General features: G+C 41.0%; 1 protein-coding gene across 1 annotated transcript; it reads left to right on the top strand.

Annotated features, from left to right (window-relative positions):
- The first annotated feature begins 27,196 nt into the window (after nucleotides 1-27,196).
- Nucleotides 27,197-43,037, top strand: INSIG1 (insulin induced gene 1). Its single transcript, XM_075587868.1, has 6 exons — nucleotides 27,197-27,405; nucleotides 28,956-29,301; nucleotides 33,754-33,878; nucleotides 34,576-34,742; nucleotides 38,664-38,763; nucleotides 38,895-43,037. Exons 2-6 carry the CDS (start codon nucleotides 28,974-28,976, stop codon nucleotides 38,922-38,924), a joined length of 750 nt encoding a protein of 249 aa, XP_075443983.1. The 5' UTR covers nucleotides 27,197-27,405; nucleotides 28,956-28,973; the 3' UTR covers nucleotides 38,925-43,037.
- The last annotated feature ends 29,052 nt before the right edge of the window (nucleotides 43,038-72,089 follow it).

The following is a 72,089-nucleotide window of genomic DNA, read 5'->3' as shown; positions in this document are numbered from 1 at the left end:
ACAATGAAAACATTGGTTCCACTTGGTTTAAATACAGACATAGACTTAGGTGCCTTTCTATGCTAACATTTGTATTAAATAAATTCAGTATATAATGATTTAAAATATGTATTATATAAATAAAATCATTAAATATTCCTTTACGGATTGCTAAGGTGCTCCTTTAACTAATCTTTTGTAACCATTTATAATATGCATGTCTAACAAACTATATATATCGCATAATGCGATCAATCCTCTGAACATCATATTTTATGAACATGATGTCATTTATCTAAAAATAGAGTTCATCAATAGTGCTCTAAATGACTATGGATAATGAAAATAACAATGTCAATACAGATATTCTTGATAGAAGATGTCTTGATGCAGGCTATTAATGTACAGGTGAGTATTGGGTATGTAGGTGAGCGCTGTGTAAAGGACATATGTATTGAAGTCCTAGAGGTGTTGTGAATGAAGAGTGTTAAGCTCCATCACATCACTCCTAATGAGGACAATGTCACACACGCTTGAACCACCCTAGTGTATACCTCCAAAATAGAATAAAGGATAAACTCACATGAAAAAAGCCTGGTTTCTTCTTGTTGGTGGCGTGCATCCGGAAAAGTGGTAGATAGGTGGGTATTCTGCTGGAGGCAGTGTGTCAGAGCACAGCCATAAATGATCAGGAGAGCAGCTTGTGGTTAAAAGATATTCTTTATTCGGACATCATGGTGCAGTCAGGAAAATGGAGGGAGCTCTTACGCGTTTCACGCCTCGTTGGCGCTTCGTCAGAGAGTGAAAAAGTAATGCTGGGACCCCCTTGATATAGTGCCTCTCATTGCGTTTCAAATTGCTCACAGCCGCGGCTCGATTGGCCGGAAGTGACGACACAGGAAGTCAGGAACCGGATGTGACGCGACGGGCTCCATGCATGGATGGTTTGTTTACAAGCTATGCTTGTAGTCATGGAGATCGCAGCGTCATCACTCCGTAGCAATGGGGAAATCTTAATTACAAACGGGACCCAGCATTATCACCCCACCATACAAAAAACATACATAATCAAAGGTGGTGGTTAAAAACAACATCTAAAGCATATAAACTATGCATAAACTGAAGGACTCTTTGTAAACAATTTGATATTATCCATAATGTATGGTTGCAATCATATTTGTAAACGTTTTTGAGTGTCTGGTGACATATGTAAATAGTTTATAATGATGAAATTTAAATCATTGATCCGGGTTGTATAGTCTATATTGCGATCATACATGATGGATTAATATATCAGTAAAAATCTATTGTGCCAATTCTTTGCATGAAAGTATACATTTGGAACAGTTGCACAGATTTACTCGAGGTGATTTATGAAAGACTGATGACTATATCTAAGCAATGGGTGAAGCATATGTTATACATCTCGTTATAATTACATTCTATTATTTTTAAGGAGATAAAGGCAATATGAGAAGAGCAATGTATATACATCATGATATTTTAAATAGTCTTGTGATGTGTTGTAAATATATACATTGTTTTTGATGTGCATAACATTAGGTACAACAGGTTAGTTCTTCTTTCAACATAGAATTATTGATGTATGGAGAAATAATGAACATACATTTCACAAGAAGTGCTTGAGTTCCCAATCTGTATTTATACCCCCGGGTGCCAAAGACCCGAGGGTATAAATCCAGAACATTTCTCTCTGGTTCAGTACATTCTCCCTATTACCTCCTCTTGTGTGTCTAGGAATGTGTTCTAATGCACTGAATGAGAAAGTGTCACTGGAGCCTTTTGGACAATATGAGAAATGTTTAGACACTGGTAGGTTAGGATCTTCCTTTTTTATTGATCTTAGGTGTTCTGAAATTCTCACTTTTAGAGGTCTGATCGTCCTCCCAATATAGGTCATACCACAGGCACAATTAAGTTTGTATATAACATAATTGGTAGAACATGTCATAAATTGTTTTAGTTTGTATTTCTGACACGTATATTTATTAGTAACTGAACTTAGTGGTGTAGCATATCTACAGTATGTACATTTGCCACATTTGTGGAAGCCTTTTGGGAGTCTATCTCGGGATGTCTTGTGTCCTGCAGTGAATAAGCTAGGAGATAGATGATATCCTATGGTTTTTGCCTTTTTATATACAAATTTTGGTAGATTATTTGTGACCGATTTCAGCCCTCTATCTAGTTCTAATACCCTCCAGTGTTTTTCTATGATGCTTATTATCTTACTAGCCTGATTGCTATAGGTGGTGATAAAGAGCGGGGTCTCAGATTCAGGTTCTGTGATCTTTGTCTTTATTGTTTTTTTCCTCTGTTTTGTATTTTTCAACAGTTCTGAACGATTTAATTGCAGTGCATGCATAAATGCAGACTGTATATCTGTTTCTTGATATCCTCTGTTCCTGAACCTCTCGTTCAGTATCTCCGACTGTTGTATGAAGGCTTCTTCAGTAGAACAAAGCCTTCTCAGTCGGAGATATTGACCTTTGGGTATGCCTCGTAATAGAGGTCTCGGATGGCTGCTGTTTGCCCTTAGCAGAGAGTTGCGGGCATTTGTTTTACGAAATAAATTCGTTTGAATTGTACAATTCACATCTATGGATAATCTTATATCCAAAAAGTCTATATGATTAATGTTTACTAATGATGTGAATTTTAAATTAAAAGTATTGTCATTCAGGAGTGATGTGATGGAGCTTAACACTCTTCATTCACAACACCTCTAGGACTTCAATACATATGTCCTTTACACAGCGCTCACCTACATACCCAATACTCACCTGTACATTAATAGCCTGCATCAAGACATCTTCTATCAAGAATATCTGTATTGACATTGTTATTTTCATTATCCATAGTCATTTAGAGCACTATTGATGAACTCTGTTCTTCTACTGCTGTATACACAAACCTAATAGTAGCTCATGACTGGATGATCTTATCAATTATTGGAATAAGGATTTCAGCTTATCTTCTATCATGAAATATATACATTTTTTACATTTGACACATGGTGACAGCAACTGATTATGGATGTTTTATCTGAGGACTCTGACAATAGCCAATCCAAGTCCATGTCGTATGCACACATTTGCACAGACAACTCTAGACGCAGTAAACAAGCAGCACAGGTCTTTGAAGGACTGACATTACCAACTGATGATGATGATGACATTGACCTACCAATGTTCTTTAACAGATTCGAGAAAGCCCTATCAATAGACATACGACTATGGTGGGATATAACGACATTAGAGAATTATCGGTCAATGAATAGACTACCACGGGGATTACGTATTACCAAAACACCATCTTTTGGGTTCCCCACAAAAGAATTTGAGCTTAAATGGATCAAACTCCTAGATGAATGCTCATTCAAACTAATTGACCTGATAATAGAACACAAGGTAGAGGAGAAGAAATCCACATCAAAGACAGTCACAGACCTTCAAAAGAATTTGAATAATTTACAAAACTTTGAGGAATATAATACATGTGATGAGAAACTGAGTAAACATATCAAATCAATGGAACAGGACTTAATGACACAAAAACAAAAAAAGTATGAACGAGACAAAATGGACTATATACACAATCAAGTCTATATGTGGCAAAAGCCCAACCAATATAGAAATGCATATAAAAACAAAAATCAAAAAAGACACCCACAGAGAGATAGAGACAACTTTAACAAATCTACACCCAATAAGTCCATCCTGAAAAACAAAGCTGACAACTCCAGTATGTCTGATATTTCAGACAACGAAGGACGTCCTTCATCTGTTTCCTTTTCTAATGACACAGACACAGAGAGATATACACATGGGAATAGCGATCAGGACTCTAGACCATCTACCTCGTATACCAGGAGATATGAGTCCTCCACTTCATATCAATCGAAGGCTCCAAAAAACTGTTCAAGAGAACAAGGCGCTCGGCAAAAAGAAAAAAGTCAGAAAGAAAAGAAAGATGGACATTTGAATCCAAATGAGAATAATGTTATAAACATCTCTGGGACAGTCCTTATTCCAGATGAGATTGATTTACTAAACAAAGGGTTAAATTTCGCGCCGAATGACAACTTTGACTTGTTTACCACTGTAATTGATGTTCAAAGATTTATTAGGAAATTATTATTAAAGAAATGGTACAACAATAGATCAGAGACTGCATGCCCCTCGTCCCCGCCTCGGGTTCCCGAGGCCTCTCCTCGGGAGCCACGGGTGGGTGCGACGAGCATGCATTCCATTAACTTCAATGAGCTCACTAGGGTTCAAGATCTTAACGATTTGCTAGCAGAACAAGAAGAAATAGAAATAGATGACTTTACTACATTCCTCACACATACAAAACATTCAGGGTTAAAAAATAGATCGACCTTTTGTCCAACATACAACAAGGGACCTTACTTGGAGACCTTTGAAAAATTAGTAGAGCGTGACCTGCAGACTTTAGCAAAGGGATACACTTTTTCCAACAAAAAACCTGACAATTTGACTATAGCAGAACGGAACACCCTTTTTCAGCTTAAACATAACAACACGTTAATTATAAAAAACGCTGATAAGGGTGGAGCCGTAGTAGTGATGTCCAAAGACAATTACTACAAAGAATCAATTAGACAACTAAGTGACAGTAACTCTTATTGTAAGTTGGACAAAGACCCCACATCATTATATCTTGGAGAGCTACAAACACTGATTGACCTTGGTAGGGAGTTGCGGGTATTGTCAATACAAGAATCTCAATATCTATTTAACCGATTTCCCACAGTACCTATTTTTCACCATCTCCCAAAGATCCACAAGTCCCTGGAGAATCCACCAGGCAGACCAATAATTTCTAGCATTGGATCTTTGGGAGATGGTGTATCTAGGTACGTGGACATTTATCTCCAACCCCTAGTAGTGGTTCTCCCGTCCTATATCAGAGATTCAACACATTTACTAAATTTGTTACAAGAGATCACTTGGTGTCACAATTATACATGGGTCACACTAGATGTATCATCACTATACACAATTATTAGTCACAATCTTGGCATCCTAGCTGTCACTCATTTCCTTAATTTATCAAATTTACACACTCCACAAATCACTTTTCTTTTGGATTGCATAATATTTTTATTACAGCACAATTACTTTCTTTTTGACCAGCACTTCTATCTTCAAAAACAGGGCACTGCCATGGGTACTTCCTTTGCACCTTCCTATGCAAACCTCTTTATGGGCTTCTGGGAAAATAAACACATTTTTGGTGACACCAATCCTTTTCGTAAGCACATTATCTTTTACCGTCGTTATATAGACGACCTTATCCTGATATGGGAGGGGGACCACGACATATTGGGAGCTTTCATCAACTATCTGAATGACAATACTTTTAATTTAAAATTCACATCATTAGTAAACATTAATCATATAGACTTTTTGGATATAAGATTATCCATAGATGTGAATTGTACAATTCAAACGAATTTATTTCGTAAAACAAATGCCCGCAACTCTCTGCTAAGGGCAAACAGCAGCCATCCGAGACCTCTATTACGAGGCATACCCAAAGGTCAATATCTCCGACTGAGAAGGCTTTGTTCTACTGAAGAAGCCTTCATACAACAGTCGGAGATACTGAACGAGAGGTTCAGGAACAGAGGATATCAAGAAACAGATATACAGTCTGCATTTATGCATGCACTGCAATTAAATCATTCAGAACTGTTGAAAAATACAAAACAGAGGAAAAAAACAATAAAAACAAAGATCACAGAACCTGAATCTGAGACCCCGCTCTTTATCACCACCTATAGCAATCAGGCTAGTAAGATAATAAGCATCATAGAAAAACACTGGAGGGTATTAGAACTAGATAGAGGGCTGAAATCGGTCACAAATAATCTACCAAAATTTGTATATAAAAAGGCAAAAACCATAGGATATCATCTATCTCCTAGCTTATTCACTGCAGGACACAAGACATCCCGAGATAGACTGACAAAAGGCTTCCACAAATGTGGCAAATGTACATACTGTAGATATGCTACACCACTAAGTTCAGTTACTAATAAATATACGTGTCAGAAATACAAACTAAAACAATTTATGACATGTTCTACCAATTATGTTATATACAAACTTAATTGTGCCTGTGGTATGACCTATATTGGGAGGACGATCAGACCTCTAAAAGTGAAAATTTCAGAACACCTAAGATCAATAAAAAAGGAAGATCCTAACCTACCAGTGTCTAAACATTTCTCATATTGTCCAAAAGGCTCCAGTGACACTTTCTCATTCAGTGCATTAGAACACATTCCTAGACACACAAGAGGAGGTAATAGGGAGAATGTACTGAACCAGAGAGAAATGTTCTGGATTTATACCCTCGGGTCTTTGGCACCCGGGGGTATAAATACAGATTGGGAACTCAAGCACTTCTTGTGAAATGTATGTTCATTATTTCTCCATACATCAATAATTCTATGTTGAAAGAAGAACTAACCTGTTGTACCTAATGTTATGCACATCAAAAACAATGTATATATTTACAACACATCACAAGACTATTTAAAATATCATGATGTATATACATTGCTCTTCTCATATTGCCTTTATCTCCTTAAAAATAATAGAATGTAATTATAACGAGATGTATAACATATGCTTCACCCATTGCTTAGATATAGTCATCAGTCTTTCATAAATCACCTCGAGTAAATCTGTGCAACTGTTCCAAATGTATACTTTCATGCAAAGAATTGGCACAATAGATTTTTACTGATATATTAATCCATCATGTATGATCGCAATATAGACTATACAACCCGGATCAATGATTTAAATTTCATCATTATAAACTATTTACATATGTCACCAGACACTCAAAAACGTTTACAAATATGATTGCAACCATACATTATGGATAATATCAAATTGTTTACAAAGAGTCCTTCAGTTTATGCATAGTTTATATGCTTTAGATGTTGTTTTTAACCACCACCTTTGATTATGTATGTTTTTTGTATGGTGGGGTGATAATGCTGGGTCCCGTTTGTAATTAAGATTTCCCCATTGCTACGGAGTGATGACGCTGCGATCTCCATGACTACAAGCATAGCTTGTAAACAAACCATCCATGCATGGAGCCCGTCGCGTCACATCCGGTTCCTGACTTCCGGTGTCGTCACTTCCGGCCAATCGAGCCGCGGCTGTGAGCAATTTGAAACGCAATGAGAGGCACTATATCAAGGGGGTCCCAGCATTACTTTTTCACTCTCTGACGAAGCGCCAACGAGGCGTGAAACGCGTAAGAGCTCCCTCCATTTTCCTGACTGCACCATGATGTCCGAATAAAGAATATCTTTTAACCACAAGCTGCTCTCCTGATCATTTATGGCTGTGCTCTGACACACTGCCTCCAGCAGAATACCCATTTTTCTAAAAATGTCAATGTAAGACAACACTTCCTATTTAAATATGGACTATACAAATTTGCTAATAATTAACAAAATCCATTTTTATTTATTATTTTTTTTTGGAGTTATATCTGTTATTTAGTATATATTTATTTCCTAGTTTCATATTTTATTATTATTTGTTATTAAAATTGTGTGTAATTTTATTTAATTATTTGATGTAAATGTGGGTTCTACCATTTATATTTGTTATTTCAGTGTTAGGTATGTGTATCTGCTAGACGTGTAGACATTGGTCACCTAATTGACCTATAGAAGATCAGCTCTATGACTAAGGACTATACCAGTCCGAAACGCGTCAGAGTGTGTGTCCCCTGTACCATGTTGTACTAATAAAATATTGTTTTAACCTACACCTTGCTGGTCCGCTACTCTACTTGGCTGTGCACCGCAGGAATCCTTGGATTTCACTTGCAATATGAACACTGAGCGTGCTGCACGCTGCAAAGGAACCAGCCTCCTGTGAGTATATCTCTCCCTCATTTGGAGATGTGATGACCTGGAACAGTGCAGCAGCAAAAGGGTTGGGCATGGCAGAGTCCTGCACAATGGTATGTTAACCCTATTATAACCCTTTATTTATCATTACACATGGACTGTTGCCATCACATTGAGTGTCTTTGCTGCAATCAAATAGCACTGGGTCAAAATACTCTTTCTTTGGGCTGATACAGTTCCCTGCTATCATGATGTGTGTATCTATTTGAAAGTTCAGACCTGGATTGAGCACTGTTTTTGGGATTTATACCCCAAACTACAGACTATAGAAGATCAGGTTATAGTATATAAATGTCAGCAAGCCACACATACTTATTCCCCAGATGAAGTCCTAGCAACAGGACGAAACGCGTAGGGTGGAGGCTTTTGATCATATTTATAGCATCCCCTATCCTAAAATCATATTTAGCATAATTCCCTCCTGAATATACTCATACTCCTTGGACATTACCCCCGATGCTTCGGTTGTAATCTCGGCTGAGTGACGTCATCGCTGCAGCCTCGCGGCACCAGAGGAACCAGGGAGCTCAGGAAGGCAGCTGCAGACGGAGGAAGCTTACCACGAAGGATCTTGGCGTTCCACGTGGGGAGGAAGCAGACTACAACTCCAGGCAGCAGGACGGAGAGGATTTTACATCCTATATGCTTTAAACTTCTGCTACTTTGTAAGTAGCGGTCTACTTTTCGCAGTAACAAATACAAAAACGTACTTCACCATATTTTGTCTCTTTTCCACTCTTTATTTCAGAGAAATCCAGGATTCTAAGATTATCCCCAGTCTACCAATGCTCATATTTTAATTGTTTAGTTAACAATTTGCGCCTGTATTTTCCCCTTTTCTCCTATATATATATATATATATATATATATATATATATATATATATATATATATATATATATATATATATATATATACTTAGTTAAGTTATGGTGGGTAAAAAAAGTGACAAAAACCCTCGACAGCAAAGCATATAGCAAATGGAAATATTACTGTATGCTCATTTGCCTGTCTTAGACAGGTCTGCAACCCCGCCTTTCACCATTATCACCGAGCACACTGCACTTACACTGCAGCAAGGGATTCTGGGAAATGACATGCAAATGAGCACGCAGTGCCACCTTTTGCTTCAAAATCATTCAACATGGTTCCCCTATAGGCTTAAGCTTGCTGCATGGTCACAGTTTTCAGCACAGTATACATATGTATAAACACAGCCTGCAAAACAGGCTGATATATATATATATATAATTGATTTTTTTTGATTGGCGAGGGCTTCCATCTCCAGACCTGTGGTACGGCCATGGGACCACGTTTGCCCCCAGCTATGCAAACCTCTTCATGGGGTATTGGGAAACCAAATTCATCTAGCCCAATGCATGGCTGGGATGGCCTGGTGTTCTATGGCCGGTACATCAATGACATCTTCATCATTTGGGATGGAGATGGGGGCAACCTGGAACAGCTGCTTAGTGAATTTGATTGTAATTATATGGGCCTCAGGTTCACCCACCAGGTCAATCCCCTTGGTGTGGTCTTTTTAGATCTTGAATTGTCATTTGACGAGGACTTTAAAATTATTTCACAAGTGCACGAGCAGCCGCCATTCTAAGTGGCTTCGGAATATTCCCCTATGTCAATTAAATAGACTTAGGAGGAATTGCTCGTCTGACCACGTCTTTGAATTGCAGTCCTCTCATCTTATTGACAATTTTGGACAGAAGGGTTACAGGAAAAACATTGTACAAGAGGCATTTAGTAGGGTTAGAGCTACTGAATGGAAGGATTTGTTGGCAAAATCTAAATCCTGATACAGTCATCGGCATTAGGAAGTAAGAACCACTTTTCTGATGGTGCCAAATTCATTACAAAATGTTGTGGATATTCCAATAAAATTAGAACCATTCTTAATCGTCACTGGAAGATTTTGCTCTCGGATCCGAATCTGAAAGGCCAACTCTCTCCCACAGCACCAGTAGTCTTTCGCAAAGCTATGAGCATAAAAAATCTACTGGCTTCAAGTAAACTTGGCGAAACTACTCAGGTTTATTTATTTATAAAATATTTTACCAGGAAGTAATACATTGAGAATTACCTCTCGCTTTCAAGTATATCCTGGGCATAGAGTTAAGACAAATAATACATGGTTACAAATACAGTTACATAAATGAACAGGGTATACATTATATACAAGACATTGCATGCACAGTTAAAGATAATATATATTATGGGCGTATGAAACAGTTACAGACCAGATTAAAATGTGTGACAGCCTTAGATTTGAAAGAACTTAAACTGGTGGTGGGTGTGAGAGTTTCTGGTAGGTTGTTCCAGTTTTGGGGTGCATGGTAGGAGAAGGGGGAACGTCCGGATACTTTATTGAGCCTTGGGACCATGAACAGTCTTTTAGAGTCTGATCTCAGATGATAGGCGCTGCATGTGGTAGGGGTGAGGAGTTTGTTCAGGTAGATGGGTAGCTTGCCCATAAAGAATTTGAAGGCAAGATAGGAAAGGTGAACTTTGCGCCTAAACTCGAGTGATGACCAATCTAGTTCTTTGAGCATTTTGCAGTGATGTGTGTTATAGTTGCATTGGAGAACAAAACGACAAATTGAATTGTAGAGGGTGTCAAGTTTGCTACGGTGGGTTTGAGGTGCCGAGCCATATACTATGTCTTCATAGTCAATAATTGGCATTAGCATCTGCTGTGCGATACACTTCCTGACCAGGAGACTTAGGGAGGATTTGTTCCTGTAAAGTACCCCTAGTTTGGCATAGGTCTTGGTTGTCAGGGAATCAATGTGCATCCCGAATGTTAAGTGGGAGTCGACCCATATGCCCAGGTTTTTAAAACTTGTGACAGGGGTTAGGGAGGTGTTAGCGTTGTTTCTAATCTGGAGCTCAGTCGCTGTGAGCTTTAAAAATTTAGTCTTGGTCCCAAATACCGTTGATATAGTTTTGTCAGTGTTTAAAAACAGTTTGTATTGGGAAATCCAGTTTTCGAGTCTCAAAAAGTCAGACTGATGTATATGTTGAACGTCAGAGAGGATATGGCTGTGTGTATATAGGATTGTGTCATCTGCATACATGTGTATTGAGGCTTCTTGACAAGCTGTGGGAAGATCATTGATGAACACTGAGAAGAGTAGGGGCCCCTGAACAGAGCCTTGCGGGACACCACAGGTGATATCCAGGGGGTTGGAGTTAGAGCTTGAGATGGACACATGTTGGGATCTTCCTGATAGGTAGGACTGAAACCAGTTTAAAGCATGCTTCCCTATTCAAGAGCTCTGGAGTTTGTTAAGCAGGATAGCATGATCAACAGTATCAAAAGCCTTTGCAAAATCTAGGAATACTGCACCAGTGAGTTGTCCCCATTCCATTCCACACTGAATTTCATTGCAAACTTTTAACAGGGTAGTTACGGTGGAGTGCTTGGGGGGGCGAAAGCCAGATTGGAATTGGCTATATTTTATCACATTCCTAAGTTACATAAAGATATTTAATGGCCACCAGGAAGACCAGTAGTCTTGGGGGTGGAGTCAATGACGTTCAGCGTGCCCCAATATGTAGACTATTTTCTGCAGCCATTTGTTGTCAAACTAAAATCATATTTAGGGGACACACTGCACGTCATCGACTCTATCCGGGGTTTCATGGAAATAAACTTACATATGGGCCACGTGTGATGTAGCCTCATTGTTCACTTGTATAAACCATCACAAGGGTTTGAAAGCTGTTGAGTACTTTTTGAATTCAGATCTCACATTTTGTAGTTTACAGAAAGATTTTATTTTGACGACAATTAGTTTAATTTTGGAGCACAATTATTTTTTTATTTGAAGATCAATATTATTTACAAATCTGTGGAACGGCCATGGTAGCCAGATTCGACCCTAGCTACGCTAACCTCTACATGGGATTGTTGGAGGATCTGCATGTTTTGGGTTATGCACGGCTGGGGGTGGGTCTGGTGTTCTATGGCCATTTCATAGACAACCTTTTATTAATTTGGGATGGTGAGTAGAAGATTTGAAGGCAATTTTGACATAATTTGACCAAAATGATATCGGTCTACGTTTCACATATGAGACAGGCAAAGAAAGGGCAGTTTTCCTAGATCTTGAATTTAGAATAGATACTAATGAACAAATTATTACAAAAACACACTTTAAACAAGTTGCGACAAATAGCTACTTACACAATAGTAGCAATCCTTACAAAAAATGGCTCAAAAATATCTCCAGGGGCCAATTCTTCAGGATTAGAAGAAATTGTTCCCTAGATTCTGACTTCTTGGCCCAAGATTAAACCCAAGGGATATGACAAAAAAAATTATTTTAGAAACATTTAAACAGGTATGTCAAACCAATCGAAATAGCCCTTTAGATAAGATAAGTAAAAAACTATACTTGGGGTCAAAAGAAAATCAGTTGATTGGTAAAGAAGCCATTTTAAAAATACCAGTGTTTGTCACGCAATTTAATAATGCAGCCTGGAAAATTAGGTCTATTCTAAATAAACCTTGGCCTATCATGTTAAATGATCCAATTACCGGTTTAAACCATTGCCCTTAAAAATACCAGTTGTATTTCAAAAAGCAAGCAATGTGAAAACATTGGTAGCACCAAGCAAATTAAAAATTATTGAGAACAACATTGTGATGGGTAAACGTACAAATGGTAACTTTTCATATGGGAGAACAAGATGCTTGACATGTAAGCATCTCAATAAAACTGATCAAGTTAGATCTCATTCCAATATATCCATGCATTCAGTACAAGGCAGGATTTATTGTCTATCTACATTCATTGTCTATATTATTGGTTGCCCTTGAAGCTTCCAATATATAGGGCGGACAGCACGTACCTTGAGTATGCGCTTTTTGGAACACCGCAGAAATATTATACACAGTGTACAGTCACACAGCTTATCCAGACATTATATGGATAGGCACAATAAAGATCCAACTTCTTTATTGGTAATGGGTGTTTAATCCATTGGGCCCTCCTTACTCAGTGGAGATAGACACAAAAGATTAAATCTTAGAGAGACATATTGGATATATGTGCTTGATACACTATGTCCAAAAGGTCTAAATTAATGTATAGACATCAGTACTGTAGTTTAATGTTATCTCCTTCTCCTGCTCATCAATTTGGTTCAGAGGTCTGGTCTGAACATGCTTGGCATGTTCCTTTTGTTTCTTGTTTGTGAGAGGTCCTTGGTGAAGTCAAGAACTACACATTATCATATTAAAAGAAAAAGGAATACCAGCGCGTGGGTTAAATATGTGCCCTAATGTGCAAAAAAAAACCTGTGTTTAAACCTATAAAACACACAGCTATCCTATATAGGCATACCCCGGAATAATGTACGCAATGGGACCGGAGCATGTATGTAAAGCGAAAATGTACTTAAAGTGAAGCACTACCTTTTCCCCACTTATCGATGCATGTACGGTACTGCAATCATCATATACTTGCATAACTGATGTAAATAACGCATGTGTAACAGGCTCTATAGCCTCCCCGCTTGTGCACAGCTTCGGTACAGGTAGGGAGCCGATATAGCTGTTCAGGACGTGCTGACAGGCGCATGCGTGAGCTGCCGTTTGCCTATTGAGCAAGATGTACTTACTCGCGAGTGTACTTAAAGCGAGTGTCCTTAAACTGGGGTATGCCTGTATACAGTGCAAAATATATCCAATCTCTGTGAAAAGTGCACTTACATAAACAAATTTCCAAGTGGAAATGTCCCGCAAAGTAAATCACTTTGGAGAAAGTATCCACAGGTTAACTTGATCCAGATGATAGGTGTGTCTCTTCACACTTGTTCCAAATCGTGCTATACAGCAGTGCATTGGTGCATAGCTTGCCAGCTCCTGTTGTCTTTGTTAGGCAGATCTTCCTTCACTAATCCTCTGTTGATTTCCTTGCAGGGGGGAGGGGGGAGGGTTTCACCAGCATCTCTGCTTCCAGAAGGCTGCAGACGTGTTTCGGCAATGCATTCCCCAGTGATGATTCTTTATTCACATTATAATATTAGCTAGCTTTCACTATTACCCTATTTCCTTGATTCTAAGACGCCATCGATTCTAAGACGCACCCTGATTTAATAAAACAATTTTGGGGGAAACACACACTATATTACATGTGCAGAATTTTTTTCTGGGGGGGAGAGAGAGAGAGGGGGGGGAGAGATGGGGGAGAGAGAAATAGAGGAGGAGAGAGACGGAGAGAGAGAGAGAGAGAGAGAGAGAGAGAGAGAGAGAGAGAGAGAGAGAGACAGACAGAGGAGAGAGAGAGAGAGAGAGAGAGAGAGAGAGAGAGAGAGAGAGAGAGAGAGAGAGAGAGAGAGAGAGAGAGAGAGAGAGAGAGAGAGAGAGAGAGAGAGAGAGAGAGAGAGAGAGGGGAGAGAGGGAGAGACAGGGGAGAGGGATAGGAGGGAAGGGGAGAGGGTGAGAATGGAAGGTCACACACACACACAGAGACAAACACACAGAGACACACAGACAGACACACACACACAGACACAGACACACACACACAGACAGACATACACACACAGAGACAGACACACACAGAGATACACACACACACACACACGCAGAGACAGACACACACACAAACACACATACACACAGAGACAGACACACACAGAGATACACACACACACACAGAGTCAGACACACACACACACAGACAGACACACACACAGAGATACAAACACACAGAGATACACACACACAGAGATATACACACACACACACACAGATACACACACACACAAAGAGACACACACACAGCTCCTTCTGCACATGCAGCTCACACAGAGATTTGACGGGGGAGGGGGCTGCTGTGAAGACAGACCCCTGTCCGGCATCTCCTGAACTATCTGCACCTCATGGCGGAGGAGGGGGAGGGGGGCTGTGATCTCTCTGCACGAAAGGGAGGGGGCCGTGATCTCTCTGCACGGAGACCCGGCCGGCATCTCCAACATATCTCTCTTCACGGAGGGGAGGTGGGGCCGTAATCTCTCTGCACGGAGACCCTGCCGGCATCTCCAGCATGTCTCTCTGCACGGAGGGGAGGAGGGGGGGCGTGATCTCTCTGCACGGAGACCCGGCCGGCATCTCCAGCATGTCTCTCTGCATGGAAGGGGGGGGGGCGTGATTGCAGCCATGTTTGCTGCACACAGAACACCTTGCCGGCATCTCCAGAAGCGCCCCCTTGCTTTTTTTTTTTCAGTACATCGATTGTAAGACGCAGTCCTATTTCAGCCATGTGAAAATGGGAAAAAAAGTGCGTCTTACAATCGAGGAAATACAGTAATTCTTTAACACTGAAATGATTAACACTGAAATTATTCATTTATCAAACAATCTACTGAACACTACTAGCGGCATTAAAAAGGTAGAATCAAACAGCTTTAGTACAGCGCTACATGTACTTTTGTCATAAAATATGTGCAATGGATATTGTGAAAGTGAACAACAGGGGCATTTACAGGACAGATTTGTTTTACAAAGAGAGATAGGAATGTATACATTGGATGGGATCATGCTACAGATATAGCAGGGTCATAATTCCCTTTTAGTGGCATATGTTGTAATACTCAGCACCAACACTGCTATTAAATCCTATGGACTTTAACCTACAAAATAATATTCCTGTTGATGTTGCAATTGCTGCGAGTTTTCGTTTACTGTTTTTCTACTATTGCAGAATCACTGTTCCTCAGCCAATTAAACATCACCTGAGCCAACACACCCACCTCATTTTTTTCACTTCTCTGATGACCGAGATTAACCTGCCTGTTTACAATATCGTTTCCTATAACTCACTGCAGAACAAGATCTACTGCAGCAGGGAACATTTTTTACAAAGTTCACAAAGAAGACAAAATGAAACCATAACATATTTTTTTTTTCTTCTTGCACATACAGGTATCCAACCATTTTTATTTTGTTACATGTACTCCAAGAAATGTATAGTGCAGGCATACCCCAGTTTAAGGACACTCACTTTAAGTACACTCGCGAGAAAGGACATATCGCCCAATAGGCAAACGACAGCTCACGCATGCGCCTGTCAGCACGTCCTGAACAGTAATACCGGCGCCTTACCAGTACCGAAGCTGTGCGCAAGTGGGGAGACTATAGAGCCTGTTACAAATGCGTTATTTACATCAGTTATGCATGTATATGATGATTGCAGTACAGTACATGCATTGTAAAGTGGAATAAAAGGTAGTGCTTCACTTTAAGTACATTTTCGCTTTACATACATGCTCTGGTCCCATTGCATACGTTAATGCGGGGTATGCCTGTATGTTCTTCATTCTCAGGCAGACACTTTTTTTATTAATACACAAATTAATCGTTCCTGGCGCTGTGAATATAGTCTAAAAATACCGTGAACCAACAAGGCAGTCTCTAGTATAGGCTTCCTTAGGCAGGTTGATGGTCTTGATAGTGATATTTCAGACAGGGGAGTTGTAGTCCTTATGAATGATGTTCAGCTGTTTCTGAAATAACAGAAAAGACAACAGGGCACACCAATTGCGTAGTGTGTTTCTTCAATTGTCTCCCTATCTAAAATCCTAGAATCCTACTTACAGGATATGGGCTAGCAACATTCAGTTGAGAGAATCTGTGACATCCGTCCCTTTCCTTCAGATCATCTCACGGATCCCACGTGGTCTGGTCTGCTGGAATCTCCCTCACTCAGTGTCGATTTTTCACTCCAACACTCCCACAAGTTCAAGAGTGGGAGGGGGGGGGCGGGTAGGGGTGACGAAGTGACAACGGGTCACGAAACGCGTAGGGAGGAGGAGCTTAGTGATTTGGAATGTCTGAGCACCCGTAGTTCCTGACGCGAGGAGAGTTCCGGTTTCCAGTTTCCGGTTTGCGGCATCGCTGACGTCACTCGAGGTTCCGGTATCGAGTGTAGCGTGCGGCGATTCTCTCCTCGGCAGTCTATAGGAGCAGTGCAGGTTGCGGACGGCAGTTTGTGCGGTATTTGATACCCTGTATCTATGTAAGTGTGATTTTAACGTTTTTTCTTGAGCTATTAAATCCTGTACGATATCACACTAGTATTGTTTAATTTCCACCCCCTCCCCCCCCCCCCCCCCTCCCACTCTTGAACTTGTGGGAGTGTTGGAGTGAAAAATCGACACTGAGTGAGGGAGATTCCAGCAGACCAGACCACGTGGGATCCGTGAGATGATCTGAAGGAAAGGGACGGATGTCACAGATTCTCTCAACTGAATGTTGCTAGCCCATATCCTGTAAGTAGGATTCTAGGATTTTAGATAGGGAGACAATTGAAGAAACACACTACGCAATTGGTGTGCCCTGTTGTCTTTTCTGTTATTTCAGAAACAGCTGAACATCATTCATAAGGACTACAACTCCCCTGTCTGAAATATCACTATCAAGACCATCAACCTGCCTAAGGAAGCCTATACTAGAGACTGCCTTGTTGGTACACGGTATTTTTGGACTATATTCACAGCGCCAGAAACGATTAATTTGTGTATTAGTATTGTTTGTACAGATTTGGAATAATCTGCTGTTTTTTTGTTCCTTAGGCTGCTTTATATTTATATTTATATCACATTATTGTCAATCACATTTTTTGATATAACCACCTTCACTTTAATTAGTGTGTAGGCCAGCGCTTTTTAGAGGGCTTATATTGATTTGTTTATTTGTTTAGACACTTTTTTTATGTTGACAAAAACCTAAAAAATACCAAAGCTACTCTACCGAAGTCTAAGGATCCATATGTTTTAACACATTTATTTGCTTATGAACACATTTCCTAATTACTAAGGAAATAGTACCATTTAAGTCTATGGCAGCTATCAAGAAATTCTGAAGTTCCTATTTTTTTTTGTTGTTGTTGCAAAAGTCACCCAAAAAGGCGTTTTTTATCCTAAGGGGGTGATTCAATAATTGAGTAGTCAAACTGGCAACTTTGATTGGTTGAAAACCCTCATTAATTGGAATGGGGAGTTTCAGCTGATCACAGTGCAATCAGCTGCTTCAGAATATATTGAAATAACCATAAGCGTTAAAGTAACAAGATGTTTTTCTTAACTTTTTTGCCCCATGTGAGCGAGCCTTCCATTTCGGGTATGGATATTGGAGGCATTAATAAGGAATTACATGACATATCTTAGAGATTAGATGTATTAAATTCTGCACCTGGGTCAGAAACTTTGATGGTGAGTTGAGAAGTACTGTATGATACAGTATTTCAAACGAATGGAGACTTAAGGGCCGATTCTATAAACTCTCAAGCGGCTTTTCACAGCACAAACCGGCCAAATACTTCCATTCAAGTTGGGAGTTTATGGACTCTGGTTCTTAAGAGATTTTTGGGTTAAAAGCCAATATTGTAGAGGAAAAGTTACACTTATTTTAAAATGAGACACAACTGAAGCCTATGAAGCAGGCTGATATTAAAACCAAGTTGACTGCCATCCAGTGAAGGAGACTCACTTTAAATGATAATACTTGACCAGTTTGCTTGAGCTTTATTACTGGAATGCTACATGTCCAAAAAAAAAAAAGGTATAAATCACTGCAGATAAAATAAAATATTTTACAAATGGTCATTTCAGCAACAACAAATATGTTTCCTTTAAATATTAGAGGAACACTTTACTGGACCATGGTGAAACCCTGGAATAATTGGAAATCTGAAAAGCTACACGGTCTCCTGTGCATTACAGTGTTAAAGGTGGTTGGTGTTCTGCTCAACATGATCAGTATCGGGTCTCAAATAGCAGTTGTGAAATGGATTCTATAATATCCATTTCATATTGTATCTCTTGGTGGTAATGGGTTAGGGCACTTTCATTGACTTCAGTAAAGTTTGATATGGTCGTAAGCAGTGCGATCAGCAAAACACTGCCATTCAAATCAGATGGCCCTAGATATGGCTCACATCTATCAGTGTTTGGAAAAGTGGTTTTATTTAGAGTTACTCGAACCAATATTCAATTGCAAGTGTCAAAGTTAACACAGCTTTACAACACTATTTTTATTTTTTAGCTGTCATTGCAACGATTTAGGGGGCTAAGTATCGCAGTATCCCGTCTACAAAACTGGGGCAAAAGTATATATACCGTATTTCCTTGATTCCCAGACGCACTCTTGATTTAATAAAACTAATTTGTGTGGGGGTTGGGGGGGAATGCACCACATTACACCACACTACCCTACAACTTTATGCTGAGCACTATGGGAGCTGCACTAGGGTTATCAGCAACATCATTCATTCGTTCGAGCATGTAATACCTTGTCTTACACAATTTAGTTGCGCTCCCTCTGCACCTCCTGCAGTTCCTGTCCCGCCGAGAGTCACGGGCGGGGGGTGGGGGAGAGTGGGGGGTGGTAAGGGGGGGTTAGTGATCGGAGCCGTGCTGTTGCTGGTGCTTGTGAAGATCCCCGCTGCAGCTTCTTCAGCTGCTCCCCTCTGCCCCTCCTGCAGTTCAGGGTGTCGCGGGGAGGGGCCGTGATTGAAATGGTATGAGAAGAGCTGCTGCAGGGCGCTGTGAAGATTACCGCTGCGGCTGCTCCAGCAGCGCCCCCTTGCAGACTGCTTTGTTTTTTTTTTAAACATCTAAGATGCATCCCAATTTCAGTGACGTGAAAATGTGGAAAAAAAGTGCGTCTTAGAATCGAGGAAATATGGTATGTCAGCAGTGCTATCCAATTGTACTGCATGTATTTTTGGGCACAAAAAACAATGGGACTGTTAAAAACATGTTTATATTTATATCTCTTGTATACACAATAAATAGTCTGACTAGACCTTTGTACTAGATGTGTGCATCTAACCTCCCCATGCTCGTACATAGATTTCAGTTTGTTGACAGTTCTTCCTGTCACAGAGACCTGACATTACCATTAGCCAGATTTCTCTCCTATCCACCTCCTAAAGTATGCATGGCAGGTATATTTTCATTGGAGACTTTTGCAGCCGGAAGACTTGATAAACAACACACTTATTTTTTAGTTGGAACTACATTCTGTAACCAAGACCTGATAGACCAACGTGTAGTCCCTCTGCTAGAGACAACTAGTAGTTAAGGTGTTAAGGACCCTAGAGGGTTAACTTTGTGGGGTCACACAGAGTTACTCTCCTCCCTATCATGTGATACAGGATGACTTGCAGAAAGGATAGTCATTCCCCAGTAGGTCTTGTGACAAGTAATATCACCATAGGGAGAAAGGAGGATATATATAGCACCCCACCCAGTGTTCTAGAATCAGATTCCTTGGGAGTAACAGTTGGCGAGGGCCTCACTGTAAGTTATGTCAATATGTTAAGTGTATAGTTGTGTGTAGTAAGGATATCCTGTCACCTTTATTGTTTTCAGTTCGAGAACATGCCCTTTACAGATACAGTCCAGAGTATTAAACAGAGATTGTTCTCTGAGCAAGAGAAGACCAGGCAAGTGCTCAGCTGGGAGTTCTCGGAGTAGAAACTCCTTAATAGTTAGATCGAGTCCACCGGAGTCCCTAGTGAAGCCCCGATCCAATAGGTAACGACGAGGTAGACGGTGCATAGTGACAGGGTACTGATCCCTGAAGATAGAGTGTACTCCCACCGACAGATCCTCAGTAAACTCCTGATCTGATAAGTATAGAGGAAGAATGCGATCCACAGTAAAGAGATACTGATCCCCGAGTATAAAAGGTGTCCCGCAACTAGGGTCCACTAGATACAAGGCATTGAGGAAGAGATTGCCAATCTAACATTAGAAAAGGACACATGTACAGTATAGTATCTCCCAAGTGTATGAGTGAGAGCTACCAAGGGGATGAGTCCTAAAGAAGCCTAAGTACCTCCCTAGTGCAAGAGTATGAACTACCAAGGGAAGTAGCACTGAGTAACTATATTGTTTGACACCAGTTAATGTCAATGTGAAGTCTGCTTTTGTATCTGCAGCATATATACAGCAAAATGTTTGTGAACCCCTTAGGATTTTCACATATTTCAAACCTAAAATGTTGTTAGATCTTAATCTAAGTCCTAATAATAGATAAATATAACCTGATGAAAAAGTATGTGAACCTTTAGATTCAGTATCTGGTGGCACCCACTTGAGCAGAAATTATTTCAACAAAGCATTTCCTGCCACTGCTCGTCAGTCTCACATCGATTTTGAGGAATTTTGGCCCATTCCTCCTTAAAGAACTGCTTCAATTCAGTGACATTTGAGGACTTCCTTACATGAAAAGCTAGCTTCAAGTCCTGACACAACATTTTGATTGGGTTTAGGTCTGGATTTTGACTAGGCCATTCTAAAACGTGGAATTTCTTCTTCTGCAGTTAATCTTTTGAAGATCTGCTTGTATCTTTAGAATCATTGTCTTGCTGCATGACCCATGTTCGCTTCAGATTCAGCTCACGGATGTATGGCCTGACAGTCTCCTCTAGAATCTTCTGATGCAATGCAGAATTCATGGTTTTGTCAATGATGGCAAGCAGTCACAAAACTCAGTGCCAGTGTCAGTGTCTTTACTCACTGAGCCGTTCCTTCTCATCACATCATAATGACTTCACATTTTCATACTGGGTTTCGGCATCCTGTATTCTAAAAACTTAAATGTGGTAATGCTAATATATCCAACTCAATGTAAACTCCTTTAAAGTCGGGCAAGGCCAGTTACATTTGGCGTCCAACGTGGGGCTCAGCATGCAAAAGAATAGTTTTGGGGATTTTGCTCGTTTTGGAGGAGAGAAAATGTTTTTGTTATTTTGGCTGTTTTTTTAAACTGTTTCCAAAATGAAGAGTTTTGTGTGTTCCCTGACATGGAAACTGTTTTGCTACTGCTATAATGTTTTTGCAAGAGATAAGTGCGAAAGACTGTGATTCCTCCATTCTCCTGCAAAGAGAATTCCTTTGCAAGTTTTCCAATACCAAAATCTAAAATTGCCCCGAGTCCCAGATATGGGAGCTGAAATTAAGAGGTTGATTTCTAGAAGCAAACTGAAAGGTTTGCAGCAGAAAGAAAATGTCATTTCGTGCCAGAGGGACGTTATGTGCACGTGTCATATGGTAAGAGACTGTAAATTAACATTTTGTGAACCAGAAGCTGAGAATGTGTTGTGCTAAAGTTTTTGCTGAATGATACTGGACCCAAAATTCCCGCTAAAGAAAATTCTGCCGAACTAAATTGGATTTCTATTTCCAGCAAGTGAAGCTAAATTGCGAAATTCGAAAGCACGAAAGCATAGCCAAGCCTGTTGTTCTATTATAATTACGACTAAAGGGCCAGATTCGCCCCTAATAGTCTCATTTGTGGAGGGACTAATGTTTCTAAATTAACAGCAGGTGTGGGTAAGTGTGATAAGAAGACTCACCCTGCTGAGTGCTCTAAACTGGACTGTTTGGTTGTTCGATGTGACTGTGCCATGTTCTTTCTATATTTAATTCAAGGTCCTAACTACTCTAACAAATTAACTAGTTCAGTGATGGCGGCTAGTGTACCCCATGTAACAGCTACACATTATGAAGTCCTGGATGGAGTCTTTGTGATATCTGTACAGGGTAAAAAAAATCTTCCAGGTTGTGTGTGCTATCTGTGGGCACCCTAGAGAATTGTTACTGTTATTTACAGAGTTCCAAGTTTGGGAACTTGAAGATTGTCCCTAATGTTCCAGTGAGATGGACGTCTACTCTCGTTTGCCATGAATTGATATGGAGCAGTGTACTCTGTACAGCCGGCAGGTTGCGCCTGCGGAGGAGATGAAGAGCACAATGGATGTTCACAGCAGGGAGGATGGGAGCATGAGTGCCATGATGTCCTCTAAGGATGAATGAGTCATGGAAGTTGCTCCAGTAGAAGGACCCTCTGAAGCAGCGGTGCCAGGGTGAACAATGACGTCTCAGCGGTTACATCCCCAGCGGAGCTCAACGACGTGCCACCTAAAGGCTCTGATCATACAGCTTTCAGAGTCGTTTTTTAGAATGTCATGGCCAGTAACCCCTGCGCAGCAGTTGAGGGTTTGCCATGATGTGGATGCCAAGTTCGAATAAGGTGATAATGGAAATCACTGACCTTCCCGTATGGTGGACCTTGGATCCACCATTGCTTTGTCCGTTCTGAATGGTGTGGTGGTGAAGTAATCGCCACCAATCAAGCTGACTTGAATGTCTGCTCCAAGGAGTTATAAGGAGTTATATTGATAGGAGGGCCAGATAACTCCTCAAGGAGAAGAGACATAACAGGAGTGTCTAAATGCTATAGACAATCGATTTTATTACAGTGACGATGTGCAATCGGACATGGCTTTAGCAGGGGTGCCAAAAGAGGAACCTTTTGCTTGGGTTTTACTGGGGACTCCTTTCGGAAGACACTTGATGGTGAGGGACAGAGTCCGGGACACTTGGGCTATGGATATTGTTGATGTTTTGGGGCCAGTGGATCGAACACACTGTAAAAGAATATATCACACATCATGGCCATGCCACCATTGCTACCAGAGACAATTGGGTGGCACAATTATGGGGGATTTTACATACTGTATAGGTCGCAGCATATATAAAGACCGTGTGGAGTATATGGATAACACTGTGTTTAAAATGGTTAATTTGGTGAAGATGCCTGATGGAAAGGGAAGGAGTGCATAGAAAACCTGATCCTGCCTATTATTACTAAAATAAGCCCCTCTGTCTGTATGTATGTCTTTATTTATATAGCGCCATTAATGTACATAGCGCTTCACAGCAGTAATAGTGACAATCTTATAAATAATAAGATATTAATAACACAAAGGGAAGAAGTGCTTCTGACATAAAAGTAACATTTAGGAAAAGGAGTCCCTGCTCCTAAGAGCTTACAATCTAATTTTGTTGGTAGGAAGAACGTACAGAGACAGTAGGAGGGTGTTCTGGTAAGTGCATCTGCAAGGGGCTGAGGTTAATGTATGAGGTGTTAATTATCAGCCATGGAGCTACTCATATGCTTCCTTAAGCAGTTGTGTTTTAAGGTGGGTCTTAAAGGTGGATAGAGATGGTGCTAGTCAGATATTGAGGGGAATGGCATTTCAGAGGTGTGGGGCAGTCAGTGAGAAGGGTTTAAGGCAGGACAGGGCTTTAGATACAAAAGGGGTAGAGAGAAGACATCCTTGAGCAGAACGCAAGAGCCGGGATAGTGTATAGCGAGAAATTAGGGCTGAGATGTAAGGAGGAGCAGAAGAGATCTGATGTAGAGATCAGGTATATGTCACATGCCCCACATTAGTATAAGAATTATATTATGTTACCAGGCCATTGCCTGTTATTATCCACCGTTAACCCCTAGCATTGCACTGCCCCTGCGTTTACAGGTATATCGGGTCTGAGAAAAGATGTGTAGTATTGAAGAAAATGTTATATGCTGTGTACGCACAACTGTTGTACTGTATATTGAATATAGATCTACACCGAGTAGAGGGAATGACCTATTAGGATACTTACATGCCCAGTGCAATTTATTGAATCAGACTTTACTTGTAAGGTGATTTATTTTCTGTAGTACTAATTTGGGAGGTTGTTTTTTATTCAGCGTCGATTTTTGCGATCCTCAACTTTTTCTAACTGAACCAATAAAAGTACATTTTTAAATTCTTTACACTGTTCAAGATACTTGAGGTACGAGTGCCTACAACTGGCATTTATTTTTCTTTTTTCAGTTCATTATTATACCAGTATTTATATTAAAAGAAATGTATAGTACTGTTGTGTTATATTAGGTGTCTAGGATGTATACGGTTAAATATCCCAATTTTACCCATTGTATATTTTTAGGATGTTTTATTCGTTAGTTGAAAGAGTAGCCCCCCTGCGGGGGACTAGTAGTAGTTAAGGGGTTAAGGACCCTAGAGGGTTAACTGTATGGGTCACACAGAGTTACTCCCCTCCCCATCATGTGATATAGAAAGACTTACAGAAAGACTTACAGAAAGGATAGCCAATTCCCAGTAGGTTTTGTGACCAGTGATGTCACCATAGGGAGATGGGTGGATATATATCGCGTTCCCTGGTGTTCTAGAATCAGGTTCCTTGGGAGTAGCAGTTGGAGAGCCTCACTCTCAGTTATATAAATATATTAAGTGCATAGTTGTGTAGTAAAGATATCCTGTCAGTTGTCACCTTTATTGTTTTCAGTTAGGAAACTTACAGATAAAGCCCATAGTAACGAACATTAATTATTCTTTGTCCAGAAGAGAAGGTAAGTGCTCAGCTAGGAGTTCTCAGAGTAGAAACTCCGGAGCATAGTTGGATCGGATCCACCAGAGTCCCTAGTGAAGCCCCGATCCAAAAGGTATGGATGAGATAGACATGCACAAAGTGACAGGATCTTTGAAGATAGAGTGTACTCCCACCAACAGATCCTCAGTAACCTCTGATCTATTAAGTATAGAAGAAGAATGCCGTCCACACTAAACAGATACTGATCCCGAGTATAGTGTGTCCACCAAACAGGATCCACCAGATACAGGGCATTGAGGAAGCTATACAAGAGATTGCTAATCTAATATTACTAAAGGACACAAGTATAAGTACTCCCCAGCGTATAAGTGAAAGCGACCAAAGGGATGAACCCTAAAGAAGCCTAAGTACCTCCCTAGAATAAGAGCTACAGTACCAAGGGAAGAAGACAGAGTACCTATATTGTTTGACACCAGCTAATGTCTGTAAAGTCTGCCTTTGTATGGTGAGCATTATGAACAGCTGTGAATAAATCTCTTGTTTGTACTATAAACGTTCCGGGTGCCCATCATTATTCTATTCTATCTACATATCCACACCAAGCACCCTGAAAAAAAAAATATATATATATATAGATGAAATATTACCAGATGGAGGTCCAGTAACAGGGAGACAGCACACCAGGGGTATATTCAAAGTAGTCGTATGTATTGTAGAGACATCCAGGCACCTCTGGCTGAGGTGCCTGTATGTCTCTACAATACATACTACTACTTTGAATATACCCCTGGTGTGCTGTCTCCTTGTTACTGGACCTCCATCTGGTAATATTTCATCTATTTGATTTTCTATGGGACTAGCATCTGGATACCTGGATATATATATTCCCAACTTGATGTAAACGCCTTTAGGGCAAAGAGGGTTACAAACGTATTAAAGGTTCCTCGTTGCAAAACTGGAACAAAAAAATGCACCATATTTAAAGTAAAAATTCCCATTGTATCCTGTGGGACCTTTTATTTTGAAAAATGTGGTGCCATTTTCTATCTCCAGTTCTGGCACCCTTGGAGACTTGAATACATAACCTCCAACAGGGCACAAAGAATGAGTGATTCAGGGGGAGATATTGCACGAACAAGATATGAAGATTTTTGTATTATTATTAATTTGTTGCTCTAGCATTATCTTCCCCTTAATTTGTAACATGGCAGGAATGATGAAAACCACACTTTTTTTTCCACTTGAAAGTATAAAACCCATACACCTCCTCTGCAATGGAACAAAAGGGAATTCAAAAAGCCCTAGGGGCAGATACAATGTGTTCGTCCTAAATAGGATGGGGCAACTAAACATTAAACAAGAGATCGGCGTCTTTATAGAGCTAACAGGGGATACCCCTACACGTAGGTCACACCTTACGTCTGTATATATCTATTTTAAAGAAGGCTGCACAGGAGATAACAGGACACAGGTCTTATTTTTATTTATTTTGATAACAGCCACATTGAGGACACAAAATGAGTAGCGGGCATCACACTCTGGCCCACTCATCCCTGGGAGACCGGGTTAAATGGCGGGACTAAATAAAGCCCTCCGTTTCTGTCCCAGGGAAGCAGACACGTTCTTTCCTTTGAAAGTTAGCGCGAGACCCTGCGCGCGCACAACCTCCCCTCCTCCCATCTCTGCGCGCCTCTCAACTCTTCCCGCCCCTTTTTGGGGGCTCGCGCGCGTCTCCCTAGTAGTTTTGCTTTCGCCTGCATTCAATGCACGGCGGCAGCGGCGTCGTTGTTATGATTTTTTTTAATGGCAAATGAGCGCGCGGGGAGGGTTTGTGGTGTGTCCCCTACGTCATATGGGCCGCCCGCTGCCGATTGGCTGCCGCGGCCTCACCAGACACGCATGTTGTTTTCGGTCGGGGCAGCTGCAGGCATTCCCCCCCCCTCCCTCTCTCACTGATTCACATAGGGGGAGGAGGAGACATAGGGGGAGGAGGAGCGGGGCATCGGAGGACAGCGGCAAGGAGGGGCGGGGGGAGCCTGGGCAGCATCGGCAGCACATTACACCTCCGCCTCATATTTAAGGAGCCGCCGGCTGTTGCTGCGCAGGAAATCATTACAGAGGGAAAAGGGCAAAAGTTGGTCAATTCTGACAGCTTCTGTCTTCCGCTGGAGGGATCATACACCGCGAGTACCCGGAGCTGGGCAGTGCTGGTGGGTATGAGAGGGTACTGGGAGTCTGGCTGTTTCATATGTCTGGGTAGTGCTGGTGGTTTTGGGAGGACACTGGGAGTCTGGTTGGTTCATATGTCTGGGTAGTGCTGGTGGTTTTGGGAGGACACTGGGAGTCTGGTTGGTGCACATGTGTGGGTTTGGGTGGGCACTGAGTGTCTGGTTGGTTCACATGTTTGGGTAGTGCTGGTGGGCAAGGGAGGGCACTGAGTGTCTGGTTGGTGCACATGTGTGGGTTTGGGTGGGCACTGAGTGTCTGGTTGGTTCACATGTTTGGGTAGTGCTGGTGGGCAAGGGAGGGCACTGAGGGTTTGGTTGGTGCACGTGTTTGGGTAGTGCTGGTGGGCAAGGGAGGGCACTGAGTGTCTGGTTGGTGCACATGTGTGGGTTTGGGTGGGCACTGAGTGTCTGGTTGGTTCACATGTTTGGGTAGTGCTGGTGGGCAAGGGAGGGCACTGAGTGTCTGGTTGGTGCACGTGTTTGGGTAGTGCTGCTGGGTATGGGAAGGCATTGAGGGGTTGGTTGGTGCACATGCCTGAATAGTGCGGGTGGGCAAGGGAGGGCACTGAGGGTCTGGTTGGTGCACGTGTTTGGGTAGTGCTGCTGGGTATGGGAGGAAATTGAGGGTTTGGTTGGTGCACGTCTGGGCAGTGCTGGTGGGTATGGGTGGCAAATGGTAGTCTGGTTGGCATACAGTTCATAATAGTGCTGGTGGGCAAGGGAGGGCACAGAAGGGGTCTTGGTGCTGAACAAAGTAAACATTGTTCATCTCGGGTGTAAAATCCCAGAGAGATTTTGAGATTGTAGAACAAAAATTGGCATTTTAATGAATTAAAAAAAAAAAAAAAACCTGGCTTCAATGAGATTTACATTGAGGTCGGTGAGACAGATGACACTAACACCAGTCAGCCTTACTCCAAATGACAGCGGCAGACACAAGCTTAATGAGATCTGACTGGTGTGTACAGGTACATTCTCCGAGGCTTTCAGTGGTTTGCAGTTTCTTGCTCATGGGCTATTAAAATAGTTTTCTGAAGAACTGGGTTATTGCTGATTATTATATTGGTTGGTATTAAGTATGACTGTTCCATAAAATGACTAGATTTTTTTATTTTTTTTCTGTTTAACATTGGGTATGGTTTCTTACATAGGATGACCCAGATGTTTGTGCTGATGATATTGTGTATAGCTTCTTAATGGGGTGATGTGTCAGCACTAATCCAGGTCCTAAATAATACCTCTTACATGGCGTGATCAGATGTGTGGTCTGGTTTATATGTTGAATTGCTCACTCAGTAAAAACACTGCACAATCATATCCCATAAGAGAATAAGGGGATGCCTGTTGTACTGTAACTGAGTAGGACTTTTCACATGGGAATATTAAATGTCAATGGCTGGTTATTTTTAAGTAGGTGTTGGATCCAATCCTTGTTAATCTTCAAGTGGGTTCTTTTATGTAATGTGATTTAATTCAACTTGATTTTCCTTCTTTGTATGGACTTCTTCTTTTTTTTTTTTTTTCCCCTCCAGTTACCTAGTAATAAACAAATGCCCAGATTAGAGGACCACTGCTGGAGTTGCACCAGGGGAAGGAACAAAAACGGCACAAAGGTTAGCACTTGGCTAGCGCGTAGAGCTGGAGCAACCATGTCCTCCCTGAACTCCCACATCGGCCTTGCCTACAGCACTCTAGAGAACAGCCAAGGCCGCAGCCTGATCCGAAGAAGCCTGGTCCTCTTTGCTGTTGGTGCTTTCCTAGCTTTGGTGCTTAATCTTCTCCAGATCCAAAGAAACGTGACCTTGTTTCCCGAGGAGGTCATCGCTACCATTTTCTCCTCTGCTTGGTGGGTTCCCCCGTGCTGCGGCACTGCAGCTGGTGAGTATTCTTCAAAACCACTGATTGAGGAAGAATTGTCCAAACATTTTTACTTGGTGGGAGTTGGTAGATTAAGGCAGGGGTACTCAACTGCAGTCCTCAAGCCCCCCACTCCTCTCCCCAACAGGTCAGATTTTAAGGATATCCCAGCTTCAGCACAGGTGGCTCAGTCGAAGACTGAGCTGCTGATTGAGCCATCTGTGCTGAAGCAGGAACTGATTGAGCCACCTGTGCTGAAGCTGACCTGTCGGGAGTGGGGCTTGAGGATTGGCGTTGAGCACCCCTGGATTAAGGTACTGGACTTCATATTCAATATTAACTAGTGGATTTACATGAAGTCTTGGATGGGATGACAAGATGTTTGTGCTAGTTAAAGCAGTTATGCGCTCCAGAAGCCGTGTAATTTTCGTATATATATCTCCCCCTGAATGTCCCTTTAAAAAAAAAAAATCTCTAGTTTCTGAGGTTACCATGGTAACCTTTAGACTGCAATGGGCTCTGTGGAGAACTCCGTTTTCTTCCTGAACACTTAATATTTCAAACACGTATACCTTCTGAATGGAGAATCAGATTGAAAAAATAAAAAATGCGTTGGGAAAGGTAAGGAGAGACTACTTGCATTAAGAGCTAATTACAAAAAATGGCAATCAGTGTGTACTGCTGCTTTATTATGGAGTATGGTTTCTTACATTGGGTGATCAGATGCTTGTGCTGGTGATATTGGATATGACTCCTTACATGAGGTGACTAGGTGTCTGCACTGATCAGTAATGAGTATGACTTCTTGCATGAGGAGATCAGATGTCTGTGCTGGTATTGGAAGAGGATGCAAGCTTGTGGGTCTCTTCAGCATTAGGCTGCAGCCATAGTGCACGCGGCATGAACAAAAAAAATCAGCCAATCAGGCCGGCCATACTGCGCACGCAGAAGCGCGACGCATGGCAGGATTTTGAGGAGACAAGAAATAGATTTTTCGCACGACGGCTGCGTCACTTGAGCATTTGAGCCAATGAGGGCGAACCAGCCTGGTGGCGTCACAGCAACGCCTCCCCATCGCGCGCGTCAAAGGAAGACAGAAATGGCTCAGCGACAGCCGCGCAAATCTATCTCCAGGACTGTTGTGCGCACACTTTGTCCGCAGCCTTAGACTGCGTCCCCGCCAGCGCTGAGTGGGCGGCGCTTGCAACGTTAACTTACATATATGTAAGTTCCCGCTCACGCGGTGCGCATGCACACACGCTGACCCGCGTTCGGCGCTTCCCAAAACAAAAAACCTATACTTCCCCGCGCACTCAGCTGGCCTGCAATGCCGCCTTCCCTTCCCCCTGCGCGCGCTTGCGTAAATCGGAGGACACCCGGCGCTCATGCTTGGAACGCTCTCCAAGCATGAGCGTGCTCAGCGCCAGCGGGGACTCAGCCTTTGAGGTACCAAAGCATTCACCACGGACCGACAAGAGGATTCATAGGTTGCCACTGACTTACATGACAGTTAACAAGGGGTCGAGGCCGAGGCCGAGCTAAGATACCATTTATCAGAGCTTAGTGACTATCCCCCTAAGTGCTCCATTTTCCATACTTCAAGAGTAAATTGGTCTATTTTGTGGCTCCACTTACCAACTAATCAACAACACTGATCTTTGAATTGTACCCTTTTGTTTTAAAGCAGCCCTAGATGCTTTATTTTACTTCAGGTTTCCAATATTAGAAATTGTAATGTCTGCAGGTGAGTGACAGAGTGCATCTGTATTGTGAGCGACAGTACTGGTAAATACCATGGCTATGTGAAGTAATACATTGATTGAGGACACAGAACTATTAGCACCTCCTGAAGTAAAGGGTTTTTAGCTGGAACATTAGAGACATATTGTCCACAATATGTTTTTATGTTTCATATGAAATGAAAGATTCTGAATAGGCATTAAAGTATTTGTTAAACGTTTTTGTAAATAGTTGATCCCTTTTAAGGGCCTTTTACCCATGCTATATGTATGAGATTTGGAAAAATCCTGAGCGCCTATAAATCTTACACCAGGTGTTTTGTGTAGCGACTCAGTGCTGACTGACCTGTCAGCCACTGCTGCTTTGCAACAGCACAACCTATCCTGCTTTATCAGCATGAGGATAGTTTGTGCTGTAACCGGACACGGTGGTGACTGACAGGTCAGTTTCCAGCACTATACCGCCTAGTCCGCCGAAAGTGGTGGTGGAGCAGCGAACGACGGAGCGAGGAGAGCAGTGGCAAAGCATTCTGTTACCATACCCAACCCCGCTCTCATTTTTGCCTGTACACCTAACTTGTGGCATGGACAAAGGGTGTGTGTGATTGTCTGACTCACAAATAGACACAGAGTCATCAACAGGAGGGGGGATAGTACTTTCTCCCCCACCAGCCAAAATTGTGACTGGCTGAGAAATATTGAAAAATGGTGTACACCCCAGTATATAACACATGTTAAACATCTGCACACAATCTGACAGGTGAATGTTTAAATACAGTACAGGCATACCCCGCATTAACGTACGCAATGGGACCGGAGCATGTATGTAAAGCGAAAATGTACTTAAAGTGAAGCACTACCTTTTTCCCACTTACCGATGCATGTACTGTACTGCAATCGTCATATACGTGCATAACTGATGTGTTATTTACATGTGTAACAGGCTCTATAGTCTCCCCGCTTGCGCACACCTTTGGTACAGGTAGGGAGCCGGTATTGCTGTTGAGGACGTGCTGACAGGCGCATGCGTGAACTGCCGTTTGCCTATTGAGAGATATGTACTTACTCGTGAGTGTCCTTAAACCGGGGTATGCCTGTATGTAGGATCGGCAGTGTATCTCATTCCCGCATCCTTGCAATGAGTCAGCTTAACCTGTCCCGTGTTTTAACACTAAGAAGGAGGAAAGCATCCAGCCACACGGTCCTGCACAAAAGGTGATTTATTTAGCAATAAACACTACCAACGTTTCGACCGCATAGGCAGTCTTTATCAAGGTGAGAGCCTATGCGGTCGAAACGTTGGCAGTGTTTATTGCTAAATAAATCACCTTTTTTGCAAGACTGTGTGGCTGGATGCTTTCCTCCTTCTTCGTGACTTCTTTGGGGTAGTGTAGGGTCTTCCCCATTTCCAACGTACTGTAACATATGTTATAATTGTGTGCCAGTTATCATGTCTGTGTTTTACTGTGTTCTAACACTGCAATGCATTTCTGTGAGGGCCTTATGGCAATAAAAGGGATAAATGACCCTCTGTGTATCATTTTAGTATGTTGCGCTTTCTAACATCTGCTTCAAAGTGCTACATACTTATTCTAAAGGGGTGAAAATACAAGTTGTCTTATTGCAATTCTTTTCAGAAAAACCTGTAACCCTGTCCATGCATTGCTAACATATGCCGCACTGTGATGAAATGCCCTTTTAAAGCTTCGCTGCTACATTGTCATTATTGAGGCAAGAGACAGTGAGGGACTTGATTTTCAATCTTCATGTACCATTATAACTACCTTCTAGGTGACGGGCACATCTGTGCTCCTTGTTGTGTTTAATATTCCAAAGTTTAATTGAGGCTTTGTAACAAGCTCGAATACTTTTTGGTTTAGCCCCAAAAAAACGCGCCCTTGCCCTTTTTGCAGCTATTAGACAGGAATCCTATATCTGCATTAGAGCTGGTTTTTCTGTTTATTCCAGACGCCTGCCTGGCATACTCTAGATAGCACAGGAAATGTTGTCATAGGTCTATCGTGTTCTGATTGGTCACCCCTTAAACTGGTGAGCTGCCTGGCTGGGACCTCATTGGTCACCTTGTTTAACATACCACACTGTCTGAGAATCGAAAACAAGGAAGTGATCACGAGTTAGAAGGGGAGGAGGAGGAGGAGGGGGGGGGGGGTTGGGTACAGCTGCCTGCCCTTAACTATCACAGACCTGGGGAAAGCCAAATAAGGCAGAGCAGGGTCACTTTAGGTTATTTCCTCAAAGATATCATGCATCTCAGATTTAAAGCAGCAGTTCAAGCAATATCCTACATGTGTGTTTTTTTTGTTTCTTTTTAATAAATCAGTTCTTTACTATGAGAAAATAAACACATTGCATTTAAAAAAACTTTTTAAAGACCTTTTTAATGTTTCTAATGTAGGAAGCATTTCCAAAGTGACAGCCCCCTTCCGATAGGCTCTGGCTCTTGAGCCCGCCCTCTCTCTAGCAGTGAACCAATTGTATCTAGTAACTGCCCAGTCAATCATATTCCAGGATTACATTTCCCATAATACTGAATTAAATAACCCTGAGCAAAACGATTGATTAAAGGAGATTTCTGCAGCTAAGCTAATCACTTGTCAGTGTGCAGATTGTATTGATGCACATATTGAATGGGGAAAAAAATATATATTTTTTTAAACGGCGGCTCTAAATGTGCATAATAATGCATTATTTCACAAACGCTTTTGTTTTCCAGCTGTTGTGGGCCTTCTGTATCCCTGCATTGACAGTCGTCTTGGAGAACCACACAAATTCAAGAGAGAATGGGCCAGCGTCATGCGATGCATAGCAGTTTTTGTTGGCATTAACCATGCAAGTGCTGTATCCTTGAACCTATGTTTTGTTAATAACAACTTAGAAAATGTAATGCTCAGCAAATATAGTTTAAGATAGTAGAAATTGTTAAAGTACAGTTTTGATAAGCAAGTTTTTATTTGAGAATTATGGTTTGTTCGTATTCCGTTTCAGAGGCATTTATTTATTCAACCACTATTCCAGTGTAACTCTAATAGCTTATTTAATGCACTTTGGTAGCTGCAGAAAGCTTCATTCAGGGAAAGGTATAATATTAATAAGAACTCAATATATACATGAGTAAATTTGAGGCACTGGAAAGTATGGTTGATTTTTATTAAGATCACATACTGGATATGCTGCTCAAGTTACACAAGTTTAGGATTTAGATTGTATTTGAAAACGACACCTTCACAGCTCTGTTCCCCTTCAATATAATATAATATCAATAGGTTTCCACTAAAAGAATAGTAGTTTTATGGGGCAGACTCTCAGTTAAGTTGTATGTTATCTGAATAATAAATGTTGGTGTACCTATAGGAAAATCTGAAATAAGGAACATGGAATATATCTGAATATAATGTATGACAAGTTATTAGAAGATATATGGAAAAATTACATCACAGGTGGACACTGTTGTCTCAACAGCTATGTATCTTTAAATATTTTTTTTGCTGGAAAGGCGTATTTGTTACATTTGCCTTAACTTTTTTTTTTCCATTAGAAACTTGATTTTGCCAATAATGTTCAACTATCTCTAACACTAGCAGCCTTGTCTTTGGGTCTGTGGTGGACGTTTGACCGTTCCAGAAGTGGTCTTGGGCTTGGAATTACAATAGCCTTTCTTGCAACACTCATCACCCAGTTTCTAGTCTACAATGGAGTTTACCAGTAAGTAAAATGTCTAAACGTAAAGTCATGGGAGTCCAGGACTAACATACCAGGGATCAACTCACCAGACAGACCAACAGCTAATACAAGTGCATTTATTGGTAAACAATATAAAACATACACTCCCAACTGGTGTAACTAGGAAATACCCTGCAGGCCTAGGTGCAGGGACCTCTGAGGAGATTTTCCCAGTTCTGCTTCCACACAGCGATCAGCAGGCACTATCAGAGACCCCAACCAACACACACAGGAGCCCAGAACTCTGGGACCTCTAAGTGGAACAGGCTCTGGCTGGAACTGGCTCTGGAATCCCCACTAGAACTAACAGGGGCCTCCCTCTCCACTTTTATACCCCATGGCACAACATAGATACATTTGAGAGAGAGTGTAGAGAATCATGGGAGACATGGTAATTTAAACTTTTTTACCGGGATCCTTCACTGAGCAAAACAAGTTAGTAAAAAAATTGTCATTTATTCACTTAAAATAGACCTACATATACATCGCCACCGGCGAAAGTTATATTTCGCCCGGCGGCGGCAGTGCAGGTTTCCGGCCATTTGATTGGTTCAAGGGCTGTCATATGAGGCGACAGCCCTTGAAAAATCAAATTTTGCCTGCTACCAGTTTTTGAGACGTCGCTCCGTCGCATTGGCGCCGTCACGCCTACTATAAGCGCACGCGGCGGCAATGCATTTGTTTTTTGGGCGTCGTCGCCGGCACTATAAGCGCGGCCTCAGGCTTCTCAAAGTTTGGGTTGGGGCAATGGTGGTCCGATGACTTCCATTCACCCCAGGACATGAGTAGTTGAGGCTAAATCCGGTACCCAAATGGCTTTCACACTTGGCAACCTCTGAGGCTTTCATTTCCGGGACCCGAGCAGACTTTATGGCACCAAGCTTGGTAGCCACTTGGGCTCTCGGAACTCTGGACCTGGAAGTCCCAGCTCATATACTGTGCACAAACATATACACACTTTAAACATACTGTTTAATAACATATATACTTTATACTTGTCTAAGTCTTATGGTTATGGGGAATAGAATAAGAATCTTGCACTTTATTCCTACTAGCCATATTCCCCACACACTATACTAAGTGTTTAGCTTAAATTTTTAAAACTCCTTGCAACCTTATGTATGGTTGGGGTATCCCCAGAAACTCTATACCAGGTTCTGGGTGATCTGGGCATCCCCTCTTAAACTAGGGACCCCTTTACTGTTCCAGGGATACCACACATCCCTATGCCCCATTTACCTTTCTGGTCTGTGTTGAAGCAGGGAATCCTAGCCGTGAGTCTCGCAAGCGTTTGCACCGGCAAAATCTCCCCTTGAAATGTGTCTCAATGTATCCGAGAATCCGACCTGATTCCCAGCTAAATTTTTGGGGTCTCCAGGAACTGTGGAACTTTCTAGATACATTCTGACAACACTTTCTCTGTTAAATTCCCATTGAAACTCATAGCCTAGCAATCTCTGCTTGCTGGCACTCCTGGAAAGGTATAAGCACAACAATTCTTTATTGTCGCACAATTTTACAGAATGCATTAACAATCACTGGGCTCAAGAGCTGACACTCTCGAACCCCAATACATGGATCAGAGGTAACCAGACGAGCTTAACCTTTATCAGTGAGCCTGGTTACCCCCTCGCCGTCACAGAGTTAAAGCTGCAGTTCAGGCAATATCCTGCATGTGTGTTTTTTTTAATAAATCAGTTCTGTAATAAGAAAAAATACTTTTAGCATTTTCTGTTTTAAAAAAAACAACTTTGAAAGACCAATTTTCTTGTATTCTATTTTAACAAGCATGCTTGTTCCTATAGCAACGATTTACATTCCCCATATTTAAAGATGTCGCCAAACTTTGCCGATCAATAGACGGAGAACGAATTGACCGGCAGCTATGCAGTTCTTTAGGTAATTAGAGATTGCCCACATGAAACTATTGAAGTAAAAAAAAAAAAAAAAAAATTAAAAAAGACTGAACTGCAGCTTTAAGGTCAGGTGCCTTCAATATGCCCCTGCCCCTGATTGGTAGGTTGACTTGCAACATTAAAAGAGTTGCATAAAGTATTACTCGCAACATTTCCGTCTGAACACAGAATTATATCACATAATACAAATGTATTACTGACAGGTCGGGGTGTGGCGGTCTTAACTTTTATTAAAACCAGCCAAATCTACCCCTACCGTCACACATAACATTATAGAATTAATGTAGTTCTTAGAAATTGCAAAGAACTACATCGGCTTGCTTTTCACATCTATAACATCAGGCTTTCAGAGTGTTTAGTAAATTAACCTGATTTTGGAAGGTAACTCCAAATGCAACATCCCGTGTGAGATACCAGTTGATTTCAAAAGAGATTTTTATTTTTCATTGCCTTTTAACAATAATTTGTATGCAGTCAACTGCAATTTCTAAGTTCCTGAGGCATACCTGCATGTGGTGGTTTTTTTTTCTTTTGTGGAATTGTGTTTTTTTTTTTTTTCCTCAACTTTGTTTTAATGAATATCTTATTTCTCCTTAGAAATTATGTAACTTGCATTTTTAATCATTAGGCAGCAGAGTTCTGAATATGTAAAGCAGTTTAACTATTATTATTATTTTTATTTTTTTAAGTTTCTGCTTTTAAAAGTAGTGTACTGTATTAGTTAAGCAAAAATAGAAATCCTGCCAATAAAAAGAGAGAACTGTAATAAAACAACAAAGAACTAGCATTAGGGAAGGGCTGGGTAATGCTTCAGTGTGTTCTCGGCCAATACATAATAAATGTGCATATAACTTCAATTGCAATATTTCAGTATTAAATGGCTTGACATTCTAGTAGCAGTATTTGTTTCGTTGTAAAGCATCTGATGGTGGTGGACAATGGTTCTATGTTTTGTACATAAACATATTGGCTTTACCTCAATATTTATTTTGAATAGTCTTGGAATGCCATGACATTGTTAATCATATTTAACTTGCCATTTGGATTTCATTTGAAATATGAATTCGCTATAGTAGTATTATTTTTCTCGCTTCTGCTTTATTACCATCATTCAGGATTACACAATAGCTAATACCGTACCACACATAATATCACTCCTTCCAACACTAAAGCGGCAGATTTTGGTGACCTATGAATGGGTACACAATACAGTATTACAGTTAAATGGTGCCGATTTTATACATTTTTCTTTTTTTTTTTTTTCTTTTTTTTTTTTAATAAAACAGGGATATTTATTCAAAAAAATACTGATGAATGTAGTTGATCATACACATTAGGCAAAGCAAATGTGATCACTGTTTTTTTTTTTTTTTTTTTTTATAACTTGTATTTTTTATTTTTGTGAAAATACAGCATATATACATCTTATTTCCAGTACTGTGACATGCATTATTCATATCTCTTATGTATGGTAGCTGTACACAAACATTGTCATCAAAAACAGAGTTATAAGCAACTACATAGACTTAAATAATAAATAAACATAACGTAAAATTTAAAATTTTTCTTTTTTTAATGTTTAGAATGTTCCTATGACATTCATTAACTCTGGCTTCATCTCGGCCTTCTTCCATTTGTTCTTTTTTTTTTTTTTCCTCTAGAGCAGTGATTCTCAACTCTCTGCAGACCAGTGGTTTCACCAGATTTTTGAGGGACAAACAATGCATTTTTACACGGGTTAACTCGCTTCATTTGGATATGAATAGGACATTGTTTGGTTTCTTTAAAATGTAGTCCATGGCCGTGAAGAGAGGTTTAAGAACCACTGCCTTAGAGGGTCCTACACTGCAGCCTCTTCTGATCTTAGAAATGTTAAGAACACACATTGGATTCCAACATGGTGATCATTTTCGTATGCATTATTGTGGATTTTATAAAGCGCCTATACATTTTGTGGGTTGATCACCGTGCCTTTTGCTCTTTATAGGTATACATCGCCAGACTTTCTGTACGTACGTTCTTGGCTGCCATGCATATTCTTCTCTGGAGGAGTAACTGTTGGAAACATAGGACGACAACTAGCAATGGTAATTCACATAACACAATTTTATTTTCTAATAAAACTAAGATTGTTTTGTTTAATAATCACATGTTTATTAAAAAATTATAATTTATTGTTTGGGATATATTTGCTGATCTTCCCCTTCTTTTTGATTAGTTACCAACAGAAAAAACACACACCGACTAGATGTGCATCTGAAATCGGCACCATTGCACATGGAAAAGAACGTCTCCACTGCTGGAAAAGTTTTGCAACGCATTACTGAGTAATAGCCCATAACCTTCCTTCCAGCTGCGAAGACGCTAAAACATGAAGGCTGTTGCTTGTTCGTTATTGATTCATTTTGTGGTGTGCAGGGGTTTTGTTCCCTGGATAATTAATACATCAAATCATTACATTTTGGGGGCAAAGAAAAGAATCCCTCTCAGAAAACGACTTCTCTTCACTAATTACAACAGACTTGTTTTTTATCTGCTGGCACTGTTAACCTAATCCACCAGTACAGTGTCAAATCCTATCTGGCAGCTTTACAAGTATTACGATCCAATTTGGGCAACTGAAACTGCTTCTACATTATGAAGCTTTGAAAGGTCTGTCTTCAGACAGAGTATTGTATTTGGATCTGTGTCCAGGGGAGATATAATATGTGGAAGGTGCTTTAAAAAAGGATGAAGTGGAGTTTAATAGGAGTTTATTTATCCAAAATATAAAATAAGGCTGTGGGTAAAAAGATTACATTAAATATCACTTTAATTATGTCAACTACTAGTGCTGCTTGGAATAGCACTACAAAAAAATGGCTCAACAGTTCATATTCTAACATCCAAGAATAGGAAAAATCAGAAAATGATTAGCATGGCCACAGTGTCACATAATTTAATTATAATGTCACTTCAGGTTTTTAATGAAAAATGTTAGATAGTGGGAAAGTTAAATATCAGATTGCAATCCCATCTTTTGTCAAGCTTATTGCCTTAAAATGGTAAAAATACTATTTCTGGGTAGGACCACATTTAACCTGCAAAATTGAAGGGATGTTGCTGTAGTATTGGAGCAACTGAAATCCTAAAAATGAATTGACATGGATTTCTGGTAGTGACACCACTGGGAGCCAATCACACAATGCTTGGGGCTAATCTAAGCAACATGAAATGATTAAGCAATGATGGAAAACGTAGAAACTCTATATTCTCACATCTGATTTAAGTTTGTTGGGTTCCTACTTTTTATTTGTCTGTTGTAGTTCTTGGTCCTCCTAGGAAATCATTACATAGGAGTTTATTCAATCAGCCTGAAGCGGTGCGATCGGCTGAATCCTCTCACTGACTTGAATGAGAGATTTTGTTTTTGTTTTTTTCCCACCCGTTTTGGGGTGTGACCACTATCGGCTGCTTTGTGACTTATTGAATTAGCCACATAAAACTTGTAGAAAGCAAGACCGTATTCTGTCACCTGAGCATTTGTTTATTGTATGAAAAAGGAAAATGTAATCTCTAGCTACCCCCCCCGCCACCCCACAGCCTTATTAATATTTGCAGTCTGTGACTGCCTTGTAAAAACAAAAGTGCATTTGTCACTTCATTGAACATTTTGTTGTGTTTGAATATTCAATTATATTGGTGAGCACAAAGTATTCACTGTAAGCATTTAATTACATCTAGACCAACTTCAATTTAAAGAGTAGAGGAGATTAAAAAGTCTAAGTGCAATGTGTTAAAAACCTTTTTAAAAAAAAATGAGCCTGGTATTCTCTTCAATATTTATATACTCTTTTTGGTACAATTCATCTGAATTTACTTTAACCTTGTCAGTGCTAAGCCTTCTCTTTTATTGTAGCATTGTTCTGCAGTATATTGAAAGCTTGTCTGGTACTGGAGAGGTTAATTCTCCTTGGAGAATAACATTCGGCAATCATTTCTTAACTAGCATAGATGTAACTGCAGCTTTCATCGAACTATATTTAGAAATACTCCATTTGTGTCTGAAATATAGATGTGCATTTTATTTTGTGTGGGAATTTGCTATTTTTAACTTTTATGCAAGGAAACCTTGCTTTCAACTCTTGCTGCAAGATGAATGCAAATCTGATTTATAATGCCTGTCAACAAAAATGGTGTCTTTGTGGCCTTTTGTGTATGTTGTATGTTAAAGCCTCTAGAAGTATCTGTAATTTCAGCAATTAGTTCACTTTAGTAAGTGTTAAATTCTGTGACCATCGACCACTGCAGAAGGCTATGGAATATTATACATTGAAATACGTGTTCTGTAAATAGGTACTTATATTTTTTTTAAGTACAAATAAAATAAGTATTAAACTATAGGAAATATAGAAATCGGTAGCCTGCGCTCAGAGAAAATGAAAAGAGAATAACCCAAGAGCCAAACAGTATAAAGAAAAAAAATGAATATATTAGCTCATGATTTAAACAACGTGAAGTAAATTAAATGAGCCATGAACACTAAAATAAACAACTCATTTGGACACAGAAAGCTGAAATATTTCAGAAAGTACTTACCTGCAAGTTCCACTGTATAACATGTAGAAAAAAAATAGAGCAAAAGATCAGGGACACGGCGTCCACCAAACAGAAAAGCAGTGTGTACCGGTAAACTGAAACAGGGTTATGTCCATCGTAATGGCGCACAGAAGTGCCGATACCCTGTTTCAGCTTACCTGTACACACTGCTGTCCTGTTTAGCGGACGCTGTGTGCCTAATCTTTTTGGTGGTTGGTGAAGTGGTTAAACTCTGAGGCTTTTTTGTTCTGTGAGGGAAGTACTTCATGTGGTATAGAACCTGGAGAAATGGGACTGATGATGGGGTTGTCCCCTCGAAACGTTGCTCCCCTTGTCACTTATTTTATAAACCTGTTTGTGTTTCCCCCTCCCCCCCCCCCACTTTTTTTTCCCTCGTGTGGTTGCTGATTTATTCCTTGGGTCACGGTCCCAGAGCCTTCTATGCGTACAAGCACCGCCCCCTAATGGGGCTGGGCCCAGTAAGTACCTTCGCGCGGAAGGTGCAGCCGCGCTGTACGCCAAGTTATTTTCAAAAGACATAGAAATTGAATTTACAGTTTGCACCGGAGGGATGGCCACGCCCCCGCCGGCGGTTCAGCCAATGAGGGTGAACCAGCTGCGTGAGGTCATGGCCACGCCCCTGGAATCTCCTGCATCTTCTCCCAGATCGCGGTGAAACGCTGTGCATGCGCCACCCCCACGCCGGGCACGTGGGGGTGAGGGCACACTGGGACCGCGGCCTTAGTGCTTGCATCCTCCTCTTGCTTTGCCTCCTGAGTGTACCGTTCCCATATACCAGCTTTATTTTTGCACCATTTTTTTATTTATTTTTTATACATTTTATACTATGGATGGAACTCACAGATAAATACTTTCTGATATACGGTATTTCATCTTTTTGTGTCTGGGTTAGTTCTCACAGTTTTATTTTAGTATTGCTGTCTCATTTAGTTTATTTCACTCTGTGTTGCTGTGTTGTTTTTATACCACTAACTAATATATACTTTTTTTTTTTTTTGCTTTTTTCTGTTTGTCTCGTGTTATTCTCTTTTCTTTGTGAGTGCGGGCTACTTATTTCTATATTTCCTATGTACTTTAGGGATTGAGGGGTCCCTCTGATAGCCCTCACCTCTGCTTATACATAACTAAACTGATATATTGGAGTGCTGAGTCTAACTATATTTAAGTATTAAACTATGATCACACCAATCAGCTGTTGGTTTAAAAAAGATCACATGTCCAAATACTTTAGACAGGTGTTTTACTGTAGTGTTGCTGTAAAATATCCATCTACTCTTGATTTCTACTGCTAAATGTTTTATATTTCAGCAGGAAGCCGATATTAGTGCTTGTACATTTTTTTTTTGTTCCTCAATCATGATTGAGTTTCAGGCTTGTATTTTTAATGTTATTTTAACATTTGTTCCTCTATATATTTCCTGATTTAAAAAAAAAAAAAAAACCCAAGCCAAATATATATATATATATATATATATATATATATATATATATATATATATATATATATATATATATATATATATATATATATAATATTTGAAAAGCTTGTATGTTGCCAACACTTGTAGCAAGTTTGTGAACCAAAGTGATCCGAGGTGTTTTTTTTTATTTTTTGTTTTTTAAGTGTTTAAAATTGCACAATGCTGGATTTCAACATTTATTTTGATTCTGTTACCAGATTATCATGTGTAGGATTTTGTGGTATGTATATAGATGTATAGATTTTTTTTTTTTTTTTAAATTAAAGGTTATGGTTATTTGACTTCTGTGTTTTCTTTTAACCATCCGGCCTAATTATTTATTTATTTATTTATTTTTTTAATTAATTATAGTAGGGTGATTTCAGGCACATACTTTGAAAGAGTTGAATGAATTGTGGAGTGAAAATAATTGCTGTTATGATCATGACTTATGGATGCCCCTCTTATCTCCATTTCTGTCCGCCATAATTAATGGACGCAACGCACATAAACGCCACACCATTTTGGGGGGGTATAAACACCACAGCTTTTTTCTATAACCTCCAAACCATTATGATATAACTTAGGGGTGCACAAACCAGGGGGGGGGGGTGCGCAAGATTATCTATGGGGGGCGTGGGGGTTACAGAGGCCCTGCACGCTTCCTGAAGGCATTTAAATTAAATGCCGGAGAAGCGGCAAAGACCTCTGTAACTCTCTCTTACCTTGGTTCAGACGTCTTCTGATGACGCATCACGGCAACGTGACGTCCTGACGCCAGAACGTTTGAGTCAAGGTAAGGAGGGGGCGCGTGGAGAAAGGGACAGCCGGCAGGGGGGGGCACAGGTGAAAAAGATTGTGCTCCCCTGATTATAACCAGTAACAAACCGAATAATGACAGACTGCCTGATGCTATATCTTAAGTTTACGCGTGATTAGAAATGAACGAACTGGTCTGAAACACTTTCCTAGATTATTATTTTTTTGTGTGTGGACCAAATCCAATCTCCCACACCTAAATCTGTCCTACAAAATACCGCCATTAAATCAATTGTGCCCAGACTTTTTGTATCCATCACTGAACATTTGTTGTGTAGTTTCTGTATTTTTAACATGTCCGCAGAATAAATTCACAATCTGTGTCAGTCTGTCCTCAAACCTCCCTCAAAATAAATTAGAGAGACATGCCTATGCTGAAAAAGGAGCACACCAGAGGTACTCTGAGAGATATGTTAATGGCTATGCAAAATCTATTTAAAGAAGTCCCATCCCACACTTACTAAAAGGCTTCTTATCAGAACTATACTGAGTTTTACAAGCCTAAGGCACGTTCTATAGTGCCGGGCGCGCGGGCGGAATTGTAGTTGGCTGACGTCAGTCAGCCTTTCTATAGAAGGGCTGCGAGTGCGCACGGCAGGGAGAGGGGAGCCGACAGACAGCGGCGAAGATGAAGAAATTCATCTTTTCGCGCCGCTGTGTGTGTGTGTGTGTGTGTGTGTGTGTGTGTGTGTGTGTGTGTGTGTGTGTGTGTGTGTGTGTGTGTGTGTGTGTGTGTGTGTGTGTCAAGGATTGTAAAACAAAAAAAAAAATATTAAACTTTTTTCTTTAAAAAAATTTTTTATCTAGGACTTACTTTCACTCACACAACCCATGCACACATATATAATCACACATACACACACACATACACACACATACATAAACACACATATGCTCACACACACTTTTACACTAACCTGCAGCTCCCGGCTCTATATACATGAAAAGCATGCGGCACGTGCACGCGCGTTCGCATAGGACCGCACGGCCGCATTCTGAATAGAACAGCCCTAAGGCACCTAATGGCTGACCTGGATTATAACCCACAATCTCTGCTACTGTGGGCATGTATGTATATCTTTATATAGCGCCAAAAGTGTACTCAACGCTTCACAATGAATACAGTACAGTGAATTATAATACAATAAGCACACGATACAATTAAATCAATGGGTACTGTATGTCAAATGCCGTGGATGGATATACTTGGTTTTGGCTACTCTGCTTCAGAGAAATCAGATGTTAGAATATGTGGATGAAAAAGATAAAAATATATATATTGTAGCACTGACACATTAGTAGGTAGTAAACCAGACCAAGGAATCCTAACCCGATTAGTGTGATGGAATTGAGTGGACGGGTAAGTGACAGGCAGGATCTGCCTAGATAGATGCAGACTTGCATATGAAAAGGTAACAAATGCATAAAAAACATTTTAAAGAAGTTGACGAGATCGTGGTCATCTGGAAGAAAAATGGAAAACCTACACCCAAGAGATAGGCATACAACAGGTGTCACTAGAGGGTCTCGGACTGCCGCTGGAGTCTGCTACAGTCTGCAGTGAAGAGTCTGCCATCGGTGGATGGCTCGGCGCATCTCTGCAACAGAAGACAAGCAGCAAGTCTAGGTGGAGATGGCAGCTGGCTGGTTAGAGCGTCCCGACCAGCTGCAGTCTCCACTTAAAGGCTTTCACCTTGTCTTCAGTTGCAGTGATGCGCCGAGCCATCTAACAACAGAGGAGAGACTTGACAGTAGCAGACTCCAGTGCTAGTCCGGGATCCTCTAGTGACATACATGCTTGTTGTACGCCTATCTCTTAAGTAGATTTTCAATTCCCCAACCCCCCAGATGATCAAGGTCTCGTCAACTTTTTTAAATTGTTTTTAATAAATATGTTACCTTTTCATGTGCATCTATCTTGGCAGATTCTGTCTGTCACTAACCTGTCCACTCAATTCCATGACACCAATCAGCTTAGGATTGCTCTGTTTGGTGGTAAACCAATTAGTGTGCCAGTATTACACTATGTATATTCTCTTTTTGAAGTGAAACTTCTTTAGTGGCACCTATTCTATGGAGTAAAACGGGAGAGTTGGGGGCGAAATGTGAAACGGAAGTGACGTCACGGCTCCCCCCCCCTCCCCTCGCATCTACTGTGACCTGCCGCCGCCGGCGCCGCTCCTAACAGCCACCGCTCCCCCCCACACACACCCGCTGTGACATGCGGTGGCGGCGGCGGCGCCGCTCCTAACGGCCGCCGTTACCCCCACACGTCAGCTGCCATGGGTATAGCAAGATGGCTGCCGCAGAGCTTCCGGTGCTAGAGTGAAAGGTGTAGCAAGCGCGGGGATTTTAAATCAGACTCAGTGAGCCGCTGCTCAGCCTCTCACCTCCCTCCCCTTCCCTGTGTCCCGTTGACTGAGCGCTGCCGGGGCCAGAGGAGAGGAGCCCAGGGATCATGGAGGGTAACGAGAGGAAGCAGAACAGTGTGTCGCTGACATGCTGAATTGCCGATGGACAGGAAGGGAGGAGGGAGGAGGGAGGAGATCGGACCTGGCAACGATGTCCACATTAAAGGATATCAAAAGGAAGAATAGGCTGGGGAGAGGGACATCACATTGAAAACATCACAGTCCTAGTGATTCTGTGTGTGTGCAGCGAGTAGCAGGACAGGGCAGAAGTGGGTGTGCATTCCCTGCCCTTGCAGCCAGCCGTTCAGTGCCTGTGTGTGTGTGTGAATAAGGTACAGTCAGTGTGAAATGCTGCCGATGCTGCTTCTGATGGTGAGATATAGCTGCATGCAGCTCCTGGTGTCCTGTGCTCTCTGCTAATATGCACTGAAGGAACCATCCAGACTGGCATGAGCCTTCAGCAGAACAATTAAATACTGTCAAAACAGGACCCACTAAACACTGGAAATCTCAGTGCTAGTAAATACTCAGGGTTAAGGAAATAGCAAGGTATCTGTATGACAAATCTCAACTGTCAACCCAAATGAAATATAACATTCTTCTGTGTACTGGAAATATCTGATCTATACAAAGTCAGCAATATATCAGATTGTAAAATGCAGTGGTCACAGTACTAATACAACCTCAGTGGTGTTGTGCTTGACTGCAAGAGAGAGCACAGTTATTTGAGCAAAGGACACTATAATAATGGTACTAATTTTACAAACATGGTGTATTCATGCAGAATATAAAGGGTGAGACTATTTGTAAAACACATCTCAGTCACACGCACACGCACACGCACAGTCACACGCACACACAGTCACACGCACAGTCACACGCAGTCACACTCACAGTCACCCGCACACGCACACTCAGTCACACACAGTCACACACACAGTCACCCGCACACTCACCCGCACAGTCACCTGCACACTCAGTCACCCGAACACTCACAGTCACTCGCACACTCACCCGCACACGCAGTCACCCGCACACTCACCCACACAATCACCCGCACACTCACCCGCAGTCGCAGTCACACGCAGTCGCCCGCAGTCGCAGTCACACGCAGTCGCAGTCACACGCAGTCGCAGTCACACTCAGTCAACCGCACACTCAGTCACTCGCACACACGAGGAATTCACACTTAGTGCAAATAGCTAATACAGGCGATGTGTGCAGAGCACGCGCATTCTAAATCAAATTTATTTGCGTTTTGTCAATGAAATTGTATTTTGATTTTTAATTAAAACATCACCAACACAAATACAATTTCTGTGACAAAAGTCAAAGAAGTTTCACTTACTATGCGCGTGCACAGCACACACAGCTTTTATTCATCCGCATATTCTGACGTCTATCTGATTTCATCTGAAGCTGAGTAACCAAAGCCAAGGATATCCATCCACGGGCATCTGCCATATCCATTGATTTGATGGTTTTTATTTGTTGAGTATCTCATCCCATGTTTTGAGTATCTCATTGACTATTACTATCTCTGGATGCCCAATGAGTCCTAATTCTCCATAGTACTTTTTCTGATTTATTTTTTTGAATCAGGGCTTTTCCAGGAAGCTACATTATAAGTATGTGTCACTTTGTTTTACATGCACTGATAATTGTAGCAATTTCATGCAGTATTGATTTATATGTATCTACTTGTTTCATATTATCACCAGTAGCACTTGACACTATATTTTCACTTATCTAGTTTTCTAGGTGTCCTGAATGATTTCATGTACAAGAATTTTGAAATAATGGCTCATTCATTGATGTATGTTTGTATGTAAACAAAATACTTACAGGCACTCAAAAAGGTAAGATGAACTAAAGATGGGAATATACAGGTGCATAGGTGAAATACAGAAAACAAAGCGTTTAAAAATCATGTATCTTATTAGTTAAATGTTGTCTGAATACATCCTGATGATGAAGTGGTTGCCGAACATCCTGAGTTATTTTGTAGAACTAACTATTCAATTTTTGGTGCCTGAGGTACTAATGCACACTGGTCATTTTGCCTTAATTACCATCTCAAATACTGTGCCATAATTAAGTTGTTCCCTACTTGGGGTAGCTTTCACTTTTTTCTCCTATTTTTCTTTTCCTCTTTTTCCTTTCATGCGGTTGGCTTTTTCATTTTTCAAGCCTTTATGCTTCTACTTCTGCTTTTTGTCCTCGGTGCCTCTTCTCTCCAGGACCCATTTAACTTTCAATGATAATCTCTACAAAGATGAGACCCTCCTGACTTCCTCATCCTCTTGTACCTATTGGCCTTTCCTTCCATTTGGGTTCTTCAAGCTTGAAGACTGTCCCTTGTGTCCTTTTGGGTACTGACTCTATAAATTCTAATGTGGCCGATGGCACCGTGATCTGCCGAAAATTCCCATTTAGGTAAAGGGGAGTTGCCGCTTTTGAGCTTTCCAGTCATCCTTTCACACTGCATTGACTAATATACTGTGAAACTTTGGTATCTTGATAATATTATCTACTGTATGTGTCTGTCATCTTCCATTGGGCTGTATTGCAGAATGGGTTTGTAATATTTTATGTACTATGTACAGTATAAAATAGATCAATAATAATAATGCAAGGAACATAACAGAGCTTCTCATTGCCAGGACACTACAAGTGCCATAGGGTCTTCCCATGGGAGCAGAGGAGAAGAGATTTCACCAGCAGCAGAGGAAGGGGTTCTTTACAGTAAAAATTTGGAATTTCCTGGACGTCTTCCCATGGCAGCAAATATGTTATGTATGGGATTATGCCCCACCCAGTTTAGGGTAGGACATCTGGTCACGGCCATTTCACCGCAACCAAATGGCTGCCGCAACTCACCCCGCAGCTAAGGTAAGAGACTAAAGCCCCTGCCCTAAGCCCTTACCCTAAAACCCACTACCCTAACTGCTAAAAGCCCTTAAATTAACACCCTAACCGCTAAAACCTCCATACCCGAAACAGTAATAAAACTTACCCTAGAAGCGTCCAGCGGCGGGGATTCCAGAGGCTGATGGTTTGTCTGCAGCCCAACACCGGCGGTGATTTGGTTGCTGCGAAACAACCGTGACCAAATGTCCCATTGAGTAGGACACATTTCAATGAGTCTGGTTTCATCAGCTCCTAGAAGGCTCCCTGCTCTCCTCCTCACATCAGTTACTTTTGTCCTACTGGTCCACTGTTGGTTCATTCTTCACAGGGTTTGTTATTTTTCTAGTACATCTTAGTACAGAGCGTCTTCTGGCTTTCCTATTAATGGGCAAAAGGAGAAGATTTGCCCAAAATCTAATACCATGATACATTCACTCTGTCAGATGTGGGCTTCCTTATAGTCCTAGCCACCGTGCTACAAATGAATGGGTTTCTTTTTCTCTTTTCTACTTGCATCACTCTAGTGATTGTGGGTGTGTTGGGTATCTGTTTAATACCAGCCTGGAGCTAACAATGTCATCTATTTATTTTTGTTTTGTTTAAAAGTGATGCCTCCTCAATTTGTGATATTCAGCAGTAAGCTTTACCCTCCTACTTACCTGATGAGGATCTGAGTATGTGTGTGTGTGTGTGTGTGTGTGTGTGTGTGTGTGTATCCGTGTATCCTTACGGTGACAGGTACTGCCTTCAGAGAACTCTACCATTCATGAAATAGAAGGAGAATTCGCTTATGAGAAAGTCCAAATAAAAGGGGAAGCTGCATCAAAAGAATTCTTGTTGAGATGGATCAGATCCTGCATTGTAACTAAGGTGCTCTTAGTTACAATGCAGGATCTGATCCATCTCAGCAAGAATTCTTTTCGACAAAAGCAATGGCCACCTCTTAGGCCATGAAGGCACAAGTACCTATAAAGGATATTTGCAAAGGAACCACATGAGAGCTCACATGCTTTAATAAGCATTAGAAAGTGGATGTTTTTTCTTCTCAGAGGCTCCAAATGTTTAACCCGCACAAATTTTAACGTGAAACTTCTTTGCCGGCACCTACAGAGTTTTGATGGGGAAAATGTCATTGGTGGTAACGAAAACGCATCACGGAAAGTGACGTCATGACATTGGGCCTTGGCGCATGCACAGAAACATCCGCGGGCCTTGGCGCATGCACAGAAGGGTCCTCGGGGCCGGTGCAGAAGGGTCCTTGAAGTGGCGCACAAGTGCAGAAGGGTCCTCGGGGCCGGCGCACATGCACAGAAGGATCCTCAGGGCCGTCGCACATGCGCAGAGACCTCCGACAACATTTGGGAGACGGAGACAACACACACACAGAGAGAAACACAGACACACACACACACAGAGACACAGACACACACACACACAGAGACACAGACACTTACATAGTCCCACACAGACATACACAAACACACACACAAGGTATTCACAGTTAGTATAAATATAGAAGAGCAAATAGCTCAAACAAGGGGGGGGGGGCGGTTGGGCCGAGCACGCACGTTCTAAGTCAAATTTCTTTGCGTTTTGTCACTGAAATTCTGTTTTTATTTTTAATTAAAAACATCAACATCACAAATACAATTTTTGTGACAAAACAGTGACAAAAGACAAAAGTTTCACTTAAAATATGCGTGCTCGGCACACACACTTTTTGTTGCTGTGGTAAATCCCAGAGCGAATGTGCTGCCACGGGAGATGCTTAAGAAATAGAATATGTATTCACTATAATTTTCTTTTCCTGTAACCTTCCATGGCAGCACATTATTTCCTCCCAGACTAATGTATCATGTCTGTATGTATGGTATGCAAAAATTAATTTATATTTATTTGGTCTGTTATTATGCTGTTTTTTTTATTGTTTCATTGCCCTGATAAATGATTTGAGGACAAGAGAATGGATCATTAAAGGGAATGATATAACCTGATTAATTTAAAGTTTTGTCCTACACCCAACTAGATGGGGCTTAATCCTATAGTGTATGTACTGCTATGGAAGGCTACAGGAAAATACCATTTTCCATTTATTTATAAGACTGTACTGGCAAATTTACTACAAACATTTAACAAAAATGTAATGAGACGACCATTAAAATATTCAGTATTTTAATAATCTGGCATGCAAAAGGTTAATTTAGATACAAGTTGCATCTTAAAAATACCTATTATTGTTTTATGGGGGGGTCAGGCCAACGAACTCGGCCTCGTTTTCTGTGTTTGTCTAAAAGTGAGGTTACCTGAGAGCAAACCTGGTCTAGGATTGTGGGTTGCCTAAAAAAATGCAGATCCACAACTCTTGGTGACAGTGGAAATAAACAGGGTATCTTTCGGTTAGTTAAATACCTCAAATAATCTGGATAAACCCAGAAGGTGTGGCCAGGAAGGCATTTCACATACGTCAAATTTAGTAAAAAATAAAGATATCGTGGACGGGAGAGGAGGGGGGCATATGTTAGAGTTTGAGCAGTAGAGGAATCGGTGTATCTGCTGATTATTTACAAAGTTACATTTTGTGACTTTATTAGCCCAATGAGGCTCAACAAAAATCTTTGGCAAAATGCGACATTTGAAAACAAATTCTGAAAGATTTTGAGAACACAGTTGAGACAATTTTGCACATTTCCATTTAGGAGAGTGATTACATACTATCACTGGCTTATTTTTCGACTTATCATTTTAACAATTGTCTTTGGAGGAAGTCAGACTTTAGTGCACAAACTAACTTCCCAGCAAAACAAAGCAACACATGTGTGCAATAATAAGTATGGAAACTAGCTTTAGGGAATTCCTATATCGTCACATGTAAATAAATATAAAGTTATAATTAAAATACAGTGAGGTAGATCTACAGATGTCTGTCATTTTTACGCTAATAACGTGACGTTCCCATAAGGGGGAACAGACGTTATTTTTCGTCTTAATAACTGCTATCCTCAAAGCTAATGAGATGCAAAAATAACGTCCATTCGCCAAAATAGCCGCGCTAATAACGGAGATTTTCATGTCGCAGAGACACGTTCTCCAATACACTGCAAAGGCGCGTTGGTTAAACTTTACTGTGCGTTATTAACACATGCGCTAATAATGCATTTCTCATGTGCGTTACCAAAGCTAAAGCAAATCTTGTTATAATATTGAGACATTTTACATTTTAAGAAATTCATTTTTTCCATTATTTATTGTGTCCTTCCTTCATTTATTTTAATTGTACATTAATAAAAAAAATAAAGATTAATGAATATTGTTGATATGTATGGATATACATTACTGTATATGCATACTTAATACAGTCATTATTACATTATATACCATATTTATTCACACAAACATATAATTTTAATCACTAAAAAACATTATATAGTTTATGATGTATTTCAGACATTTATATGATTCCTAATATTAACCTTTGTATGACACGTCACTTTTTGTAATTAAAGCGTTAAGTCCTATACTCATTACGTGGCTTTTAGGCTATTCCCAGAGATAACTCAGTGATAATCAGGGTCTGGATGTGAGCAAGGGCAGATTTTGGAAGGTCTTAAATATCGTAGAGTTATTCCCATGGGATCACATGAATGGAGGTCTGAGGATCTCCGTTATTCATAGGTAAACTGCTCATTCTCATTTGATTTGCATAGTAAGCCTAAGGTCCATTAAAATGTATTGATCCGCTTTTTTTCAGTTAAATGCGAGTACATCATAACTAAATGGGCCTTTCAGGATACGGGTTACGGATAATGGTACGTGCAATGGTGATAACATAAGTCTAAAAATGTAACGCACTTCTGTGAATCTATCCCAATGGCTGCTATATTCTGGACACCAAGAGTACAGTACACATACTGTAAATATAACAGGGTTACCAAAACGTTGATTCTGTCTTTCCATATATTTTTTGTAGTACAGTTTTCATGCATGTTTTGTAGTGCAATGCACTGGCAGCCAAGAGGTTAACGGAGTTGCCCTTTTTCTCAACTACAGAAAGGAGTAAGATGGTGCACAGACTCTGACATTCACTCGGACAATGAAGCAGCTGTGGAGAAAGTGCTGCCACTTATTTAAAGTCTACACCAGTGGGGCTCAAGTTCAGTCATCAAGGGCCACCACAAGGGTCAGATGTTCAGGGCAACACATACCTAACCATGTTGTCTTAGTGCTCATTTAGGCTGGGCTAATATGTTAGGTATGTGTTAATTAGAAGGATCCTAAAAACCTGATATGATAGTAGCCCTCAAGGACCTAAACACCGCTGGTCTACAGGATGGACTGGCCAATTCTTAGTGCTATACATTAGCAGTTTCTAGATTGTCAGGCCTCCCCACACTGACTGAATGATTTTGATCTCGTTCCTTTAGGATAGGCCTACAATACTCTTAACATAGACAGTACAGAACATTTGGAAACATCTTTGTCAGGATATCATGAAATATTATGTATTTTAATCAATCTGGTGCTCCAGGGGTTAATGTAGTTACCGGCTGTTTTAAAACGACAATATTTTCAGTTTATGACAGGTCAATACTCTTTCTATGATATGTGGTGCACAGCAACAGAGAACAGGTCTTGTGGCAATAAAAAATATGTTTATTGGAGATGCATTAAAAAAACGGTGTTGTACCCTCCACCGTTTTTTTTAATGCAGCTCCAATAAACATATTTTTTATTGCCACAAGACCTGTTCTCTGTTGCTGTGCACCACATAACTTTTTTGGATATCTCAGGACGCTGGACGTGGATGCACGCTTATAAAGAGGACACACAAAGGGAACACAAAAGTGAGTACTATCATCTATTATGGGCCATCCCAAGGAGGAAGGGAAGTCACTATAATCACTTATATTTTCAGGGAGTTATTGAGCTAATATGTATGAAGATTGAGAATTATACCTTTATTGAACATCCCCCCCCATGTGTTGCGATCTTTAATGGAATTATTGTATGGGATCAAACCCTTGAGCTCCTGCATACACCCATGTACAATACTCTTCCTATGTCTGTCCAGAGCTTGAAAGAGTACTTAATTGGTCCCACTAAAAGTACTAAATGTGTTGTATGGAGCTGATAGAGTCACTAGATAAGGGCAGTTGTTTTGCCAGAGATGGGATTAAAATATGTCTCTCTCTGACATCTTTAAAAAACAGGATCCTTTTAGAGGTTTTTCAAAGCATTCTCTGGAGGGTTCTGCAAGGTTCATGGGGCGTTGCTAAGAAAGTATTCAAACCATGAGTGAATTTATAAAAAATTAGGATATCTGGTAATAACCTCTCCGATAGAGTATAACGTTCAGATATGTATAATCATTGCAAGAAGCATGCAATGAGTAAGAGCTGCCAAGGACACATATTCATTTGTCGCTCAAATTTAGGAGTAAGACAGTCAAGATTAGTCTTGTTACATCCATAATAATCGTCTGAATGTATTAATACTGTATGACTCACGTCTGTCTAGCTATTGGGGCAAAGATAGTTTCCCATAGTTTCCGCCATCACAGAAGACCTCAGGGGGGGGGGGGTTCAAGAGGGATTGTGCTAAAGGGGGGGGGTGAGGGGAATAAAGAGCTTCCCCTAACAGCCTGTCATTCCAAGGGATCCAGAGGAAGTGCTAAATGGGGGGGGGGTGAGGGGAATAAAGAGCTTCCCGTAACAGCCTGTCATCCCAAGGGATCCAGAGGAAGTGCTAAAGGGCGGTTGTCCCAAAGTGGGGGACAGTGGGGGTTTTCTATTGCAGCCCATCACTCTGGATCTGACGGTGTTTGCAGACCTGGGGAACAGTGATAGACTATGTTCTCACAGTCCAGGGACTGTGAGAACATATTCTGATGTTTTTGGACCCGTGGAGACAGGCCCTACCAGAGGGTTGGAGCAGGGAGTTCCGACTTTTTATTGATTTGTATTCACATTTATAATATATATATATTTTATCCACCTTGTTGTTTTTCACAACTTAAATATCACTTTAAGGACAGTGAGCACTCTTTATTGTTTTGCGCCTCATATGATCACCTTCACTTGTATACTGAACAGTGATAGACTAGCACAGGCCCTGACTGCTAATGGAGAGAAAGACAGAGGCAGGTAGAGCAAAAAGAGGGAGAGGGGCAAAACGGCCAAAACTAGTCTTGTTAATTCCGTCATAATTGCATGAATCTATTGATATGACTCACGTCTGTCTAAGTATTGGGGAAATTAAGTTATGAGCATTTATATATTGAGTCGAGATTTTAAACACCTTTTTAGTGTAGGGGTTGTTCTTAGTCATAACACCATCAACCTAGCAGCTGATTTATGACAGGGGTGGGTTTATGTGAGTTTCAATGGTTAAATAATGGTATATATGTATTGCCCTGGAGCTTAGAAATCAGAGTTAAACAGAGGTGTATTTAGGATCAAAAACTTGAATTTTCATTTTTCTACGCCCGTGACCTCTCTAGGGAAAACCTATGACATATAGGAATTTCTGTTTTATGTTTTGTCCTGTTATTTTAAGAAACTGTTCTGCATTTATTGTAACTATATATTAATCTTTTTTCTGTAATCTAAGCACTGTATTGATATATATATATATATATATATATATATATATATATATATATATATATATATATATATATATATATATATATGCAAATACAACTGTATGCTCATCTGCATGTCTTAGGCAGGTCTGCAACCCCGCCAGTTGTATTTGCATATTTGCTTTCCTGTGGAGGGTTTTTGTCACTTTTTTTACTCACCATAACTTAACTCAGTATTCTGGTATATATAAAATTATAATATTATATATATATAAAAGATTGAGAGAGAGAAAAAGGCCCTAAATAAAGCACTCTAGTATTTGTATCAGTACAAATCACATAAAGTTTATTAAATGTATTGTCACAGAACAAAAATGGTTAAAACAAAGCACAGAAATGTTTAAAATACAGCATGGATCCCCTGTTCATTACAAAGCTAAACAACTCCCTCAATGAAGATGCCCAAAATACACTCAGATAGTATTCTGAAACACCTGACAAAATATACCTGGTGTGACACCCAACAGACTAAATAGTCACGGCTAGGGCTATGTGATCATCTGCAAAAGGTCTGATATGCCTACTAACCCCTGCAGTGTAGGGTTTGTCTAGGCGACAAAAAGTAGCAGTTAAGTGACAGCAGAGATACACAGATTAAAGCCTGCAAAGCACATATAAGCCTATAGCTAGAAAGAGTGATACATCACCTATGGTCAGGTACAGTGTGGTCGGTACATTCAAGGGGGAACAAGGAGGGATGTTAGAGCATAGTAATGTGACCCAGAGAGGGGACAAACCAGGGGATCCTGCCTGCTGGACCTGCTCCTACGCGTTTCGGCACACAGCCTTCTACTGGGAGTGGTCAGTGTGCTTTGCAGGCTTTAATCTGTGTATCTCTGCTGTCACTTAACTGCTACTTTTTGTCGCCTAGACAAACCCTACACTGCAGGGGTTAGTAGGCATATCAGACCTTTTGCAGATGATCACATAGCCCTAGCCGTGACTATTTAGTCTGTTGGGTGTCACACCAGGTATATTTTGTCAGGTGTTTCAGAATACTATCTGAGTGTATTTTGGGCATCTTCATTGAGGGAGTTGTTTAGCTTTGTAATGAACAGGGGATCCATGCTGTATTTTAAACATTTCTGTGCTTTGTTTTAACCATTTTTGTTCTGTGACAATACATTTAATAAACTCTATGTGATTTGTACTGATACAAATACTAGAGTGCTTTATTTAGGGCCTTTTTCTCTCTCTCAATCTATTATACTGCCCTTATAGCACCACCGACACATCATTGTAGTTTGGATTTTTCCAGTGTTGGTATTTAGCTGTGTTTACATGTCTTGTGGATGCGGGGTCCTCTCTTTCTCTCTTGCATATATATATATATATATATATATATATATATATAATATATAATGTTATATATATATAACAATTCTTTAATAAGTAATGTTTTGGGGCTTTGAACTGTTGCACCCTCTGGAGAGAGTATTTAAATTTTCTTACACATTTTGCCACAACAGATTTTTGTGTGGATAGTTTTTTTTTTCTATAATAAACAGGGACCTGAGACCCTGGCAGATATATATTAATAAACATACAGGACACCTGGAAGCTCATACACTGTAACGTGTATAAGTTTCACTCGATGTGCTCTGAGCTCTGTCTGTGTTTCATGTTCTGTCTCTGGTTTTAAAGATATATATTAATGACATATTTTGCATAATTTCTCAGGTGGTGGAAGTGTATAGCTATGATTGCAATTGAGTAAGGGGTTAATATTAACTCATCGAAAGTACCTTGTGCAGGAGAAGGGCGAGTTGACTAGAGTAGCCATGTGTATTAACCCTGATTACATATCTAAGTCAGGTGCTCTCTTGGGCGCTGTTCATGACAGATGGTACTGAATATGGGGACAGATTGAGGGGAAATATTGTTCATTTGTGGACCTTTCCAAAGGTGAAAAGTGGGCCAGCTTGCGAGCTGTGTATTAACTTTTGTCCCGTATACAGGTCACGTTCTCACAGGTGTGCTGTGCGTGACAATCTGTAACAAAGAATAATAATATTCATCATAGTAGACTAGTGGAAACAGTTTTCCAAGTGATTTTCAAATCTGACTGCAGTTATGTATGTAACAGGACTATTTGGAGGTAAGGTATAAAATGTCATGTCAATAATATTTATCTTACATAGTATAGCATAGTAATGCGGAGTATAGCCTTTTTCATGTACAAATTGCTGCTGTTTATGAAGGCACATATAAAGGTTGTAGGATACAGAAGAAAAGTTGGTTGTAGTAGTATGTACAAACTTTCCATCAACAGTTGTAAATTTGTACACAGATATAGGGCTATATTTCCTAAAAAGGTACAGTAAGTCATAAGACACTGTGTGGCACTGGAAGACATCATGTAGGCCATTCATTTGAAAGAGGCATATGTAGTCTCCCATTGTCGGAAAATGTCTTATGGCATAGCATCATTTAGTGGATATTGGCCGTATTGTTTTTTTTTTTTTTTAAGTGTAAGGTTCCACGGTTAATCAAATCAAATTCTGCTGATAACAGGCAGGGCAATTTTACCATAATTACCGAGGAGAGGCAGGAGGAAGATATAGCACAACTTGGCACTTTAAACAATTTAATTACATCTCCTTACAGTCATGTAACTGTATCCATCTCTCTCTATCTGAGTCCTGTGACTAAACTGCCTTTTCAACTGCCACTTTCACCTTCAAATCCCAACTGTCCTCCTTAGAACCCTGCGCTGGCAGCTCCTCCGAAGGTTTCCTGAACTTCAGTAGCAGGGTTTCAGTTGGTAGTGAGGCGCATAATGCCATCCCCGATAAGGGCAATATTCTTGTGGTTGTCTCTCTCTGCTGCACTTCCACTTCCTCTTGTATATGGTTCTCTCTGGTACCTGTTTCGCTGGAAAATGTCTGCAAAATTGTTATATTGTATATCACTGTTGTGTAATTTATTGTTGGCTGCACACTTTCTACCAAGTGCACCTCTGTCTGGACTTGTCACATTATGTACCTTTGCTCCCTTTGGTGCAATGTGTGCATTACATTGTTGCACTGTCCTGAAAATCTTTACTGTGTTCTCTTTCTTCTTTTCCATAATGGCTGCAATTTCCATGTGTGGTTTGCTCTGTAGAACAGCTTGCTGCTCCATGTGAGAGTGGCATTGCTATGGTCTGCCTTATCTGCACAGACAAATGGTGCAGTATCTCAATTTAACATATCTATTGATTTTTATAAATTGATCTTCAATACCTAGAGTCAGACAACAATCCAGCTGATGCAAATAATAACTTGTAACTGAAGGCGGTGATGTTTCTTCATGTGGGACACGATGCTTCACTAGGTCAGGGGTCTGCAGCCTTTCAAGAAAGAAGAGCCTTTCAAAAAAAAATGTTGATCAAAACATTTCAAGAGCTGGAATACATTCATGAATATAATTACACCCCGACAAACACATGCATGATACATACATATACGGTACACTCCACCCTTGGGTAAAAAAAATACATCAAGGTATGCTTGGTCCTGTCTATTTATTTACTTTTCCTCTCTATCCTCCCCCTCTCTCACTCTCCCCCCTCCTCTCACCCCTCTCACGTCTCATTCAATCCCCTCTATCTCTCACTCAATCCCTCATCTCTCACTCTGGGCCACAGACAGTTTTCCCGGGGCCCAGGACTACAGTTTCCATTCTGCAACGATGAGCCCACCCACAGAGATGTATTATTCACAGACACAATGGTAAAAAATAATGTATGTTTGTTGGGTGCTCTACTTCATTTTCTCTCTAAATGCAATCCTATGTAAAATATTGCATGCTATCAATTTATTGAAAGCAAAACAGCTATCCAAGTACATGAAAGTTCAAAAAGGTTTACACACCTAAAGTACGTGTAACCCATGGACCCGGGGGCAATCGCAGATCGGCCCCCCTACACTGTACTAGGGCCTGGCTACATGTCTGAGTGTGGTGCATACCTGCTGGCAACAGGAGGGCCTGAGTCTCCCGCGATGGTATGGGGGATGACAGGATCAGGGTTCTGGGGTGAATGCCTTCGTTTCATCTAGTGGTGCAGCGCCTCCATCTCTGGTAAGCCCTAGGAATGTGGGGTGGAATCCTTCCAGAGAATTCCCACACAGGGAAGAGAGATTCCAGTCTCACACGATAGCTCTTTCTTAAAAGCAGCAGGTCTTTATTCATCAGCAGCAGTAGCAGCAATAACAGCAACAACAGCAGCAGCATGTTCAGGCAGGTACAGGTTGTCAGCTCCTCCAGACCGCTCTCCCTCAGGATGGTCTCTTTCCCTGCCACCACCCTAGGCCAAGGGCACCCAGGGTGGGGCTAGCTCTTCCCTCTCCCCCTAGGCGGGGTGAGAGGAATTGGTCCATCTCTTTAACTACACTTCCATCAGCTCTACTCATAGGCTGCTGGCTTCTCCTTCTCCAACTGTCCAGCACCTCTAAACTCACACTCTTGTGTCTCACTGCAGTCTAACTTGAACTGACTAAATAGGCAGTGCCCTGCTCTTTATGATTTCAGCAGGCCCCTCCCCTGTGTCTCTTGCCTTAGACACAGGGTCAGGTGACCTACCTCCACCACGCAGAGCAGTGCCCGAAGTGGGGAAAACCCATGATAACTTCTGGCAGCCTGCCCTTACCAGGACTTATACCAGAAGGAGGAAAGACCTATAGCCCAATTTCTTACCAGGGCTACATACGGTTATTTCAGTCATTGTGACCTTCATCAGGGTAAGGGGGAAAAACACTCAAAAGGGGCCACCCTTAGATATGTGCACCTTAGTGACCTAGCAAATCAACAAGTTACACGCGATGCAAACATGATGTTGATATTCATATTAACATATACCTGTGTGAGAATGTCACCACACGTCCAGCTTTAGTCATAGACAAAAATCTCAACACGCAAGATGTCAGGCCATGAACAATACAATGCATTAATTACTCATTGGGAGTTTACACACCGTGCCAACCTGTTGCTGTCAGACATCAGGAAACTTATTGAACTGTCTAGATATATGTATGCACAATTTAAATTATTTTAATGTCATCCAATTAGAGGGTGGAGAGTAAAACCAGTAACAAGTGTAGTATACAGATTAATTGTATTGCAACAATAGACAAAGAAGCCCCAATGCACATCCCATATGACACATTATTTCGTTCTTTACTATACATTTTTTCTATGTTTTTTGCTTCTCATAAGTATGGGTCGTTTAGTTCAATCCTTTGGCCAAAACATTTCAAGGCTGCAGCCATATCATAGTAGACCCTTTCAGCAGGTCCTACACTACCAATTCTGTACTGTGTCTTTTTTGTATTTCTTACACTGCACAGAGAAAAGAGGAAATAAAACAATAATATAGCCCATAGCTTGGGATGCGTGACATGTAGGCGGTGTCTAAGAGGTTAACATTTTGGAGCGTTATGTGTGAGTTACAGTGCTGTTAAAACTGGTGCTAAAAAACAGAAGCGCCCTAATAAATAGTTTGAATATATACATAAAACAAATGGGGCAGCCGGCACTCCCAATACCATAAACAGTTTGCGGTGCATGTCCTATACCAATAGTAAGAGAAAAGTAATCCACTCCAGCAGGAGCAGATACAAGACAGCACTCAAAGGTAAGTAAGAAAACTTGAGTCCAAGCACCACCCTGAGGAAGGTCCCACGAGGACCGAAACATTGGTCATGTTTGTGCTATGTTTATTTTTGAATACAAGTTTTCTTACTTACCTTTGAGTGCATATATATATATATATCTTTATATATATATATATATATATATATATATATATAGAGGAAAAGAGAAGAGAGAGCGCACGCCCATAGCGTATAAAAGTTTTAATGAGGGGGAAGGGGGAGAGAAAGGGGTAAAAAACGCACTTACAAAAATGCAATTAAAATCAAGCATATGTGATATATATAATCACCACCATCCGGTTTAACTGTAGACTCTTGGGGCAGTCCCAGGCTCCATTGGTAAAGGAGCAACGTCACAGCAGATTCCCAGGGCTGGTAACACCATCCGGTCAAACTGCAGACTTTTGAGGCCGTCCCAGGCTCCGTTGGCAATGGAGCTCAGTCCCAGCAAATTCACAAGGCAGGTGTGCTATGTATAGTCCAAGAAAGAGGTCCCGTATGGTGCCTGTAGCACTCGCGCCTGGATTAATACGCTCCAGCGCTTAGTGTAGACTCCAATGTCTTTGCGTCTGACGTCACGACGCTCCCTGACGCGTTTCGTCAGTCACGGCTAACTTTCTCAAAGGGATATCATGAGAGGGGGAGGTCCGGTATTATATAGGCAACCTCCTGGTGGTAATTAAGAGAAGTCCCCTCCCCTACTCAACTGCAATAGTTTATCGTACTGCTGCACACTTATATACACACATATGGATGTAATACAACAATTAACCTAAAAAGATTGGAGGAGATAGTGAGAGTAAAAACAAAATTAACACTTTAAATACCAGTCTAAATCACAATGCTTTTGGGATGAATGGCATATATTCTGCATATATACACATAATAACAGGTCATTATATATAAAAGACCATAAATGTACACCATATGTATATTACCCATAGACTGGTATAACATTGTTCATAAGAACAGAAAAAAAAACAAAAAAAAGAAAAAATCCTAAAGGTATCAGACCAGTATAAACACATACAGCCTGCATGTGACTCAAGATATCATCAGCCAATAATTGTTAGTTTATATATTAGGGATATGCTATAATCAGTTAAATGATATTTGAGCACACCCAGTATATATAGAGGGTTGACTCACACACAGGCTAATAAAGAATATAATTAATGAAAAGACAGAAGATCACATAACATCATATACAAATAGATAAAATGCAATAGTGTGCAAATATACAAACACAATCAAGTGCAAATAACCCTTGGCGGGTATGTAAATCATTTAAAAATTAAATATAGACAATGAATCATGTGATCCTAGTAAGAAAAGAAAACTGATCAGATAAGGGATAATGTAAATCAGTCTAGAGTTTGTATGCCACAAACAAGGCCAGGACCCGGAGAACTATTAAATAAGTGCATATTTTGATTAATTATATTGTTAGGTAGTATGGATGAAGAGTGTAATTGTGTGAAATATGTAAAGAAGTGTATATATGGAAATAAATTTAAAATAAAAATAAAAATTAAATAAAAGAAAATTTCTTCCTTCTGTGTCATTCCCCATTATTTACTCCCCGGGCTCTAAATGGCCAAACTTAGTGAGTACTTATTCAAGTGATAGTTAATTTTAATTTTATATGAAAACTATACAAATATTATAATAGTGTATGTGAAGATAAATATCTATTACCGTCTATTGAACCTTGTGACAATCTTATTTTTAATTTTAATAAAACTACATAAATGTGCAAATATAAATATTCATAGATATATCCATTGTCTAAACGGGGGGAAGGATAAGGTGGGATAGGGGGGGGAGGGGAAGGGGGGGGGGGGTTGGAAGGGGGAAGGAGGGTGAAGAGGGGGAGGGGGGAAGGAGGGGGGGGGAAAAGAGCGGGGGGAAGGTGAATCTCTGGAGGAGATCCAGACAAAGGATGGACTGAGAAGCAGAGGAGAGAACAGGAAGAGACATCCAAGGAGTGACTAGACTAAGGTACTGACATCCAAACATTCGTTAAGTCCCCCAGGATTAAGCGTGCCCAATTGGTGAATCCAAAAGGTTTCCCGCCTACACAGTGTCTTGAATCGGTCGCCTCCTAGAACACAAGGAGAAATGGTCTCTATTCCCATAATCTGCATTGTCTTGGGATTTTGTTGATGAAATAATTTAAAGTGTCGAGAGACACTATGATTATTGAGACCCTTGATAACATTTCTCCTGTGTTCCAGGAAGCGCGTTCCCAATGTTCTCGTGGTGCGTCCAACGTATTTTAGACTGCACCCGCACTGTATAAGATACACAACGTAAGTGCTAAGACAGGTGATAGAGCTACTGATGGCATAGGTGATGCCCCTGCTGTGAGAACAGACATGAGTGTTATTCAAAAGATGCCTGCACGTAATGCATCGACTGCGGCCACAGGGATGGTTACCCAGTGGTCCCTTATTTTTTGCAGTATTACAGATCGAGGAAGACTTAAGCCTAGTGGGAGCTAATATACTTTTTATACTTCTAGCCTTCCTGTATGTGACAGTAGCTCTATCCGGCAGGATGGGTCCTAGATGGGGATCACACTTGAGAATGGACCAATGCTCGTTCAGAATTCTATTAATGGATTTTGATGACTGGTTATAGGTGGTAATAAACCTCACAGTCGACCTATCCGTCCCTGTATGTGTTACTGGGGCGCCATATCCTAAACGTTTTCCTTTTTGTTTATTTTTTGATTTCTCAAGCAAAGTGGTTCTGGCAATGGAACTTACCTTGCTGAGAGAATCGGAGACCACGACGGGATCATATCCCTTAGAAAGAAATTTCTTCCCAAGTGGAGGGAGGGAGGGAGACTCAGATGAGGATTGTAGCATTAGGCATTCACCTTTCAGGCCTAAATCAGTCTTCTTCCCTTACCAGTCCAAGGGCGGTTTTGTGGAGACGTTCTATAGTCTGGTTTTACGTGACTTTGAGTCCATGTGTGCTAAACCTATTAAATTTAATCCCAATTTAACTAAAGGTGAGCTGGGCGCATTGGGCGGGCTTAAGATCAACCAGGATATAGTTATTAGACAGGCCGATAAGGGGGGGGGCATAGTCATTCAGGACTTATCTGCCTATCTCACTGAGGCACGCAGACTCCTGGGTGACTCGGCCTCCTATACCTTGTTGGAGTCCGATCCAGTGGACTCTTACCAGTTGTTGCTGAAGGAGCTCCTTATTTCTGCACTGGGTGATGGTATTATTTCAAAAGCGGAATATAAATTTCTATTTTGTTCACATCCACGCACTCCTATTTTTTATCACCTTCCTAAAGTGCACAAATCCTTGTCCAATCCCCCGGGTAGACCCATAGTATCGGGCGTGGAGTCGATGACATCAACCCTATCCCAATATGTTGACTATTTTCTCCACCCTTACGTCACTGCACTGAGGTCCCATGTTAGGGATACGCTCCATGTCATCGACTCCATTTCTGATATTAAGTGGAAATCCACCTATCTATGGGCTACATGTGATGTTTCATCATTATACACCTGCATTGAACATACCAAGGGTTTAGAGGCAATAAAATACTGGTTGGACAAGGATTCACTCTTTCCGGAAAAACACAGGTTATTTATTTTAGAAAGTATTCACTTCATCCTCGCGCACAATTATTTTTTATTTGAAGATAATTTTCACTTGCAAATCTGTGGAACGGCCATGGGTACGAGATTCGCTCCCAGCTATGCCAACCTCTTTATGGGGCATTGGGAGGAGTCCCATGTGTGGCAGAACAGCTTGCTTGGAGCGGGTCTCGTATACTATGGCCGTTTCATAGATGATATCATTATAGTTTGGGATGGAGAGGAGTCGGATTTATTCGATATCCTGAGCTCTTTCAGCAACAACTCGTTTGGACTGAAATTCACTTTTGATATTAATAACTTGTCCACTGTCTTTCTGGATCTGGCCCTGAGCATAGACACAGACTTGAATATTATCACCACCACACATTTCAAGTCTGTGTCTGTGAACAGCTACGTCCATGCGTCCAGCAACCATCACAAACACTGGCTCAACAATATTCCCTTGGGGCAGTTCAACAGAATACGGAGGAACTGCACAAGGGATGTTGACTTCGAAAACCAGTCAGTCACACTTGGGAAGAAATTTCTTTCTAAGGGATATGATCCCGTCGTGGTCTCCGATTCTCTCAGCAAGGTAAGTTCCATTGCCAGAACCACTTTGCTTGAGAAATCAAAAAATAAACAAAAAGGAAAACGTTTAGGATATGGCGCCCCAGTAACACATACAGGGACGGATAGGTCGACTGTGAGGTTTATTACCACCTATAACCAGTCATCAAAATCCATTAATAGAATTCTGAACGAGCATTGGTCCATTCTCAAGTGTGATCCCCATCTAGGACCCATCCTGCCGGATAGAGCTACTGTCACATACAGGAAGGCTAGAAGTATAAAAAGTATATTAGCTCCCACTAGGCTTAAGTCTTCCTCGATCTGTAATACTGCAAAAAATAAGGGACCACTGGGTAACCATCCCTGTGGCCGCAGTCGATGCATTACGTGCAGGCATCTTTTGAATAACACTCATGTCTGTTCTCACAGCAGGGGCATCACCTATGCCATCAGTAGCTCTATCACCTGTCTTAGCACTTACGTTGTGTATCTTATACAGTGCGGGTGCAGTCTAAAATACGTTGGACGCACCACGAGAACATTGGGAACGCGCTTCCTGGAACACAGGAGAAATGTTATCAAGGGTCTCAATAATCATAGTGTCTCTCGACACTTTAAATTATTTCATCAACAAAATCCCAAGACAATGCAGATTATGGGAATAGAGACCATTTCTCCTTGTGTTCTAGGAGGCGACCGATTCAAGACACTGTGTAGGCGGGAAACCTTTTGGATTCACCAATTGGGCACGCTTAATCCTGGGGGACTTAACGAATGTTTGGATGTCAGTACCTTAGTCTAGTCACTCCTTGGATGTCTCTTCCTGTTCTCTCCTCTGCTTCTCAGTCCATCCTTTGTCTGGATCTCCTCCAGAGATTCACCTTCCCCCCGCTCTTTTCCCCCCCCTCCTTCCCCCCTCCCCCTCTTCACCCTCCTTCCCCCTTCCAACCCCCCCCCCCCCCCTTCCCCTCCCCCCCTATCCCACCTTATCCTTCCCCCCGTTTAGACAATGGATATATCTATGAATATTTATATTTGCACATTTATGTAGTTTTATTAAAATTAAAAATAAGATTGTCACAAGGTTCAATAGACGGTAATAGATATTTATCTTCACATACACTATTATAATATTTGTATAGTTTTCATATAAAATTAAAATTAACTATCACTTGAATAAGTACTCACTAAGTTTGGCCATTTAGAGCCCGGGGAGTAAATAATGGGGAATGACACAGAAGGAAGAAATTTTCTTTTATTTAATTTTTATTTTTATTTTAAATTTATTTCCATATATACACTTCTTTACATATTTCACACAATTACACTCTTCATCCATACTACCTAACAATATAATTAATCAAAATATGCACTTATTTAATAGTTCTCCGGGTCCTGGCCTTGTTTGTGGCATACAAACTCTAGACTGATTTACATTATCCCTTATCTGATCAGTTTTCTTTTCTTACTAGGATCACATGATTCATTGTCTATATTTAATTTTTAAATGATTTACATACCCGCCAAGGGTTATTTGCACTTGATTGTGTTGTATATTTGCACACTATTGCATTTTATCTATTTGTATATGATGTTATGTGATCTTCTGTCTTTTCATTAATTATATTCTTTATTAGCCTGTGTGTGAGTCAACCCTCTATATATACTGGGTGTGCTCAAATATCATTTAACTGATTATAGCATATCCCTAATATATAAACTAACAATTATTGGCTGATGATATCTTGAGTCACATGCAGGCTGTATGTGTTTATACTGGTCTGATACCTTTAGGATTTTTTCTTTTTTTTGTTTTTTTTTCTGTTCTTATGAACAATGTTATACCAGTCTATGGGTAATATACATATGGTGTACATTTATGGTCTTTTATATATAATGACCTGTTATTATGTGTATATATGCAGAATATATGCCATTCATCCCAAAAGCATTGTGATTTAGACTGGTATTTAAAGTGTTAATTTTGTTTTTACTCTCACTATCTCCTCCAATCTTTTTAGGTTAATTGTTGTATTACATCCATATGTGTGTATATAAGTGTGCAGCAGTACGATAAACTATTGCAGTTGAGTAGGGGAGGGGACTTCTCTTAATTACCACCAGGAGGTTGCCTATATAATACCGGACCTCCCCCTCTCATGATATCCCTTTGAGAAAGTTAGCCGTGACTGACGAAACGCGTCAGGGAGCGTCGTGACGTCAGACGCAAAGACATTGGAGTCTACACTAAGCGCTGGAGCGTATTAATCCAGGCGCGAGTGCTACAGGCACCATACGGGACCTCTTTCTTGGACTATACATAGCACACCTGCCTTGTGAATTTGCTGGGACTGAGCTCCATTGCCAACGGAGCCTGGGACGGCCTCAAAAGTCTGCAGTTTGACCGGATGGTGTTACCAGCCCTGGGAATCTGCTGTGACGTTGCTCCTTTACCAACGGAGCCTGGGACTGCCCCAAGAGTCTACAGTTAAACCGGATGGTGGTGATTATATATATCAGATATGCTTGATTTTAATTGCATTTTTGTAAGTGCGTTTTTTACCCCTTTCTCTCCCCCTTCCCCCTCATTAAAACTTTTATACGCTATGGGCGTGCGCTCTCTCTTCTCTTTTCCTCTATAGATATTCTATGGACGTGGTTAGTCCATATTGAGAGCTGCCGGAGACCCTGCATACCAGCACCTATACCATTCATTGGACTATTTGAGGACTGGTTTATCCTTTTTTGCATGTTTTTTAATATATCATATTGTTCATGTTTTCTGGGCCTGATAATACTATAGGTCCCTATTACTATATGTGTGTATGTATTGCTTATAATTGAGGTATTTATCCCATATTGTTATAGCATATATATATATATATATATATATATATATATTTATATATATATTTTTTGTACATGTTCCTTAGAGGCGCAGCTTTTTTCTTTTTTGTTTATTCCACATTAACCCCCCAGCAGCAGCCTTTGTATAGGAACCCATTAATATATAAACATGATGCAATCAGCAAAAGAGAGACACTCCAGAAGGAGTGGATTAATCCCTTCATTAATTACAGAGGATAATATGGATACAGAAAATAAAATAGATATAAAAGGTAATTTTTTCACATTAGAAACCTTAATGAAGGAAGAAATGAGACACTGGTGGGACGCTTGCTCTTTACAAGATTATACAGACCGTAAGATCATCCCCAGAGGTCTAAGGGTAACTAAATCCCCCACATTTGAAACCAATCCAGAATTTACAAAGGAATGGAATGAGACACTAGATAGGTGCTCATTCTCATTAATGAGACTTTTAATAGATTTTAGAGACGAGAAAGTTAAAGAATTGGAGTTAGAGATTGAAAAAATTCAGGGTATACTCAAACCGTATCATGATACTGAGGAATTTAGGGAATATGATGAAAAGACTAGTAGGAGAGTCATTACCTTTGAGAAGGAAGTTATTGACAGGAAAGATACAAAACTGAATCGGGATAAGGAGGACTATGCCACAAACAAGGTGAGGGTCTGGAGGCGAACTCAAAATCCTAATTATAGGAAGGGTGGTAGATATAGGTCTGGCTCCAGGTCTGGTAGAGGTGGTTCCCATTCACATAGGGACACATCCAATCATGCCCCTCCCAGTCATGATAAGCAACAAGGGGGTCGAGGCCCATCCAGTGGTTCCTCGCATACACACACTAGTGGGAGATTCTCGGTCCTAGAGGTCGAGTCTCCCACAGGGGACACTGGGGCAAGCCTTGGTAACTCCCATGTGCGGGAAACAGACAATACATCAGCTGATACTAGCAAAGGGGCCAGGTCTAAAGAACCCCCCACCACTCATAGATCAGCCCATTTTTTAGACGGGACCCCAAGGCAGGAGGGAAGGTCAAAAGGGAGAGATCCAGACAAACATTATCCCCTGTGGGACCGCGAGGCCCCGAACAGACCTTCGGGCCAGGGAAAAAGAGGAGCAGAGGAGTTAGGGCAGGCAGAGCTGTCCAGAGGAAGAAGGAAAACAGAGGAGGATTAGTTACACCATTAGAGAGTAGCAATATTTTTAACCTCTCATCCACTGTATTGACTGAATGTGAAAGGTCCTTATTGGAGAGGGGCTTATCTTTTGCCCCCAATACAGGTCCGAATCTGTTTCAATTGTTTATTGATCTAAACAGTTTTGTCAGAAAAATGACATTGAATAGACATTTTAAGATTCAGGAGAATAATATCAAAAGTACTGATCCAACAATTGTCTTTAATACACAGGAAGAAATATGTATTGATGCACTCACTTCATTGCTGAGGGACTCGGATTCACCTTCGGGATCACAGGCATCTCTTGACAATTTTGAACGGTCCACCAATCCGTCCAGGTTTGTGGAGGGAGACTCAGATGAGGATTGTAGCATTAGGCATTCACCTTTCAGGCCTAAATCAGTCTTCTTCCCTTACCAGTCCAAGGGCGGTTTTGTGGAGACGTTCTATAGTCTGGTTTTACGTGACTTTGAGTCCATGTGTGCTAAACCTATTAAATTTAATCCCAATTTAACTAAAGGTGAGCTGGGCGCATTGGGCGGGCTTAAGATCAACCAGGATATAGTTATTAGACAGGCCGATAAGGGGGGGGGCATAGTCATTCAGGACTTATCTGCCTATCTCACTGAGGCACGCAGACTCCTGGGTGACTCGGCCTCCTATACCTTGTTGGAGTCCGATCCAGTGGACTCTTACCAGTTGTTGCTGAAGGAGCTCCTTATTTCTGCACTGGGTGATGGTATTATTTCAAAAGCGGAATATAAATTTCTATTTTGTTCACATCCACGCACTCCTATTTTTTATCACCTTCCTAAAGTGCACAAATCCTTGTCCAATCCCCCGGGTAGACCCATAGTATCGGGCGTGGAGTCGATGACATCAACCCTATCCCAATATGTTGACTATTTTCTCCACCCTTACGTCACTGCACTGAGGTCCCATGTTAGGGATACGCTCCATGTCATCGACTCCATTTCTGATATTAAGTGGAAATCCACCTATCTATGGGCTACATGTGATGTTTCATCATTATACACCTGCATTGAACATACCAAGGGTTTAGAGGCAATAAAATACTGGTTGGACAAGGATTCACTCTTTCCGGAAAAACACAGGTTATTTATTTTAGAAAGTATTCACTTCATCCTCGCGCACAATTATTTTTTATTTGAAGATAATTTTCACTTGCAAATCTGTGGAACGGCCATGGGTACGAGATTCGCTCCCAGCTATGCCAACCTCTTTATGGGGCATTGGGAGGAGTCCCATGTGTGGCAGAACAGCTTGCTTGGAGCGGGTCTCGTATACTATGGCCGTTTCATAGATGATATCATTATAGTTTGGGATGGAGAGGAGTCGGATTTATTCGATATCCTGAGCTCTTTCAGCAACAACTCGTTTGGACTGAAATTCACTTTTGATATTAATAACTTGTCCACTGTCTTTCTGGATCTGGCCCTGAGCATAGACACAGACTTGAATATTATCACCACCACACATTTCAAGTCTGTGTCTGTGAACAGCTACGTCCATGCGTCCAGCAACCATCACAAACACTGGCTCAACAATATTCCCTTGGGGCAGTTCAACAGAATACGGAGGAACTGCACAAGGGATGTTGACTTCGAAAACCAGTCAGTCACACTTGGGAAGAAATTTCTTTCTAAGGGATATGATCCCGTCGTGGTCTCCGATTCTCTCAGCAAGGTAAGTTCCATTGCCAGAACCACTTTGCTTGAGAAATCAAAAAATAAACAAAAAGGAAAACGTTTAGGATATGGCGCCCCAGTAACACATACAGGGACGGATAGGTCGACTGTGAGGTTTATTACCACCTATAACCAGTCATCAAAATCCATTAATAGAATTCTGAACGAGCATTGGTCCATTCTCAAGTGTGATCCCCATCTAGGACCCATCCTGCCGGATAGAGCTACTGTCACATACAGGAAGGCTAGAAGTATAAAAAGTATATTAGCTCCCACTAGGCTTAAGTCTTCCTCGATCTGTAATACTGCAAAAAATAAGGGACCACTGGGTAACCATCCCTGTGGCCGCAGTCGATGCATTACGTGCAGGCATCTTTTGAATAACACTCATGTCTGTTCTCACAGCAGGGGCATCACCTATGCCATCAGTAGCTCTATCACCTGTCTTAGCACTTACGTTGTGTATCTTATACAGTGCGGGTGCAGTCTAAAATACGTTGGACGCACCACGAGAACATTGGGAACGCGCTTCCTGGAACACAGGAGAAATGTTATCAAGGGTCTCAATAATCATAGTGTCTCTCGACACTTTAAATTATTTCATCAACAAAATCCCAAGACAATGCAGATTATGGGAATAGAGACCATTTCTCCTTGTGTTCTAGGAGGCGACCGATTCAAGACACTGTGTAGGCGGGAAACCTTTTGGATTCACCAATTGGGCACGCTTAATCCTGGGGGACTTAACGAATGTTTGGATGTCAGTACCTTAGTCTAGTCACTCCTTGGATGTCTCTTCCTGTTCTCTCCTCTGCTTCTCAGTCCATCCTTTGTCTGGATCTCCTCCAGAGATTCACCTTCCCCCCGCTCTTTTCCCCCCCCCTCCTTCCCCCCTCCCCCTCTTCACCCTCCTTCCCCCTTCCAACCCCCCCCCCCCCCTTCCCCTCCCCCCCTATCCCACCTTATCCTTCCCCCCGTTTAGACAATGGATATATCTATGA

The sequence above is a fragment of the Ascaphus truei genome, chromosome 2, assembly GCF_040206685.1.
Source record: "Ascaphus truei isolate aAscTru1 chromosome 2, aAscTru1.hap1, whole genome shotgun sequence".
Lineage (NCBI taxonomy): Eukaryota > Metazoa > Chordata > Amphibia > Anura > Ascaphidae > Ascaphus > Ascaphus truei.
The sequence above is the reverse complement of the archived record's forward strand: the minus strand, read 5'-3'. Positions and strand labels throughout refer to the sequence as shown.

What these genes read in the sequence shown, in the direction of transcription:
- INSIG1 (XM_075587868.1), top strand. Translation starts at nt 28,974, where the DNA reads ATGCCCAGATTAGAGGACCACTGCTGGAGTTGCACCAGGGGAAGGAAC. An exon ending in GCATTAACCATGCAAGTGCT is followed by an intron (nt 33,879 to 34,575) that starts GTATCCTTGAAC and finishes TTTTTCCATTAG; the next exon opens with AAACTTGATTTTGCCAATAA. An exon ending in TAGGACGACAACTAGCAATG is followed by an intron (nt 38,764 to 38,894) that starts GTAATTCACATA and finishes CTTTTTGATTAG; the next exon opens with TTACCAACAGAAAAAACACA.